Source organism: Alosa pseudoharengus, unplaced genomic scaffold (assembly GCF_046254945.1).
Source record: "Alosa pseudoharengus isolate Yale_2024_CS ecotype anadromous, Long Island Sound unplaced genomic scaffold, YU_APseudo_1.1 YU_APseudo_1.1_scf_3, whole genome shotgun sequence".
Taxonomy (NCBI): domain Eukaryota; kingdom Metazoa; phylum Chordata; class Actinopteri; order Clupeiformes; family Clupeidae; genus Alosa; species Alosa pseudoharengus.
In genome coordinates, this window is record NW_027468718.1 from 42107764 (window position 1) to 42179852 (window position 72089).

At 40.8% G+C, this 72089-nt stretch overlaps 2 protein-coding genes across 2 annotated transcripts; both read left to right on the forward strand.

Moving 5' to 3' along the window:
* Positions 1–3757: 3757 nt before the first annotated feature.
* Positions 3758–29929, forward strand: tfpia (tissue factor pathway inhibitor a). The gene is made up of 9 exons (XM_076264322.1): positions 3758–3990; positions 12440–12646; positions 20093–20263; positions 21952–22023; positions 22175–22237; positions 23117–23167; positions 24349–24408; positions 25375–25554; positions 29601–29929. The coding sequence occupies exons 1-9, from the start codon at positions 3909–3911 to the stop codon at positions 29666–29668; spliced, it is 954 nt and encodes a 317-aa protein (XP_076120437.1). The 5' UTR covers positions 3758–3908; the 3' UTR covers positions 29669–29929.
* Positions 29930–35179: 5250 nt separating this feature from the next.
* Positions 35180–56355, forward strand: calcrla (calcitonin receptor-like a). Its single transcript, XM_076264321.1, has 13 exons — positions 35180–35330; positions 44721–44807; positions 46950–47100; positions 48418–48531; positions 48962–49074; positions 49201–49292; positions 49418–49544; positions 49646–49799; positions 49896–49956; positions 51095–51161; positions 51596–51814; positions 53225–53266; positions 54000–56355. Exons 2-13 carry the CDS (start codon positions 44742–44744, stop codon positions 54216–54218), a joined length of 1425 nt encoding a protein of 474 aa, XP_076120436.1. The 5' UTR covers positions 35180–35330; positions 44721–44741; the 3' UTR covers positions 54219–56355.
* Positions 56356–72089: the final 15734 nt, after the last annotated feature.

Consider the following 72089-nt stretch of genomic DNA (forward strand, 5'->3'; position numbering starts at 1 on the left):
CATGTCCTTGAATTTAATCCAGACAGCCTGTGACTGCGGGACATTTTTAAATTTGAAAATGAAAGTTTGTCTGGCCTGACTCATCTGTGTTTATTCTCAGTTGATAAGAGAGTTCGACTGAAGGTTTGTGAGAAACAGCAATGGCAAGACTCAATTTCACTTTCGCTGGACTTTTTATGTTCCCTTAGAAATCTATTCTATAATTTCAAACTATTTCAAAAGCAAAGAAACACAAATAAAAACAACAACAAAAATAATTTCAAAGATTCCCGTTGTATCATGCGTCAGTGAAGGCGTCTATGTACGTAAGTCTTAAAACTCCATGTCCGTAAAACCCCTTACTCAGTTCATCTCCTCGCACTGCCACCCCATGCTTTGTCTGAAGAGATGCACTTGCAGCAGGTAATCTGGTCTGTCACAATCATCACACTAGGTTCTCCAGGCTCGTTTTTGGCGGAATAATGTGATGGAGAAAATGTAAAGGTTTAACAAAAGATATTCAGTAAAGTAAATAAGCATACGGAAGAGATTAAATGCAGTCATGATAAGTGTTTAGGTAAGATATAAAAAATGTAGCCTGAATCAGAGTTATGTGATTTAATGCAAAAAAAGCCGAAAGCAACGTGGGACGGAGAGAAGGAATGTTGAATCCTAGCCAGGTAACCCTTCTTCTTGCACCTGTACAGTAATCAAGTGACTAGCAGCACCTATGCTGTAGCTCTGCCCTGCAAGACAGACAGAAAGTGACAAACACAGACAAAAGCAAGCGAAAGCAGGCAGGGTCAAGACTGCATACCGGTAGCTGCCCATACTGAGCTCAGATCATTACTCTATTTCATAGAGATGATGACGGTCCGCCTCCATCCACATAAAGACTAAAGCTATAAGCCTACATAGTTGATGGAGGTTATTGTTCTTCTGTCACTGCACTGCATTGTTCTGCAACAAATGGGCAACGCTTCTGACTCATTTGTTGGCATTGCCCCCACATCACCTAATATCTCAACTGTAAAGTGACATTGTGCATTGCATTTAAGAAACTTCACATCTTTTCAGTTCAGTTTTCTGGTCTTTACTATGTAACTATGTTACTACTGTATGTAACTGAAACTAAGATATATTGGCCTGTTTTCTTCCAGTTAAAATGGCAGGGAGAGCGATAAGATAATATGCCAGAGGAGTTTGCTGTACCCTGTGTTACCTTTTCACACAACTATCTCAACTTCACTAGAAGCAATTGAGTGAATTAGAATCATGTTCATGTTTTGCAGTCAGTCATGAAGACTTTTAAAGACCTCTAAAATAAAGACAGAGCCTGGAAAGTTACCTAACATCACCTGTTGCTCACGTCCCAGGGGCAGACAAACGTAAAAATAATCAAAAATTCATCACTGATTATTAATGATTGACCTAGATTTTAATTTCCGTTGGAAAGCCTTTGTAGTTGCACTTGTGTTGACAGTATACAAAGAATCCCAGCAGCCAAGAATTCCTTCAGGGTTTTTTCCCCTCCCCCTACATACACCTAATACCCAAATCCATACTAATCAGGTTACTTTCCCCCTTTTTATTATTTAATTTCAGCCTTCAGAAATATGATGTTTTCTTCCATATGTGACCCTGCTTCAGGTGAATCTTATGGTTTTAAAATGCTGGTGTGTGTTCAAGGTCAACAAGTTCTTTCATTTGTACTGTCCCTCACAATGACTGGGTTAAATTGCTGTAGCTTACTTTGTTGAAAGTGGGGAATATAGGAAACCTGGTCCTGATACCCCTTTCATTTATCTTCCTGTACAGTGCATCTGATTGCTACACTCTCCTGAGCTGGCCATCACTCGGCATAGAGTTGAGGGGCACCCGCGCCACTTGTAGAGAGGATTTCACACTGGCCACTTCCAATTACTCACGGCTGCGACAAATTGGTCTAGTTATTGACGATGAATTCTAGCTTCAGACAGTGCACTGATTTGGGGCACCACGTGGTGTGCATATGCTGCCCAGTTCCTTTCCAACAGGATTTACTGTAATGATGTGTCTGGCAATTCACACATTTAAGCTATTGATTACTGGCACCACCTCTAGAATACGGCATTAACAAATGCTAAAGTCACTGTGAGCATTTGGAGATGGTATGATAAAATGTGTCTGCTGTGCACACACCTTTCTTTGGAAAATGACCACTGAAAAGCTCGCTTTTTAATACTTCTTTCTCAAATAATGATGAGGGTTTTGAAATATTTAGAAATGCCATTGCAGACTGGATCTTGGTATTGTTCCCAGTAGAATACAAGCAAATACTTTTAGTAAATAAAATACAGAAAATCAAAGCATACACACAGATCATTCTGAAACCTCTTTAAAAAAAATTCTGTCTATGTGTTTCTTGTGTGTTTTTTTTGGTATTTATTTTTTCTCAGTAAAGGCAATGTGCAGGGGAAATATCTGATTTATTGATGCATTTTGTCAGATTTTTTGTCAGATCTCTCAGAGGCTTAGAGGTAACTGAATGTGCCCTTGGTCACAAAAGGTGCTACTTGAGGAATTCCAGAGGTAATCACAGAGTTACAAATGCATGATGGAATGTGATTCACCCATCTGTTCCTAAGCAACATAAACCAATGGTGTGCCTCGCAATGAAGGAATGCATGACCCCTATCATATCATCATGCTCATCTTGCTCACATGAGCACGCAGCTGAAGGAAACCGATTCAGACTCCTGAGAGGCACCCATTTATTTTATTTATTATATCAGGTGAACCCTTGAACCCTATGTTATATTACCAAACTGATTTATGTCCTCTCCTTCTAGATATGTCTGGGTGTAAGGTGTTTGTACTGTAACACCATTAGCAAGACAATAGTAAGACATTATCTCATTCAAGACATTTTGACTACACTGGATCAATTAAGCCATACCTGAATCTGCACATCTTTTTTCAACTTTGATGTCATTTCTGTTCAACCTGCAGTTCTACAGCGCCATCCGAACAGCATGTCTCTTACTATAAGCTGACAAATGATCTCTGTCATAATTAGCTAAAATAAAACGCTTATTAACATTTGCAAAAACACAATTAAATAGTTTAGCTCAAGTTATTTGGTTGAAGAGACTCATCACTTTGGCTCCAATCTCCATGCCATTACTGTAACAAGCTCTTGAAATTTACACAGGCGCAAGGCTCAGGGGGCACCAAAGACCATAGCTAATAGGCACTTAAAGACTCATCAGGGCCAAATGAGTCATAGCATATAGCAACTCTGTTTGAGACGAGGCTCTTTGTCCCTTTCATTGCTACCATTGCTACCCATGTGGTTTAATGTAGAAAGAGACATCGCAAGCTACTGATGATGGAGATGTGTGGATGAGTTATTGTGGGGTAACAGACTGCCAGACGGACAGGCAGACATATTGGCACAGGCTATTACTGTGAAAAAAGGACCTTGCATTATTTTACCGTCAACCAACTAGTGCCATAAGATGTGCTAGGAGCTCAACAAAGAGCATTTCAATCAGAAGACCTATGATGAACTGTGACAGATTCAGCGAAATAAAGATCTGAAATGTGTTATGCATGGCCCTAGTGCTAGTGTATCGTTCACACCACAACCTCATTATCTGAAGAGTGTACGCCACAGCTAGGCTGTGGTCTAATGGATCAAGAAGGCTACAATGTTACCGAATAGCACATTAAATTACCGTGCTTTCTAATTGACCGTGTGTTTGCCTTTGTTGGCCGTTTGTCAGCTCATTACCATTGTGAACGTCAATATTCTCTCTGCTTAACACCCGGAAATGCGTGAGGACGTCTTGTATAGTACACGAATTGTTGAGCCACACTTCAAAGTTCATAAAGCAGACCGTCTGTCAGTCACCACACAGGGGGCTCCAGCAAGTTATTTTTTTTAAATGGCCATCACCACCAACCTCGTATTTTCCTGCGTTGTGTTGTCTGTATTTGTCCATGAACATTACGCATGGGACTTCAACGGTAAGTTTTCTCAATGTAATAGAAAAAATAGAAGCAATGTTATTTAAACAACAATAACTTTGACGTCTTGGTGGCTGTCCAGTAACTGATGAGAAACTGTTTTTTTTTTTTTTTAAGTTTACTAGCCTATCTGTAAATGAAAACGTTGCGGAACATGGGGCGACTAATTTAAACTCAGGACGCAGTCTAATTGTGTTGGTTGTTGGAGAAACAATGAACCGGCTTTTGTAGGCTATTTGTTTATAAGGTGAATGGTAAACGTTAATGTGTCTGTGAAGTGGTTATTTAGTGTGAACTACTAATGGTGCTGTCAAAAGCAAATATTCACACGAGATGTGAAACAGGGCTTTCGAAAAGCGGGTGTTTTCCATAAACTGGCTGTTGCAGTCAAGTCAGCTGTGTAGGCTATCTAATCCAAAGTCTGAGATCAGAGAGGCAATTTTGTAGTTACAGTATCACTGTGATCTCAATATTACTAGATTGTCTATAAATATCGTAGCCTCTAGTGGTAAGAACATAGTTAACCAATATTACTATTTGCCAATATTCTGCGGGTGCCTAATGAGTTGTAAATTGCTTATGACTTGGCCTATATTTGGAACACTCCTTGGTAGTTTTAGTAAAACAGCCTGCCGTAAGCGTTCTGCTTATTCCATGTAGCGTGTTTTTTGTTTCACTGTGGAACTAATCCTTAGTAATGTCAAGCTTCCTGTCCAGCTGTACTCTCTTTCTCTCTAGCAATGTCTCAGTGTCACCATGTGCAATAGTTTGGTGTGTGTGTGTGTGTGTGTGGGTGCGGTAGATTACAAGATTTTTAAAAAAAGATTACAAAAATCTGACAAACTATGAATGACTTCTTACGGTCATTTAGTTTGAACCTTTTACATGGGTTCAATTAAACAGACCGCTTCCCTCTTCTTTAGACTTACAGATAGTCCATGCATGAAAACCATATAATAACAAGTGTGTCCATCTTTACTTGTAAAACCACAGGTTTGCTTTACAGTATTGTGAAGTAAACTGGGATTAGGGATTGTATTTAATTTTGCTCTTTGCTGTGCTCCAGTGACTTTCCTTGGGGGGAAAAATTGCCTCACACTTTAATTTGTGGCAAGAATTAAGTGCTCATTCAGAGTGTTTGATGTGGTCTTTTGCACCCAGCTTTGGTAGGCCTACACAAGCCAAAGGATTTGTTTGGCAGGAGACAATAAGCTTTATGTTTGAAAATAATTATAGCACTAAAACTACTGAACGCCTCTTCAAAGTGACAAGGCTAATAGTATTCGAAGTAATGCTGTTGTTGCATGTTGATGAGGATTTGTAATTGTTTGTGTTTGCAACAGTGTTTCTATTTGCTTGCTTGGTATGAAGTTTTTCAACCCGTTCTGTGATAACACTTTTCAAATAGTTGTAGAGTGGTTTCTGCCCACTGTAAACTGTTCTCTACTTATGCTAATATGCCATCTTTCAAGAAAGCCCTAAAAGTGCAGAATCAAGCATTTTTGTTATTTTCATAAATCTTTTAATAAATGGTTTAAAATAGACTCAAGTTGGAACTGGCACATTGATTATTAATGAAGAGGAACAGAGCCTGTTCACGTGGTAACCTAATGAAATCAGTTGACTTGGCATATGCAATTTTATGTTACACCTCAACAGGACATGTTGAACAGACCGTGTATCCCTTAAGTTAACGAAAATGATAATCACCTTACTTTTTGTTCACATTTTGTATGGTATTTCTTCATCAGTTCTCATTTTCACATTGTGTATGACATATGCTATTTGTTTACATTTTCCACACATACAGCACTGCAAATATCATTGGACAGCAGTGTGGTGTTTGTGTTACCGAAGCACAGAGTGATACTGGCTGTATGATACAGAAAATATTAATCTTTTGGCATGGAGTGTCTGTTCACTGACAATGAAACTACCTCCATTGCTCAACCGACTTGAGTTTGGCACTCGTGCAACAATGAGGTCATGGTGCTGTTCCCAGCCTTGCCTGGACAGTAATAAAATATCCACCAGCAGGATACTTTTTAGATAAAAGCATCTGGTTAATGACAAGGCTTAATTACATTGCCAGGAGCCAGTTATATACTACACATGCATAGTTTCACCGTCTGAGTAGTTGTACAGTAGGTGGGTTTTGATTCACTACCTGAGGCCACTCTTTACCACTTATACTCTTGTACCACACTATTGTTACTTTCTGTTTGTAAGGAGAACATAATTTCACCAGTTCTGGGAAGACAAATAAAAGCACGCCAACAGAGAGTAGGCTTGGGTGGTTTTACTGGATGTTTTAAGCATGGAAAAGTCCATTCAGAATCAGTTGCCTGCCCTGTGGTGTGTGTGTGTGTGTGTGTTTTGTGTGTGTCTGATGCTTTAGTTATCCCCAGGAGTGTGAGTCATTAGAGGAAGGCTTGGCAATGCTGATATCAGTGTCTTTTTCCAAAGGCCTTAAATTTGGGGGGCACAGGATGCCTGTCTGTCTTTACTGTGAGTTCTCAGAATTAGCTCACTGTGACTCAAACTGCTTGGCTATGATATCAGACTGCATCAGACCTCTAGCGTGGCACATAGGTTGAATGGGTGAGTCAGGGGGAACTAAGCTGACATAATTGGACTGATGTTGAAGTGTGCGCTATTCAGCATTCCAGGACATTAAATGTGCCCTAGAAACAGCTTGTATCAGCCCTACCATGCAACCTTTTTTCAAAGACGTGTGGTTTTGTCAGTATTGACAGGTTTTTTTTATCGCTATTTCTTTTACCATTTTCTGTCAAGACTGCTTACATTTGAATAACATCACTGGCCACTCCTGTGTTACCGGACCAGCATCCACCCATAGGCATACACTTTGTGTATGGCCTCACCCAAGTTACAGAGGCTTTCAGCAGGGCACACTTCACAATAACTGTTATGTCATCAGGGGTTTGTAACTTTGGCTGATAACCTCTCGTGACAAACGTTATAGTTACCAGTGAACTTGTTTATTGACAAATGCACTGCGATCACCTGAAGGGAGTGTGCATGGATGAGGTATGCTTTAATTCAACATAGACTTGATATTTTTCTGAGTACTGAAAAGGAGGTTAAGTGAACGTTGCAGTTATTCATCACAGAGTGTGACCTTAGTCACTGGCGTGACTCACTGGAGAGTGTGTCTATTGACAGATATACATGTATGAAAGGAGGGAGAGATGGGCTTGGTCAGTACAATACACAGGGAGCTCTTGCTTAACTGGTTATAAAGAGAACTACTGAGTGTATAAGCAAGGCAAACACAGTTACAGTAATGTGCCATTCAACCTCCACTCGTTAAAAAATAATTACAACCTACGCACTGAACATTACCATAAAAGCAGACTATCTAAAAAAAAACACTATCTGTAAATGCCTATATTCATTAGCACGACATGATGAGACTAGGCTGTCTTTTCATGCTCAGAAGAAACCTTTAATCCCTTTTCATCAAGTTCTTTGTCAACACTTCTTAATAATATTTATTTGTTAAGCAGTCAAAATGAATTCAGCACACTGTGGGCCACCATCATCTCTTCTGTTATAGATTTGCTGCTGTGATGTACATTCATTTGTTTAGCAGATGCTTTCATCCCCAGTGATTCATGGCTCAGATATGGATTTTCATTAGAGGGTTCTCTGGGCTTCAAACCCCATGATCTTGCTGCTGTTAGCAGGCACCTTGCTCTACCATCAAGGAACCACAGGAACGTAACACTTGTTCCAGGACTGATGTCATTGTGTTTAATCAGCCATAGTGGTGCAGTTTATGACAGCTTGCAGTCTCCCTTCCCAGTTGGTTGTGGCGTGTTGTTTGCCTTTATGGGCGAGAACGCCTGGTAGGATAAAAAGAGGGATAATGCAGGAGACCTTTTAGTGTCTAATTGCATCGTCAGATATGGTGAAACAGTCCAGTGAATATTTAGCATCGCTAGACTTTATGTGTGGTCCTGGCTTTTTAAATGTGTTTATTATGTTTATGTATTTTGCAGACACTTCTATCCAACACACCAATAGGGGGGATAGAGTATGTGTAAAGTATACCTATTGTCTATGTGCTATACCTCTATGTGTAACCCATTCCCCATTGTGATTTGTGCATCATGCAGTTGGTGTTATAGCCTCCTGTTGGCTTTGTAGCTGACAGTTAAAATGTAACAGTGGTACTGTACTGACAGAAGCAGCATGTGACCTTTATGATGTTCATGGAGTTGGAATGAAGGCAGAACAGAAGTGTGTATTGATCTGCGATTTAATCAAGAGCATCTTGGGTCTGTTATATGAACTTGTCATCTCAGGCGCTGTAGTTGAGAGGCTTTCTATTTATACAGCATTGATTCCACAATAACACGGCATGGCCTTCTTTTAACCAATATGTAGCAATGTAAATACATGGATGCATGGGTAAATATTGGTTCCTGTCTTCGCACGTCCTTGGAATATTCCTCTTGATTTGATTAATGATACATGAATCGATTTCACTTTAAAAAGGTGCAGTGCATTCCTTTATGTTTTTTTGCACAGTACTTCAGTGACTCGGAAAAATTACCCAATTTTGTGCAATTTTACATCAAAACATCAAAAACTTTATTTTAAGTTTATTTTAAAGGCTTTGCGGTCTAAAGCCTTCCTTACCAGTTACTGCTGATGAAAGCCTGTGTTAAGGTTGTGAAGAGTATAAAAAGGGGGACAGAAAAGTCTCATCATGATCCTTCCACAAGTTACACTGGAGCAGTGAAATGATCCCAAATCTCTGAGGTAAAGCTTTGGGTAATTAGCGATAAATGAGCAAATTCCAAACCAGTCCAAACATACACCCATTAAAGCCTGGCAGCATTCCATAATTTCCTCGAGTTTCTCTGTGGAATTGAGTCTTTAACAAGCAATTGTTTTAAATTAGGTTACATTTTTGTTCATCAGAAGGGGCTAAGTAAATTGGGTTCATAAAGTCCCAGAAAGGATGAAATGGATGATACTGTTCCTCAAGACAGACACAGTCTTCTGCCTTGTTGCTCACAATGCAGTAAATACAGACAATATCTATTGATTTAATGTCTATCATTAAAAGCTGTATTCATTGATCTGTCATACCGAGAACTGAGATAGTCATTGACTGGCTACATCTTTGGTAATATAGTGGAAATTACCCTTCTTGTGTGATTAAGATGTCCTGATTTGTTTCCCATCTTCAGTGATTGATCCTGCAGTGCTTCACACCAAAGCTCATAAGGCTTCACTGATGTTTAATCATTCCCAGCCATTGCTACATAATGAACACCATCTTTTCAGCTTAAGAGCAAACACTCACAGGAATTATTGTGATGGTAAAGTTTATTGATTGGGTTGTGATGGATTATCTGCTTCATTGAAGCCTGTACAGTAGATTTGGAATAATGGAGTTATGTGTGCGGGAGATTTTCACTCTTCCCATGTTTGCCGAAGACCCGGAGGGGTTCAAGATCTTCTCTTGCCTTGGAGTTGTTGTTATTGTCAAACACCGGGAGCTAACAAGTTTGGTCCCATCAGGGATTTGGGGTAGAACAGATACAGTCAGCCTCTGGCAGAACGGGGTTTGTGGTGTGTGTGTGTGTATGTGTGTGTGTGTGTGTGTGTGTTTGTCTGTGGTGTGTGTCTGTGTGTGTGTGTGTGTGTGTTTGTCTGTCTGTGGTGTGTGTGTGTGTGTTTTACCAACATGTCGTCCATGTGGGAAACTCTGAAAGGCCACAGATAAATCCTCCTTTCAAGATCACAGGAGCCAAACGAAGTGTGGGTGCCAGGGCAACGGCCGAGCTGAAGTGAGGGTTGAACTTGTGCTGGTGAGAGAGGACATGTCTCAAACTGTCTGATCAGACAGAGAGATCTGAGGGTTCTGGGAATGGGAAAAACACACACAAGCCATGGACTAAATCATGAACTTTATTCTGCCTGAGAGTGGTAAGCTGGGTTAACACGGCGGAGCCCTCAGAATAGGTGATGAATTCCATTATCTTGCCGTGTGTATCCTGGAATTCATAAATAAGAGTCAACACAATATAGCCAGAGTAACTGCCCAACATCAACAGTCCAGTTGTCCATTTGTCCACAGTTGCGGCACAAAATAACTGCTGGACTCAATTGTCAGTTAATGTCAGTAGTCTACTGTCAATCAAGTTGAATATTCTCAAGCACTGATTTAGAATAGCCAGTTTGGACAAAGGTTAGTGTGCACCCTTATCTAGTTTGCAGAGTGACCAAAAACCTAGTCCAGTATGACTATGAGTCCAGTTCAACAGCCAAAGACCATGAATGTGATTCAAGCTATTTCTCTGTAATCATTCCTTTTGAAAATGGGCCTGACTAATACCCAGGGCTAGTTATTCTGTAACTTATTTGTTTATCTTTCTCAATCAAAATGATGTGCCTTGGGCAGTATTTGCAGATACCTACACGCAGGGTGTAATCATACAAGGAAGTAGTTCTCAGGTTTCCTTGTGGTTGAAATGATTATGCTGCAGTTTGTTTCCATTTTTTTTGGAGGTCACGCAATTGCACGCTCCCTGAGAGAGCCTAAAACCAGCAGAGCCCAGCCTTGACATTTATTGAAACATGCCAGGGCTCATACTGAAAGAAGGACAGCAGGCTCTCTTTCTCTGCATCGACAATAAGTCTGGCGGAACACCAGTGTTGTGTAATTTAGACCATTATCCAAATGCAGGTGCGTGGGGAGTGAACCCAGGTGAAACAGAAGAGAAAAAGAAAATCAAAAATAAGCACTACTAGTCAAAGTATGTGCGCTGGGAAAACATGTTAGTACTTTATAAATTGACTGAACATATTTATGGGTTTTGGTGATATGATGGAGGATTGTTTTTTAATAAGGCTGGATTTGAAGCATCTTGGAGCAGTGCTTATGAGTTAGGATTGCTTTTTTTTGTCTCAATAGCTACTTCACTTGTGTCCTCAAAATAAAAGTGAAAGAAAAGAAAAAAAAAACTTTATGAAAAAACTGAATGTGCCATGGAAGGCAATTCACCCCTACTCTGTTTGTCATAACCTGAGGGTTATCAGGTGGGAGAAGCGATAGAATTGGAGTTAGTGGTACGTTTTGGTCATCATTTCTGTGCCAAAGAGAGTTAAAAGGTTAGATCTCTTGTACACAGATAAGTGTTTTTCCTAATCCCACTGAAAACATCCAATGTTCCTGGAAAAAGCCTGTAAGGTATCTTGTTGCAAGGAGGATAGGAAATGTGACACCCCCCCTTTGGTTCCTTTTACTTTGTGATATAAGACACATTAAAAAGTTTGTCGGATCTGACTGATTCGGGGTTAAATCTGCTTGGCATTAGATTCAAGACTGCTGGAAAGCTCCAGTGGCCCCTGGATGCCTCTCCAATGGGAACAAAAGACAGCCCATGTCATTGTTGTCATTATATTGCGCAGGAGTTTGTTTTGGGAGGCGATGGGGTGGACCTACATGTTGACATACTCTGAGGGTCCTTGCGGCCCCCGAGACAGACGCATGAATAGCCTTTTCTGTCATGTAATTTCCCTCTGGGTGGCTGAATCTCGCGCTGCTTATCTTCCCAGGCGGAGGAATGTAAATAAAAATATCAAGGGCCACAGCTCAGACAACATTTAATCTCAAGCAAAAGCAAACCCTGTTAAGACGACCTGAGTTTGCTTCGTAGAATTAGAACGAGGTCCACGGTCACATATGTCGGAAGAGGCCATATCCACATGGAAACCGGCGGAACAAAATGTCAGGCTGGTATTCTCATTAGGGCTCGAGAGGCTGGGAGAACTGAGATAGCGAAGCATGCCTGCCTCCTGACCCGAACATTGTCGCGCCACGTGGCAAGGCGCGGAGCGGCGCAGTGGGAACGGTGTGGTGCGATACAGGCTCGATGTGTACAATGATGCTGAAGGTTAAATGAGCGGCTTGCCCACGGGTAGCTGTCACTCAACGGCAAGGCTGTGTGCCAGAGTACACTCTCTCCCACAGACACAGATCAAGCCCCTCACAGTGTGTGCTGAAGCTTCCATATTGACTCAGCATGAATGGTTTGCTTTGCCTACAACACACCTCACTTATGAGACAGATTTTCTGTGTTTCCATAGCCATTTTCTTTTCATGTGAACTAGAGCATATCAAAATGTTTTGATTGAATACACATATGTTCATCGATCAAAACGCTTTTAAAGACCTGTGTATATATAAACATGTTTCAGCAGAGTGATGAATTTCACAAGCCTTGATGGACAACAACACAAGGGAAAGTAAGGGTTCACTGAAGTCACTCTAGTGTTGTTTTTTTCCCTATAGTGCAACTCATTTCAGACCTGAATTATATCAGGGGAGCATTTTAGAGAGCATAAACACACACATACACACACACACACACCTGAACTGAAACCATGTATCTGACTTTCACCCTAGGTGCAGATGATAGGCGACCTGGCCTGCATATATTCCACCACACCTGCGCCTTGAAGAAGGACGAGGGGCCCTGCAAGGGCATGATTGAGAGATACTACTTCAACATCGACACCGGCTCCTGTGAGAGCTTTGACTATGGTGGATGTCAGGGCAATGACAACAATTTTAGGACTTTTGAAGACTGTGAAAATATGTGCATAGTGAATGGTAAGAATGTTTTCTTTTCTTTTCGTAGACATGCTTCTGTGAAATGTTCTATATATATATACATACGCGGAGTTAATGGGGGGGGGGGGGCAGGGGGAGCACTGCCCCCCCTGGTGGAAACGGGTAATTGCATTGTTAGTGAAAATTAGTGAAATAGGCCTACTGTACGTCTGGCATGACCAGATATTTTAAAAATAATTTAAATAACACAAAACAACGATTTAAGGAACGGGCTATGCGGTTGATGATTGGAGCAGCCAGGTTTTCTTCTCTTGCGATCCTTCACATCGAAAGCGACATTACGGCCAACCTGAGGAGGCATGCAGGACGCAAAAAACGAAAATTACTGTTGCACTAGTATGGACATCTTGCCGTGCCAACGTTGCAATAAAGGTTGCCTAAATACCATGTATATAAATGTCCTGTCAGCTTACTAATTGATTTTGCGTTGTGTGTAGATTTGGACTTTTTATGCCACTTTGTTTAAACAGCAAAGTGGCGAAGCCTTGTTCACCTGTTTGGAACTGGCTGGTGAATGTGACGCGCGTAGGCCTGGCTAGATTACCCTTTTTGTGCATCTAGGCCTACTGATCGCTGTGGATTACTTTTTTTCGTGTCATTGGATTACAGAAAAATATGAATATTTTTTTCTTAACATGTCTTAACGTAATGGCGTGATTGCGCTTCGTTTCTGCGTTTGGAGAGGCATCAGACTGTGAACACTTCCTTTGATTCTTGGAGTTCTCGCTATGATTTAGGTCTGCCCTGCACTCAATAGCCTACAATTTGGAGTTTACTTACTTTGCCGAATGGCTCGCATGCCAGCAGCACTCTTGAGGCGGGGTTTACCAATGTTCCACAAGCACAGCTAAGCTAGCTGGCATCATTTACACTAGGCTATATAGTTCGTTTTTAATAGCAAACAGAAATGTCAAGATGGCAACAGGACATTACATTCTTTCATTGACAAAATATGATTGTACAAAATATTCAATCAATGTGGCGCATATGAGGCTAGAGGCGGTGGATTAATTTATCAAAAGTTAGCAGCAACCAGACTCTATGGGCTAAGCCCCGAATGTTTTCAACTGCTAGGCGACAGCCCTGTCTATTGCGTTTCAAGACAACCGTGCTGCATTGGATTTCATAAGGACGAATTGTTAAATTGTTACAATGTAATTATATATATCTTTATTTAGCATGTTTGTTTTCTCCATATGTGGTCATGCGGTGTTCCCCAGGTGGTAGGCCAGGTCTCAGCTGCTACAATTATTTATTTATTTTTTGTCTGCCCCCCCTGGCTCGAATGTCAAACTCCGCCTATGTATATATATATTAGGGCTGTCAATCGATTAAAAAAATTAATCTAATTAATTACATACTCTGTGATTAATTAATCTATATTAATCGCATATATGATTTTTGCTGTGAAAGTATTTTAAATATTTAAATTCAAATGAATCATTGAATAATCAGCATTAGTGACATTAAAGTAAAAAAAAAACTCTTTTATTATTATTTTAATAATGGCCATAATCTATGATATGACCTAATATGCTGAGGAAATCAATTCAAAAGTGCTTCGGGAAGAAGTTTTTTTTATCACATACATTGCAGAGGACTTTTTTTTTATCAACACTTTATTTTTATCAACACCATTAAGCCGTTTTTGAAAACTAAATGTTCCAATCAATGATCTAGGCAGCACATTTTCTTCTCTCTCCTTCATTTTACAGTCTAATGGTTACTGACTACAATGGCTCGGGGTCAAAGGTCATACAGAATCGATTAATCTGCGTTATTTTTTTTAATCAGTTATTTTTTCTCAAATTAATTAATCAAAATTAATCAGTTATTTTGACAGCCCTAATATATATATATATATATATATATATATATATACAGTAAGTAGAGTATACTTGCTATAAGTATACTTGTACATTTGTAGAACATGTGTATGCATGTATGCAATAATTGTCTAAGCACTGTTGAGCATGACAACCTTTTCACAATAATTTGAAACTGAATTCTCTCAAACCAAACAACCTACCCTAACAATAAACTTCAGATAAAAAGGCTGTTTCCTAACTAAGTAATAAAGAAACAAAGTGCTCTGATTCATAAGCCATGAACTTGTGGTTGCAAAGTGTGGATCCAAAGTTCAAAAGAAAAAAAATGACAAAACAAATGCTCTCACTCATGAGCAATGCACTGGCAGATAAAAAAGAGTGAAACCAAAGTTCAAATAAATAAAAAAAGGCTTGGATTCATGACTCAAGCCACAAAATAACAACATTTTATCACACAACCTTTCAGCTTCAGGTCCAGAGCAACTGTAATTAGTAAGTGTTTCACTTGGATGAGGGTTTGACATGTACAGGTTGGACATAATTGCAGGTGTTTTTGGCTGTCAAGCACAGTGAAAATCACAGAGACTCATTTGTTAACTGACTCCACAGATCTGAGACAGGTTATTAACCTGGACAGCATGTGGGCTAGAAATGCTGTACTTTATTTGTGACCCATGAACTGAATCTCACATGCGGAGTGCAGTTTTGGGACAAAATTGAATTTTGTCTCCATGTTACTGTAACTCACCAGTGAGCACAAAGCTTTCATAAGCCCTTTTCATTTAAAAAAAAAAAGTAATTTTCCCAGGGCATTTTTGTGTGTTTTCTGACCAATCCCCTTCCCCTCCCTACTGTAGTGAGGCAAAAGCCTGGTTCCGAGGTAGTGTGTTGCGGCCTGTTAGTGTTGTGAGTCATATCTCATTACCCCATCCGGTGTGGGTCACTATGATCCGACCGGATCCTCTCTGAGAGGACCCGTCATGGTAATCACTGAGAAACAGATGTCATGTGATTGAGAGGGCAGCCTTCCCACTGACTCTCCTCTGCCTAATGCTTTAGCACAGTTTGATGAAAAAAATTGTGTTACTCAGGCACACACTGATAATCACACTCATATACTCACACATAATCTCTAATCATACACACTCATACACACACACACACAGACACACACACACACACACACACAGCTTTTGCACCAACAATGTACCTCTTTGTGAGATGACAGAAATACTTGGGAAGGTCAAAGGAAGTGTCCCTGTAGAGAGGCAGCACTCAGACTGCATTGTTGGGAGGGAGGGATCTTTCCCTGGCCTCCTCCTACATACAACTGGGGTCATTTCATTCCTAATTTCTCTCTCTGGCAAAATTTTAGAGATCTGATTTTTTTTTTCATCAGCAGTGAAAGAACTGAGAGTATTTAGCCTGCTTCAATTGATCCAAACCTTCATTTACATGTCCTGAGTAGAGTCCGATATGCCTATGTAAAAAAGGTCAAATCGGATGAACCTCTGTCCAAGTGGATAACATTGTAGGACTCCTACAATTGCCTCCTACTCCTTACTGGCTCAAAAATGTACTTGAGTAAAAGTAGAAGTACCGTTTTTAAAAAGGAAAATGGAAAGTTGCCGTTCCACAAAAAATATACTTTCTTACTCATGTGCTTTACTTGCGGCACGTTACTACCCACCCCTGTGTAGGAGTACAAACAATTCTAGGAGTTATTTGTAGTTTAAGAGATTTTATAAATTCAGAGGTTGAGTGGATTTTGCTTTTGGACAGGGTAGGTTTAAGGTGCCTGGATGAGTTGTTTGGTCTGTTTTGTAGATAGCTACCAGTGCAGTCTGATGTTATTTGTCTCCCCCTAGTGTGTCTCCCTTACCTAACATGGTGTGTGTGTGTTTGTGTGTGTGTGTGTGTGTGTGTGTGTGTGTGTATGTGTGTGTGTGTGTGCGTGTGTATGTCTTCTCACCTAAAGGCTCTCCTTGGAGACTGACCCAGTTCTTTTCCTCATATTCTCAAAATCCATTTTGCTGAAATATTGAACTCCTTATAGCCAGCCCGAAAATGGCCCTGTCCTTGAGAGACAGAAGGAAATATGCACAGGACCGTCATAGTGATGTATTGGGCCGGGTCACCAAGAAACCACTATCAAAATACAATCCCCTCACTCACCCGACAGTAGAAAAGGTCCTTAGCTGTAAAGAAGACACTTTTCTGAATTATTCATTGAGAGAAAAAAATCTCTTCATGAAAATCAACACTGACCACTCAGAGCAAGGGTAGTGTTATTTATGGTCTCTTTTTTTGGTTGAAGAGCTGTATTTGTGAATTTGAGTGTGTTTGCATGATCTTTGACCAGCAGTTAAACAGAATGTTTAAAAAGGAAAACTTACTGATATAAAAAAAACTGAGATCAAAGCATGCCTTCTTTGCTTTCATTGCGGCCATTACAGAAAGAATTTATTTGGTGGCCAAACGTGTATGTTCCTTTAAATGTAAATTAAGTGGCTTAGTATGCAAGCAAGTATGCAAGATCTTGAAGCACTTGAGTTCACTTCAAGTTCACTATGTTACATTTCACAGCACTGAGAGTGCTGCCAGACACAGTCAAGCACACTTATGAGACACTAGTGACTCCCATGATTAGTCCGTGAAGGGGACGTCCCTCAAATTGCGCCTCCTATAAATCTCATGTCAGTAGTGCACCAGCACTGGATTATGCCCCATTTCAGATGGGATTAGAAGTGTCACCTAAAATGATTGATAGCCACTTAACTGGAATATTTTAATTAGCAACGGCCATAAATAAATTCTGCATCATGGAGTAAAAAGGTGGCAGGATATTAAGTGATTTTTATCTATGAAGCTCTGGATCTGAGCCAGTCACTTTATCAGCGGGATATGTCCTATAGATTGGGCGGAAAAATCAATCACTTCAACCTGAGGGTGGCGCACAGCCAAGGTAATTGTTCTGGGGCCGTCAGTGTCGCCCCTTATTGCAGACCTTTGCAATAAACACAAATGAATAGTCGAGAAGTTAAGGGGGTTTGTATGCACAATGTCATACTCTGATGCAGTTCATATTCAGTCTGATCTCTTCTATAGTGATGTAAATATCACTTGTCAGCTCATTAATAAAATCAGGTAAGAATTTAAAGAAGCACTATGCAACAATTTTAGCAAAAATGACCTTAATTATGCAGGTTGAGAGTCGTTCTGATGGTTCTACAACACTTTGTGGGTCGTTTGGTGGGTGCTTCGTCTCCCCCTATCGCTTATCTGCGACTTTCTGGACCCGGTCTGGGTAAATCCGGATGTGACTTAGCATCACGCCTCGAAAATGTAGTCAGATTGTAGTTTCAAAGAAGACTGCAAAACAGACGCCGACTTGGTTTTGTTGCTGTTGAAATTGTAAGTAGCCTACCCTTGGGTGAACTTTGTCTTTGTAATGTGGTTTGATAGTCTCTTAAACAACGTGTTTGCTCGACCGTTTTATTGTGAGCCCTGCATGTGTTTAGCTTGGTTTCTTGATGGCTAGCTCACTAGCTAGTGGGGTTTAGCATCAGTGGCGCAAAAAGTGGGTATGCCATGGAGGTATTATATATAATGGGTATGCGCTATATGCGGCGCTATAGGGGCGCAGCTCCATGGGGGCGCCAAAGCGATGGTAAAATAATAATAATAATATATTTGGTATTTTCTATATGTAGCTACTGCTGTCCGTTTCTAAATCATTTCAACATTTTCTCAATGTTCTATAACATTTTAGAGGACTAACAGGCTAGAGTAGGCGCCCTATCTCATAAGATTCCATCATAGAATTTTGACATAGAAGAGGGAGTGGCCGCGCTGTGAGCGATAGACGAGCAGATAGGCCTACGAGTAGTGAGTTGCCGTCTATGGAAAAAGATGGATACAGCAAAAAAAGCTGTTGACGACTAAAAATAGAAAAAGGCAACAGTAGGATTTAAAGTGATGACGTCTGTACTTGGAGGCTTGCAAATATGAATGTTAACAGACTAACTAGCGTGTGTTAAGCATAATGCCGATTGAAACATAGCCTATTCCATTCAGATAGCTAGGTGGCTACCATGCTCATACTGCACTTTTAATGGCCAACTGCAAACAGAAATGTCATGCTAGCAGCAACTCATTACATGTTTACATATCCTAACAATGAAGGCTCCTTGTAATAACTTAATATTGTGCTGTCAATGTGGTGCAAACAAACAAGGCTAGAGTGCCTGTCAGCCTTATGGCAAAAGGACGTTATGAGAACCGTTTAGACTCTCTTAAAGTGGCAATGCACCATTTATCAATACTTATCAAGTATAACATCAAGTTAAACATCAAATTGGCAGCATTTCTTTAAAAACATATTCAATAGACACTAATGCACAGTAATAGTGTAAATTATTGGCCTTTTGTTTTGCTTTAGTTGTTTGTGTTTTTTTTTTTTTTTTTGGGGGGGGGGGGCAATATTGTTGTTGCATACCCCTCAAAAATGGGTAGCTGCGCCCCTGTTTAGCATAGCAGTCACTTGCTACCGAAGCTGCAGGGGGAGCTGTGTAGTGAAAAATGCGAGCCCAAATCCGGCAAAAACCCAGAAACAGCGAAGGAATAACCAGACCTGCATAGTGCTTCTTTAAATGGGCACACAACTACATCATCAGCTACTTCATCTACATCAATAAAATCAGGTGGCAAGAATTTAAATTAGCACACAACTACATCATGAGCTGATTGTTACTTTGCTTTGATGGTCATTATGCTTATAATGATATTAGATTCTCTATCATTATCTAATAATGATATTAGATTCTCTATCATTCTCTAATAATGACATTACAATGTTTCCCACAGAATTGAATTCCATGTGTGGTGGTTGGTTTGCAGAATTAACTTGAATACAACCGTTTTTAACAACAACACAGCACAGCGTGGTTATGATGCTAACCAGATTTAAGCACAATTTAGTACAACCTGGAAATTCATTGTGTAGTGGTCAATGTTGATATTGTGGTGGGCCGCCACAAATAAGTTAATGTATGGGAAACACTGCATTAGATTCTCTATCAGTCTCTAATAAGCAGCCTAGTACAGGTGTGCTTTAACCCTACTCATACAGTAGTTGGGTTCATCCTGGAGTTTGTGCCGCTATTTAGATTCTCTATCAGTCTCTAATAAGCAGCCTAGTACAGGTGTGCTTTAACCCTACTCATACAGTAGTTGTGTTTATCCTGGAGTTTGTGCCGCTATTTAGATTCTCTATCAGTCTCTAATAAGCAGCCTAGTACAGGTGTGCTTTAACCCTACTCATACAGTAGTTGGGTTTATCCTGGAGTTTGTGCCGCTATTTAGATTCTATATCAGTGTTCCTCACCATGCTTAAACTTAAACATGAACTTAATAGTGTGTTTAACTTGTGTTTGATCTTCACTAGTTGCTTAATCAATGTCTTTAAATGCCATAGTCATAACCTCAAATCCCAGGGAGACCAGACTGTCTTGAATAGTAAACTCAAACCAATGTTATTTGACCCCATTGCACTTCAGTTCACTCGAGGGTAACCATGTTTCATGTTCTCTTGTAGAGGAGAAGAACCCCTGCCACCTCACAGACGAGCCGGGGCCTTGCCGAGGCCTGGTCCCCCGCTACTTCTACGAGCGGCAAAGCCAGAAGTGCAAGCGCTTCTTCTACGGGGGCTGCTTCGGGAATGCCAACAACTTCAAGACCATGAAAGAGTGCGAGGCGAAATGTCAGCGTATGTACGTCACGGCATTGTGCCTGCTCAGCCAGCAGAAACACGGTCTCATCATTCACATTCTGCGCCACATAGCTGCTCTCTGGCCCCCGGTTGCCCTCCGAGCACACTATTGAAATCTGTGTAAATGCTGCGGGAAAGGATTTCTGAGCAGGTCTATACTTCTGAAAGGCCTTTATCCTCTGAAGTGGGCATTTTAGCTGGCGAGTGTGAGCCTGAGTGCAAGGGACAATGCTAGTGGGGGGACCGTGTAACTTCAGATTTAAGTGCAAATATTTAACATCCTTTTTTTTTTTTTTTTTTTAAATGGATGTTAACTGCTGGCTAAATAGGCTATATGTACACTCCCATATCACCACTGTTGGCAGAGGTATATTGGACAGCTGATGTTTTTCAGGAACATCATTTGTGTGTAAAGTGGTAATTTGTTATACTGGATACTAGTCTTGAGTTGAGTGAAAACATCTAGCCCTTTTAATAAGATTCTGTAGAAGTGTTTTACAAATATGACAGGAGGTTACACACAAATTAAGTTTCTTATGTAACAAATAATGCAGCACAAAGGCTTTGACCTCCTTCAGATCAATTTTGCTGTCAGCGAAAGCGACAGCGCTACTCGACCAGGGTTTGACCAAGGGAAAACAGGTTCTGGGAGGGTGTTTGGCTCGGGGTCATGGTGCAAAGGACCCTAGAGTGAAATTACTCCGAACCATCGCTTTAAGGGACACAGTGGTACTTTTTTCCCTTTCCATTGGTGATAACATGCCATAACATTGCAAGTCTTTACAATTCAATTCAGTTTCATAGCGCCATGAAGTTTGAATAGGAATCAAAACACTTTGCAGAGCCCAATTGATCCCCTAAAGCAAGCACTAAGGTGACTGGGGTCAGGAAAAACCTCTGTGTAGGAAGAAACCTCTAGCACAACCCTGGCTCATAAGGGGGGCCCGTCTGCTTGAGTTCAGTTAATACACATCAGGATTAGCATATTAGCATACATGCAACATAAATGATACATGATAAGCTACAAACACAAATAGGAAATGGTTTATAATTGGGAAAATAGAATCCCGCTAGTCAAAGCATTATACAATATTTTGTTATGGAAATAGTCTTACTCTTTGGCCAGCATGTTAACGCATCCATACTGTGCACTTTGGAGAGGACACACCATTGTCTTTGATGTCCTTATTATGTAGCTATTTTCCCTCATTATTCACCCAGTAGAAGTAGGCTACTCACCATCCATGAAAGATCATAATTATCTTTAGCACAGATGTAGCCAACAGTATTACAGCCTCCACCAGTGTGAGCGATACATAGCCTATCTCATATCCCTCTGAAATTCAGCCTACGTAGCTTGAGGGAATATAGGTACTTTTTAGCAGATACCCCAATGACAGGCAGTCTTGGCCCAGCATGAGAGAAGAGGGGTGGGAAAAAAATCATATTTGTAAATTTGCCTCCCCAGTATCACATTGCATCAGAATGGCAGCAGCCAGCATAATAGCCCCGAGCTATCTTCAAGTGATGCCAAGCTGCTGTCACCCTCCGCTTCCTGAACCACTCAGACTATGGGCTGTTAGCACGGTGGCTAATCGTCTCCAGGGTGTTACCGCTCTAATGGTCCTCACCTCAGTAAACATGCCCTGAAACGAATGGCCTTTCTTTCCTCGTTCTCTCTGCAGAAAGAGTCATTCAGACCGTCACAGATGGTCCAAAGCCCACCAAACGCAGCCAGGAGATTCCCATACCAGCCGGTAAGATGATGTGTCTTGTATTACTGTGCTTTACACCCTAGGAAGGGAAAATGCATTCTCATATATTCCCAATATAATGTTACTACTTTAATTTGTTTCTGGCATGGGTGAAGTTCATTTCATTTCAAGTTGGCAATAAACTCTCTTTTAGATGTTGTCACACAGCCTCCTCTGGAAGAGGTGCACACAAAGGCACCCAAGTTGAAAGCTGTGGGTAAGTCTCAATCGGCATCGTACCTGTTCAAGCCTGTCTTAGACAATTATTGTGCCTATTTTTTAACTGACACTCACTGACAGTGTATTTGTCTGTTCATTGAGTTCACTGAATGATACTAAGCAGGGCATATCCCTGCATGTAGGCAAAAGCTGCCCATCATGGGCTTGGCAGTTTTGAGAGCTCTTGGTGATGAAGGAAATGGGAGGCGAAGTTGACGAATGATCCAGAGACACATATCGGAATCTCAGTCATTCATTGCTCTGCACAAATTCAGTGTGAGCAGCATAAAAACACTGATGCCTATTGTAGGTTTTCTCAAGTCTTTGTGGTACAGAGATCTTGTTTCACAGTAACTGTTCAGTCTGAAACACTAATTATAATGTGTTACAGTAGAAGGGTTGGTTACACTTTACTTGACAGTATCGACATAAGAGTGACATGAACAAGTCATAAATGATTATGACATAACGCTTCTGTCATTAAGTGAGATTCGAATAGGGTTAGGATTAGGGTAAGGTTTAGTTTTGGGTTAGGGTTCATGTGTCATGACAGTGTCATGTGTTCATGACAGTGTCATGTCACTCTTATGGCAATACTGTCAAGTAAAGGGTTACTGAAGGGTTTACTGTATTTGCATAACCTAATACCTAAACTTAAATCCAACTGTTATAATAAAAACAACATATCAGAGCGCTATAACTTTTTTCATTACTTTAAGTGTTATAATGGACATTGTTGTTCACTGTAATAAGTGTTTCTATAACATGTAGCCATGTTTGTTAATGTAAGCATTGTGCATTGAGTCTCTGATGGAGGTGTTGCAGTCAGAGCTCTGATTTCTAACACTTTTAATAATCTTTTCACATGTTGTTGCAGAAGCTCATATGGCTAATGTTCATAACGAATCGCACAAGCTGGAACCTGTAGGTAAGTCTCTCTCTCTCTCGCAGCATTAACCCTGTTGAGACAAGGCCTTGGGTTTCATATTCTTAGCCAGCCTTACAATGAGAGTCACAGTGTGACTTTCCCAAACAGTGATTTCTCAGAATGTGTTTCATTCAGTGCTCACTGAGTTATGAGAGATACACTGAGTTACCCTGAGTCCCTACATAAAATGCCCCAGCTCATTCCATACTGGGGTGTCGCCTGGTTTCATTGAGTTATGCTTTAAACAGAGCAAGCACCTGCACACAAGGAAGTGTGGGTCTACTGTGATCTACTGTGAGCTTGCCTGTTTTTAGAGCCAAAGGAAATCGGTTGTGAAGGTGACAAATGATACAGAGGCAGGTATTAGAATCTCGACAAATCATTGCTCAACAGGATTTCAGGGTAGAAGGGAAAGAACAGCAGAGAGTTGCGCTTGTGCTAATGTATGTTTTCTGCTAGCCAGTGTGCTAACACATAGGCTTTGTGGCAATGTATCCTTGGCTGCGTTTCCTGAAGCCTTCTTAACTCTACGTCATTGTTAAGTTATATTTTAAGCTGTGTCTTAACGTTTTGAGGTGTTTCTATAAACGTTACTGAAGTATACATTCTGTAGGAGAAACTTTTGTTAGGTTGATCTGGACCACTCTCCAAATGTCTAAATGGCTGAATATGTGCATTGAATAGAAATGGAAATCTATGAGTAACTGTACCTTGCAGACATTACATTTTGAAATCGTATTTCTTGTTTATGTTCTTTTTAATAATAATCCCTGTGTTGTAGCCATCATACTCATCTCATGCATGTTAAAAACTACATGAATAGCAAAAACCTCTTAAGGTATATAGGAAGATGGGTTCAACCAGAAAATCATTTTCATTACCCAAGTCAAGTACATTGTGAAATAATAATAACAGTAATCTCTGTACTTCTATAATACACCTAATCCTTAAAGTCATAGAATTACCACCGCAAGTACTGGTGTGCTGTTACTCTTTGTTAGGTAATGTACTACAAGGCATCCTTGTACCTGATCCTGTACTTAAGAGTAGAATTGCACTGTAACAAGTGCACAAGTCATCTGAAGTACTTGCATTTTCCCTAATGAAAGCGGAATGCCTTTGACAGTGCTGCTGAGTAGTAGGTCTGTGTGCCGACTCTAATCACCTGTAATCTTTATCAGATGTGGCCCCAGCGGCCCCGGTGGAAGACATGCACGTCCTGCAGATCCAGGAGGCAGCAGGTACTGTAAGGCAAAGCCAGGCAGGTTTATTTGTATGGCACATTTCATACACAAGGCGACTCAATGTGCTTTACATTATCAACCGAAAACAGAGAATAGCAGATAGCAATAAATAAAAGCATAAGGCACAAATAAAATATTTAAAAGGAATATATATATTCCTTATATATATATAAATAAAAATATGTAAAATACGTTACCAGACATAAAATACAACATAGAAGGCCATAAAATACATTAAAAAAAGTCATAGATTACTGAGTGCAAATGATTAATAATGGAAAATAAAAAAGTAAGTTTCCCTCTTCTAAGCCTGTAGTGGTCTCACACCTGTAGAGGCTTAGCTGTCATCGGATATTCTCACTGTACTTCATTATTCAGCGACAGCCCCTCTTCTGGGGTTTTCTGTCCCAATCTAATGAGGTGAGACAGAGTGCTCACTCAGCTTGCCAAATGGCCTGCGCGTTTGGAGGTCAAGAGGTCGCGGTGCCACCATAATTTCTCCTTTTCCCCACACTCATTTGACAGTGATGCACAGCCCTGAGAGTGACTGTCAGCAGCAGGCATATCAGGCTTAACTGCTGCAGAGATTGTATCGCCTCAGCAGAGTCAGTGTTTGTGTGTGTGTGTGTGTGTGTGTGTGTGTGAGAGAGAGAGACAGAGAGAGAGAGATAGAGGGAGAGAGAAACAGCTCAACAGTGAGAAAGAGAATGAAACAGTATTATGTAAATTATATTATATATATATATATATACTGTATATATATGTATATATACTGTATATATATATATATATATATACTGTTTCTGACAGTATTACATTGTTAATGATATTGTAACCTCATAATTTGTGTGTATGAGGGTAGATGACCTCCTCAGACATTCTTGTATTCATGAAACACAGCTGCCACCTTGTGGACATTACTGCATAGTAAATGACATTGATTGTTGTTGTTGTGGATTCCAGCGCTCAACATCCCCCATTTTTGCCTGAGTCCCATTGACCGCGGCACCTGCGATGGCACTGAGAGAAGGTATACTTACAACCCTAAGAGGAAGAAGTGCCAGCTGTTCCGTTACAGCGGCTGCGGAGGAAACAAGAACAACTTTGTACACAAACGTCACTGCATTAAGATGTGCATGAAAGGTAATGGAAAAGACATTTGACATGCCTCAGGGAAGCTATGACAGCCTTATCAACGACAAGAGCAGAGAGTTTTCACAACTGATTATGAGGAGATATTGGGCCCTAATTTCATTGATGGACAATGGCCAGAGTCAGGCAATGAGCAGAGTCTTGTGTATAATCTGAAGCTATTGTGTTTTGCGTAAGGGAACATTGTGCTACGCTGACCTACTCATGTTTGCACTTAGGAACTTGCTTGTAGTATTGACTTAACAAAATGGACTTGCCGAGTATTTGAATTAGCTGTAGTGCATTTTTACTCTTTGCCCATCAATAAAATTAGGGCCCACTGTTCCTGGATTTTGTGCTTTTTTGGATATGGGTGTACAGACTATTTTTGAATAATTACATTATTGAACCTAAAAAATATCTTTGATTTTGCACAATCACAGATTTACATTTCTTTATTAATTGTATACTGTTATAACTGTATGTGACAAATACATATCTTGAATCTTGAATCAAAATGTTCAGTTTTTCTACTAAGACACATTGGTGTAGCTCAAGTGGTGTTTCATTTAGAATTTTAATTGTGCTGATAGGGTCAATAGAGTTTCTTGAAGCTCACAAACTGATGCAATGCAATTTATATTAAAGGTTGTATCAGCGATTTCAGGCCCAAAAAAGGCTCAAACATAAACGATCACATTCATCTAATCTTTCCTAACGATCCGCAAGCTGCCTGCCCCATAAGCAGGTCGTCAAAAAACGCGTCTCTGTAGGCAGCCTAGGCTCCGAGATCTGTTCATAAAAACAATTGCTATCAACAAGGGTTGGCAACCACTCAAAGGCAAATTAAAGTGTTTCAACCAATAACCGTCGAGATGCGCGTTTAGGAGAGTTTTAATTGCACGGGAGGGAGGGGGAGGGAGTAGCGAGCTAGCTCTCTGTTTTGTTTGAACATCAACAGAAGTGACGTATCCCCGCTATCGCTGATACAACTTTTAAGAGGACATGTTTGTCAAGACTATTATAATATATACTTTATCAGTATATATGATCAGTGGCATCATCCAAGACCATCTCAACCGGGGGCGCGTTTCCCAAAATGGTTTTGGGAAACACACCCCAGTTCAGCCACAGGAGGGCATCCTAGATTACAGTTTTTCTCCATTGGTTTGCCTCATTTCTTGAAACAGAAATTACATTCTCAAAACACTAAGATCATTTGGCAAAACAGTAGGGCTGTAACGATTTACGATTCGAAACCGAAATCGCGACATTCATATCCACGATACTGTGTCGCGGTGTGAAAAGGCAGAATCGCGACACACCCTTTCTAGTTTCACGCAGTGCTTTGCAGCTTATGCAGCCGCAAAAGCAACCCACAACTCCCGCTTTACTTATCGGTAGCCTACATTGTCCAAAAACAAATAAATAAATAAATAATAATTTCATAAGCCTACCTCTCCTTGCTTTCATTGTAGACTATGTGTGCAACTTTACCAAACAGTATAGAAGTAAACCCCCTCTCCTTGCCCCGCTCTCTCTCGCGCTCCCTCCCTCTCACTCTCCCTCCATCTCCTGCTCAATGAACACGCGCGACTTAAATAAAACATTCACAATCGTGAAAGCAAGGACGCATAGACGACTAGCTAAATTACTATTAAATCCGCTTAGCATCATTAGCATGCTGCACATATTTGTTTAAAACTCTTGCATTGAAGTTGACTGGTCATCTCAATACCAACGTTTCCCAAAAGGGCCTGTCCCAAGGAGAACAAGTAGCCTATTACCTTGAAACTTAAACACACATGGGGAAACTGAAGTCCAATCAGTAGACCATGATAGGCTAAGCTATATGCTACTTTGTTTACAATATTTCCAGGCTTCAACCAGACAGCTGAATTAAAGAGGTAGAGTTGTAATAAAAAATAGTAGGCCTAGGCTATAGGCTAATCTGCATAAAGTGTGCTGTCATAAATATCAGTCATTCAGAAAAATATTTTTTTATCAGGATATAAAATAATAGATATATTATATTGTAATCCTCTGGTGTTCTAAGGGAGGCTATTAAAATGTTATTTAATCAAATGTCTAGCCCCCCCCCCCCCCCCCCCCAAAAAAAAAAAAAGAAAGAAAAATCGAGATTCGTATCGAACCGTGGGTCAAAAATCGTGATTCAAACCGAATCGTGAGGTTGGTGTATCGTTACAGCCCTACAAAACAGTCTTACAGTTCAGCACAACACCATAGCTCACTTGCAAAAGCTCATATGTTACAGTTGTCTGTCTTGCATGTCTTGGTGTCACGGGTGCGCTGGCGACTACGCCGCTCCGTCCGGCATCTTTTGCGTTTGTTATTTCTTAAATGTAGTTCTATGTCTTGGTGTCACGGGTACGCTGGCGACTACGCCGCTCCGTCCGCTATTTTCTTTGTTAGTGTATGTGTCAATGACAATGTCTTATATGTGGAACGCTTTGGTTTGCACTCTGTGCATGTTAAATGCGCTATACAAATAAAACTGACTTGACTTACAGTAGAAGGGTTGGTTACACTTTACTTGACAGTATCGACATAAGAGTGATTAACACTGTCATGCTTCAAAACTAAATTCCTTTCCCATATAAAGAGTCAGTGCCACGAAATTGCAAAGATCCTTCTCAATTGCTTTGGCTCATTTCTTGAAACAGACCGGACGTTTTCAACACTCTTAGTGCTTTTGCCAAAATAGCCTGGATGGCTCAGCACACCATGGTTAACCTGCAAAAGCTCATATCTCTCCAAAAACAGTTCACTCATGTGTCAAAACTACATTTCTTTCTCATATAAATAGACAGTGCCCCCAAAATGCATCGTCCCTTTGGCATTGTGTAAGCACTGCAAGTCAAAATGTTTAGATGTTTTGTCGGCAGAGGACCACTGAAATATCAGCATGTCCACCTCTCAGTCTTAGCCCAGTCCTTCATTGACAATGGTTCCCATACTCGTTTTTTGTCTAGCTAACAGAATATAATTGTGTATAAAACGGAAAAAGAACAAAAAATAGGATTTTACGGTATAGAGAAATGAGAAACTGCTTTGTTGATGTGCACAAGGGACACAATGATGTGAAGATTGAACAGGTAGTTTTGAGAATTTTAATTCTGATCTGAGAAATCTACCAAAGGGACTGAGAAAAACTGTAAAAATAAAATATAGTGCAATATAAACACATAAGCAAAAAACATGGGAAATTATATTTAGCCTACAGTGCTGTAAAAAAAGAAGAAGAAAACAATATATGTGGTATTCATGGTATTTTGTTCTTGACTAATACAATGAAATGATGCTGACATGTTTTGGAGAGAACAACCATTAGACTGAGAATCAACAATGAGTTTAGAAACTTGGAACTTGGAAATTGTGCTATATGGATGCTACCTGTACTTAATAATTTGCAAAGATATACTGAGATATTGAGACATGTACTAAGACATTTGCAATTTGATGAAATGAATGAAAATTAAATTCTGTTGTGAACAATTGCTAAGTAGAGGTTTGTCCGTGTTATTTTGAGAATGTAATTTCTGTTTCAAGAAATGAGCCAAACCAATGGAGAAAGACTGTAATTGAAATTAAATGGAATTCAGTGCCAAAATAAAATAACAGCTTGCAAACTGAATTTATCATAATGGTATTAGCAGGCATTTAGATAGTATCAGCTTGAATTCAAAAGAGGGTCGTGTCAGTGTTAGCTCTCCATATTAGTGTCATAGCTGGGGCACTCCATATTTACAGTACTGTTATAGTGCCTGTTGTTTGCTATTTATTTTTGGATACACTGGGCAAAAATTCAACAGTGATGTGCAATTAAGCCCTTTCTGAAGAATAGTTGGACAACAGGACAAAAGAATGAAACAAAAAAGGAAAATGCACAACCAGAGGAACAGTGAGTTCTGACGCCCTCTATCACTGTGTGCTTCTTTCTGGCGCCCTCTATCACTGTGTGCTTCTTTTGCTGCTCTCACCATTTATCTTTTTGAAAGCTCATAATAACAATTGCTTTGTTCTTTTTGTCTTCTTAGGGAGCAGTAAATTGGGCGTCATTCGGATCAAGAAGAAGAACTCTCATGTCTTACATCCTGCTGACTGAGCCTGTAGACCGGCCGTATTATGATACAAGACAGCACTACCTTTTAATCCAGAGAAGCTATTTATATCAGTACATTTGAGGTCTTCTGTAGTCACTTCTGACGAAGTCTCCTAATCTTATATCATAGTCTCACATAAATTTGTATAAACAACTTATTTTTCTATTCTTAGTATTTCAATTGTTATGTGTACTACTTATTATGCACTAAATGGTCTGTATTTGATACATTTGAATTATATTAAAGTTTTTTTTCTCAAAATACCGCAACAATTCTCTTTATAATCTCACTATCTGCCTCTCTGTATAGTCAGTATTGGATGTGTTTTTACTTCTGTAAATTACCACAACACAATAACAACAAATGACATATACATTGCACTGTACCCAGGTATCTAGCGTGCTTTAAAGAGGTGAACCTCACTTCAACAACCACCACAAATGGTCAACCAGCACTCCCCTGGAGCACCTGCAGCACCCACCTTGAGCCAGAATGCTTGCCACACACCTGCAAGCATATATTAACTACATAGTATGTACAATTGGTTGTATGTGAAACGTAAATAGGAAACTGAAGAATGTGAGCAACTTACTTTGTTGTATGGAATAAAATAACACTGTATTTGTAAATAACAGACTTTATTTTATTGTAGGCTATATGTGCTTTGGGAATATTTCAGCCACCACTTGGCCTAACGTAGGCTACCGCAGTGGATAACGTTAACTAGTGAAGGTAACGGTAACGTTAACACTCTTTCAAGTAGGCCTATGGCTAATGAAATCTCTGATAACAGATCAATCCACAGCAATGAAATGTGCTTTGTGTGGTAATAATAGGTAGATGTTTGGTAGCCTATTTGTAGGCTACTGCTAGGTCCATATGATTTCCAGTGTATACAAACGACTTTCAAGCACTGCTCAAGTAACCTAGCTAAATTAAATGTGTGTAATCGGTCGCGTATGTAACTCTTCTCGACTTATACTTTGTTAAATTTAACATCCCCACAATTTAAATGAGAAACCCATGTTAACAATTCACCTAGGACGGACCTTACACCTAGGGAGAGGGGGGTGTAATTTAAGTCATAACTTGTGTTACCAGAGCCCGTCTACCGATTCTCTGGTGTTACGTTGAAACTATTCAGTTGGGTGCAAACCGATACATTTTAGTAGCTCGTAAACTTCAACGTAGTTTACGTTAGAACTAAGCTAAGATGGAACTTACGTTCAACTGGTGCAACCGGCTGCAGGATATAGAGCATTAACTTTTTTTTGAGCAAGCATTGATTATGCGTGACACAGTCTCAATTTGCGGGACGCATGAATTGGGCTTCAAACGCTGTGCGCGCACGCGCTACGCGGGACGGGTGGTCACCCTAATTCCTCATAACTTGTCATAATAATTGTGCAGTCCTCATCCGTAAAATAAGGTGATCGCGTCATCATTGAAAGTGGTGACTTGCGCTGCAACCCGCCCCTTTTATGTGAACGCGCACAGGTTAACCCCGGCTCAACAAATCAACTTCATAATCAGCGTCGTAGTACCGATTAACACCACTTAAAATAACCAGGATTTGTCAACCCTGGTTTAACAAAGTAACCCTGGGTTACATCTGGGTAGGTTAAGCTCCCTTCGTAGTACAGGCCCCTGGAGTCGTTTCTAGAAAGCGTAGTTTGCTAACTTGCGTCGCAACCTTGGTAGTTTGCTTCATCGTTCTTGGATTTGGTATTTCTAGAAAGGGTAGTTCGAACTCAATCGCAAACAAGGACGCAAAGTTTGGTCGTTTGTCTACCCTGATAGCACAGGGGCGTTGAATCCACGTTCAATCAACCTCCGCCGCTTCAAACAAACGTGGATTCAACGCCCCTTTGCTATCTGGGTATGGTTTGAACTACTGCCTCAGGCAGTCGCACTTGTGTCGTTCTTTGGCAGTTCCTGTTGGTGTCCGGAGCGCCTAACCAAAAATCACAACCGCCTAACCAAAAATTACGAAGTGGATGTTTATCTCGTGACTCAATGATTGATCTATCCTGTAGCTTTATTTTGATTAAGAAACTGATTCCCCTACTTGGCTCATTCTTGCTATTTATGTTAATTCGAGTATTGCTTTGCTTTTTGATAAGCTAGTATGATAATCTTCACAGACTCTTAAAATCAGCACAGTGATAAATGGTGAAGTGGCTAAAGCAGGTGACTTGTTATCCCAGTGTTTCTTATGATGTGAGATTTGCTTCTCGCTACCTGCAGGTGAACTAGTGTGACACGTAGATTGTTTTTGACTGATGCCTTGTACCTATGGTCTCTCGATGTAGAGTAACTACATAAATATGTAAGGTCAAAACATATTGTTGTGTCTCGTAGGCCTAGGCTACTCTTACTCAGAGGTGAAAAGAAGAGATAGGATGCGAACTCCGGCCGAACGCGTAGTGCACTGACGTGCTACCTTTAAACCACAAGACAATTAAAAACATGCGATACCCAGACATTCGTCCAGGCTATATATTTTTTCCAACATAGATATTTAACACAAATAATGACACATATTGGTCGGCTTCAGTAAAATGTTTTATATACTTGCAATAGGTTTAGGTTTTTGCAGATGACGCTGCATCATCAACAACGTTGTTGGAACTACAGTGTTCGAACGTCGGAGGTAGCGAATTGCGACACAGGTACGATGCTTTCTGGAAACAGGTCGTTGTTTGGTCGCAAGTTGCGTCGTACCATGGTGGTTGAGCAACGTCGTTGCTAACTTTTCTAGAAACGACCAATGTTAGTCCATGAGAATCCTGTGACTCAAGTCAGCTTTCTTAAATGAATTATCCAGACTAAAATGCACTTTAGATCGATTTACGGATGACTGGGGGTACATACGTTGAGTTGACATCAAAATCATGTCATTCGGATGTGTTTTGAGAAAGTTCGATTGTACCGTTTTCAGTCAAAACTCGTAGCCTGGAAGTGAGCAGGGCATATCAATTTTGCCGCTACAAAACACTATTTTTATACCTCTTCTACAGTTCCAAACAACATAACACGTGGTAGTGAGTAGAGGGTCCCTAAAGCCAAACCGAAGTATCCCGAAGTCTTTATGTGGTCGGATAGAGAGTCCAGAATGAATTTCATCAAGCCAGTACCTTTCCGGAAATGTTGCCATCTTTCCGGAAAGGTACTGGCTTGATGAAATTCATTCTGGACTCTCTATCCGACCACATAAAGACCTCGGGATACTTCGGTTTGGCTTTAGGGACCCTCTACTCACTACCACGTAAGTGTTATGTTGTTTGGAACTGTAGAAGAGGTATAAAACAGTAAACTTAATCAGACCAATATGAGTCATTATTTGTGTTAAATATCTATGTGTTGGAAAAAAAAATATATAGCCTGGACAAATATCTGGGTATCCCATAGGTTATCAATTGTCTCGTGGCTTAACGGCAGCGCGTTGGTGCACTGCGTGCTCGGCCGGAGTTCGCATCCTGTCTCTTCCTTTCATCTCTGAGTAAGAGTAGGCCTACGAGACACAACAATAGGATTTGACCATACATATTTATGTATATAGTTACTCTACATCGAGAGACCATAGGTACAAGACCTCAGTCAAAAACAATTTAATCTACGTGTCACACTAGTTCACCTGCAGGTAGAGAAGCAAGAGGACAATCTCACATCATAAGAAAATCGAACCTACAACGTTGGGATAATAAGCCATCTGCTTTAGCCACTACACCAGTTATCACTACTGTTATAAGGGTCTGGGAAGATTATAATACTAAAAGCAAGGGAGTCAGTGTCTTAATCAAAATTAAGCTACAGGATAGATCAATCATTGAATCACGAGATAAACATCCACTTCGCAATTTTTGGTTAGGCGGTTGTGCTTTTTGGTTAGGCGCTCCGGACACCAACAGGAACTACCAAGGAACGACACAAGTGTGACTGCAGTAGTTCAAACAACCAAACTTTGCGTCCTTGTTTGCGATTGAGAGTTCGAACTACCCTTTCTAGAAACACCAAATCCAAGAACGATGGAGCGAACTACCAAGGTTGCGACGCAAGTTAGCAAACGATGCTTTCTAGAAACGACCCCCAGGATGAGAGTGGTGAGGAAGCAAAACAACACAAAAATAAATGTGCACTACTGGTTTTGGCTCCAGTCTTTTGGACTATTGGACGCTATTGGATTTGTTGTTTTTGCTGTGTCACACTGTAAACCCGGACAAGTTGGGTGAACCCAAAATATTTGAGGAAAATAATTACCTTTGTTTTTTACATTTGTTTTTTCAACCAATTTAAGTTTAAAGAAAATCACAAGATTTGATTTTAGTACCAATAAGTACCATTATTTCCATGAAATAATGCAAAGAGTCTAGTAGGTCTGGTAGTCTAGGTTTTTTTCAACAGACTTCTCTACACTGGTTACCCTGATCATAGTCCAAGCATTTGCCAATATTTAACTGTATCTTCTGATTGTATACTAATAAAGAGAATGAGAAATAAATACGTTTGAGAAATAAATACATGGTTATCATAACATCTAATGAGTGCTTAAGACATTTGTTCTAATGTCTGCCTACCTATATAAATCTCATCAGTAAGATAGAGCAGTGGTACGCGTACGCGTGGGGGTAAGTGAAGCCACTCCAGGGGGTACGTGAGATTTTAAAATATACATATATTTAAAAAGTAGAATATTTAAAATATTTAATGAATATTTCAGGAAAATATAAGTTCATAAAATTAATTTTATATTTCAGTAGGCTATTCAATTTCATTATCCTAAAAACCCAGAGTCCCCCCCCATACCAGGATGGTTCTACCCAACCTGTCACATGCCACCCGCCATCACCTGTCAATCACTGTCAAAACTGAAACGATGGTTGAAGCATAGCGGTAATTCTTGTGAAAACACGATGGACAGTGCCCTGTTTTAAGTCTTTTTTTCTCAACTAAAAATGCTTTGCACTGGTTAGGGGGTACTTGCTGGAAAAATATTTCACAGGGGGTACATCACTGAAAAAAAGTTGAGAACTGAGCTAGAGCAACAATCTACCTTTGCAGTTCTTAAATAATACTACGAATGCAACGCAAGATGGCAGTGTGGCATCGTTTAATCACTTGCTTGTTTCATATAATTTTGGTAAGCTACTACTTTTATTATGTTATTATGTTGATGTTACATTGACCATGACTGACTTTTTTGAATAACATAATGTGTAAAATAAATAATTATGCATTAAGTCATTTAAAACTGGTCAGGTGCATTTCCATAGGCGATAATCAGCCTTAAGGCAAAAGTGAAAATGTTAAATGTGGAAGTCAAATTCCTATCTAACTTGCTTAAATATATGGCATTGACCATTTAAGAAAGTGAAAACTTATTTTCTAGGAAAGTGGATAATTAGAATGTGGACATTGCTTTGAGGCGGGGATAATCGGTGATGTAACAGGAAGCCACTGTAGCGGGTCTCTTACAACCTGAGAGCAGGCTTCGCTTCGCACTGTTCCCACATCTCTCTCCGGATGAGGGACATTGCAATAGGGGTTTGACGTTACCAGCGCCTTTTGAGGAAAGTGACCAATTGTATTTCATAAGAGGGAAAAAGACCGAACCGTATATAAACGGATAGCCAACTTCTTCTCTGTTTTGGATTTAACTTGCAGGTAAGAACCAACATTAATGTAGTTGATGTTGCTTTGCTTAAAACGCATTGGCATTGAGGGTAGGCTAGTCTCTTAGAGGAGGCTCGTTTCATGGGGACTCCCTATACTGTGGTCCATAAGATATTTCACGCCATACCAGTAAGAATTGTTGTAGTACTATTACTACTATGTAGTACTATATAACTACTATGTAGTACTAGTAGAAATATTAGACTGCTTTAAATAAGAGAATACGAATATGTTAAAGCTGTCCTTCACTTTTCCTGTAGCCTATTCATTTATTAGGTAAAGTTTACACATTCAAATGCCTTGACAGATGCTTTAAGAGATTTATTCTCAAAGGTAGGCTAATCAATGAGTTTAAATGAGTAATAATAAATGAGTAATACATGGGGTTTTATAGGTTTACAGTGTTAGGGGGACACCTTTGAACCAAAGAGTCAGTAACTCAGGTCACGTACTGCAATAAGGCGGATATACTCACAATCTGTAATCAGAGGTTCGCTGAAAAAAAATGGTATGAAACTGCATACGCCGGATCAGTTAGTGAACATTTTGACAGTCAGATGAGCGAATTTAGCATTGACGTCTAAGCTTAGTCGCATTACGCTACATGGACAAACCGGACGAATGTCACGATGTGTGTGTGTGTGTGCGCGCGCGCGTGCGTGTACTTAAATGCTGTGATGAGACGCATTGATGTCAACGTGTGTTCATTTCGGAAAGGTGTTAAATAATATAAAAATAAGCACATTGTTTTATTTTCTATCAATGCTTGTGTAAAGAGAAAGAAAGGATTTGTTTATGCAAAACATGACATGGCATCTCTCCATTCATATTTGTGTTCGTTGAGATGGAGCTGATAGGTTTCACTATAGTCTACCTCTTGACGGACTTGACGTTGACGGTTTCTTTGGAAGATCTGCCTTGTGTATTGTAATGAATATATATATATATATTTCATATATTGAATACCCAACTCTTTGGCACTCCATAGCCTACTTCGTGTTTAATGTTAAACATAAAATTCACCGCTCGTTTTTGGAGTGGGATTGGCCGAAGACTCTATTGGCTCAGTTAATTAACCTATGGTGAAGTACCATCTGCATCTGCAGAGAGCACAAGTGACACTGTTACTCTACTGTATGTGGCCATGTGATTTGAAGAGCTTTGAATGTCAGGAAAACAAAGAGGTTTCATTGCATTGCTGTCAGGGCCCTTTTTATCACCATGGTACCCAATATTGTTTAAACTAAGATGGACCGGAATGGACCATTTTGAAATTATAATATGTGGACTGTGTGTCTCACAAATGACAACTTTGGATGGATTGTGTGTGTGTGTGTGTGTGTGTGGTTGTGACCCACTGTGAACAGATCATCACAGTGACAGTGTAATTTTTGATAACAAATTGATTTGATAACAAATCTGGCTATTATTAAGACACATTAAAATGTCATTCTTAAGGTACTGACACTAATAATGGGGAATGGTAGTATTTTTAATTTCAGGGTATAATGCATTGTGCATCTAGTGGATATACTAATAATCTTTTCTTGTGAAACGTTCCTACACTGGATAAGATCATGTTTTTTTTTATTCATGCACTATAAAAAAGTGTCCTTGTGTCCTCTAACTTACATAATGTGACCTTGTGGCTTGCATCCCTCACAGTGATGTGTGTACTTCATTGTTAGGATCAACCTAATAAGATGTCAGAATTTATTAATTTAAGCTAACTGTCATAATGATTGATTGATGTGCCATAGTTAAGTATCTACTAATGAGGTTGACAGGGGTAAATGTAATTTAGATGATGAGCGATCACCTGCAGTTCAGGCACACAGACACACACACAACACACAGACACACACATACATACCTACAAACAAACACAAACAACTTTGAGAATGGTCAACAAGCTTTATGCATGTACTTGTGTATTTGCAGATGAAATCGGTGGCCTAATTATATGCAGAGCAGAGGATTGAAGCTCATCCTCATAATGTGAACGTGGAAAGGTGCACTTGTTCTCTATTCATCAGAGCTCACACGCTGTCCTCCTCAGTCACTAGCCATGTCCCAGTCTAATAACACCATCTAATTTCCTCCCCCCCCCCTCTCTCTCTCTCTCTCTCTCTCTCTCTCTCTCTCTCTCTCTCTCACTCGCTTTCATTAGTTCTCCTGTGTGTTTGAGTGCATTCTGCGCATAATTAAGCCCCTTATCCAAACAACAAGGGTGCATCGCTCACCACCGGCCTGGCTATCGGGTTACATCAACTAACAGAAACATGCTGTACTCCCAGTGCTTTGTAAGCAAGCCCCTTGATTCAGTTCCTAAGGGCTGCGGCCGGGTTTAGGGATGGGGGGGTTAGGAGACCTAATTGAAAATTTCCTGCCGATAATTTTGGGAATGCAAATCTCTCTGACATGTTTTATGATCTTTCAAATTACTGTACATGTTGGCAGGCTCCCCCGAGAGAACTGACTATTTTGTTTATTCACATTGCGTAACATCATCACACAGTTGATGACAGCACAAGAGAGAGTTGTTTTTTCCCCTTTTCTGACAGATGAAATCACCAGACCCCACGCTGTGTGGGTTGGCTGGTTGGTTAGGGCACCAGAAAGACTTTAGCAGATTTTCAAGGGGGTGCTCCAGAGGAGATGTGTGCTAAACAAACTGTTGGGGGTTGGAGGAGGAGTGTATGTGTGTGTGTGTGTGTGTGGGGGGGGGGGGAGTGTGTGTGTGTGTGGGGGGGGGGGGGGGGGTTGTGTGCAGGGGGTGGCACAGGCTGGTCTGATTTATATACTGGGAGGAGACTTCTTCTCATGTCCTGGAAAGAGGATTGGGTCCTGGGATAGCAAGCCCTCCAAGTCCACTTGGGTATGCATGCAGAGGAAATCTCGCTGCTCCTCCATTTCAACAGACATTCTTTAAATGAGACAGAGAGAGAGAGAAGCAGATTCCTCATGCATGAAAGAAGATAATTATTGCATTAGTAGTCGCATGCGGGACATGTAGCCCACCAGTGTGTGCACAGATCTCAAGAAAGCTTCACTGTGCACTGGACTGGGCACCTCTTGCCCTCTCACTGTATGCTCGCTGATGTGAGAAAGCCGACACGTGAGAAAGCCGACACGTTTCTCTCATTTGCGTCCCATCATGCAAAGGCCGAGCGGCGTCCTTGTTTGTGCAGCATTGTTTGTTGTGTGGCGCATATTCACTCAGCACTGTCAGGTGGGCTGAGAGCCGTCCAAGGCTGTTTGGGGTCTGTGAAGTGAGCGGCCCCCGTCGGTTCAAGTTCAGGGTTTTTCTCTTGTGCTCAGGGGGCAATTCCTTGTCTGTCTAAAAACAGGCGTGAATTTGATCCGGCTCCCGGGGTTATTTTTGTCACTGGAGGGGCTCCAGGGCTCTGGCGAATGACACGAACATCCGCACTCCCTCTCTCTCTCCATCTCTCTCTCTCTCTCTCCCTCTCTCTCACCATCTCTCTCTCTCTCTCTCTCTCGCTCTCTCTCTTCCCATCTCGCTCTCTCTCTCTCCCTCTCTCTCACCATCTTGCTCTCTCTCTCTCTTTTGCAATCTCTCTTCCCATCTCGCCGTCTCTCTCCCTTGCTCCCTCTCTTTTTTTCTCTTCTCTCTCTCTGGCCTCCCATGGCTGCAGTCAGATGGAGCGCTGACTGATTGAATATTGGCAAAAATTTGTTGGGAAATCTGTTCTTGTGAATGACCCCCCACACACACACACACACACAAACACCATCCCACATACCCCACCCCCATACCCCCTTCTGGGTATTTCTGTTTTTATTCAACAATCCGATCCTTTTATTAACTACAGAGAACACATTTGTGAGTGTTTGTCACTCTATCCATCTCCCAAGTAAGGGACTTGCAAAGTTAAATTTAGCAGTACATGCTGAACTCTTGAGACTCATGGGGTTAAAAGTACCCGCACGGAACTCGCCGTCACTGCCCTTCACTGTTTGTTTGTGCTTGACGAGGCCATGAGAACCTCATAAGGAGACCCCACGCACTTATTTGGTGTTGTGTCTGTCTGTACAGAGATGGAGACGCAGACCCAAATGTAATAAACAATTTGCCGTTGCTCCTGGGACCTGTTTTGTGATTTGAAATTAAACTTATGATAGCCCTGTTTAAGAGATTGTAATCAGTTGGCTGGTCGCTGTCATAGGCCAAGGAAGAGCAGTAGGGAAACTGCAAACGGACAGTGTACGAGATGACAGTGGTCATAAGCAAAAAAACACAGTCAGATATTAAAGCAAGACTGGATGTCCTGGGTCTTACTGAATTATTGCGATCCAGAAATGAAATAAAGTTATTGTTATTGTGAAGCAGTTGGTGAAGATATTAAAGTCAAACATGGACCTGCGCATCAGTAACAGAAACACAATCTACTGGCTTTGCATGTGCCTGAGATATTCAGATTAATATGTTCTGTGTAGAAGAGCTACCGACAGGCTTCATGGAGGCCAGGCCAAGTTATTTCAACTGCACTGAAATGGAGGACACTTATAACCCAAATTACAACCAGGACCTTAATATAGACGGGCACGGTTATTAATTGTACACATGCTATATTGGTTGAACTCGTGTTCGTTTTATTTTTGCCTCTCTGTGTTTGTTTTTCACCTCCAGAATAGCCCCGGCGAGGACGTCTCATATTACTGCCATTCTTGGAGAGCGTGTTAGCAGCATGATGATCTGGGTGTCAATGTCCACAGTTTTTGACTTATTTCTGCATGGAGGGAACATTCTCTCAGAGGGGAGAGGGGAGTAGTGTTGCAGCTGTTACCAACACAGGGGTAGAATGGAGAAAATTATATAGTTGTCCAACAGGCTGTACTAGTCTTGAAGGAAGACCAAGGCTTTGCGGTTAAAATTTTAAGCAGCTATATTTGTTTTTTTTGTAACTCTGGACAGTTTTGGCTAAGCTATCCTTGTTATGTAGGTCTGTGTTTGTGTGTGTGTGTGTGTACAGCAAACATTGAGATTGAGATTCAAACAAGAAAGGTCTCAGATTTGGAGGTAAATTGAGGTCACTGTGAGAAACCTCACTGCTGCAAAGGTTATGAGAAGCTCTAATTACACAGACCATGAAGCGCCATAAAATGTGTTCACGGCCAATTTGCACTCTCATTGTAATGACCACAACGGAAATCTAATGTTCAGGTTGGTTCTAACCTCAGAATGGAGTGGATGTGATACGATTGTCTCACAGCAGAATGATGTGTGAATACCCTGTGAGGGGAAATTTGGTCTCTGCATTTATCCCAATCCGTGAATTAGTGAAACACACTCAGCACACAGTGAACACACAGTGAGGTGAAGCACACACTAATCCAGGCGCAGTGAGCTGCCTGCTACAACAGCGGCGCTCGGGGAGCAGTGAGGGGTTAGGTGCCTTGCTCATAGGCACGTCAGTCATTCCCACTGGTCGGGGCTCGAACCGGCAACCCTCCGGTTACAGGTCCGGAGTGCTAACCAGTGGGCCACGGCTGCCCCAACATGGACAAAAGGATAAAAATAATGAATTGGGGGGTTATTGATGTCACGTGTTTGCCCTGGTGTCTTAACCATACATAGAAAGCCTACCAATGTTGCCTTCATGAAACAATTTAATAGCCCTTGACAGCAGTCTCTACCACAGCACATTAAAAGGGCAATTACTGCCATATCCTCCTCTGTCCTGGGAACCCACTGAAGAGCGGCTCCACACGCAAACACTGTATGGACTAATGGGTTTGCTTTTGTCTCTCCCTGCTTCTCGGAACAATGACAGGTATTCCTGAACATGTGTAAAAGACTGGCGAGGGCTGGCACTGGAGCAGTGAGCATGCAAAGGGGTGGAGGACGAAAAGCTTGGCATCTGGGTTACTCATTGGCGTTTGCTGGTGGAAATCGTGTTTATGAGCTTATGTTTAGAGCTGTGCCATCTTTGTACTCCCCCACACACGGGCTGTTATGCTGCCCACAATCTCACAAATGCCAGTGCATTTGAACGCATTGGCAGAAAAAAAACAGTCTAACAAAGAGCTAGTCTTTCATCTGTCTTCTGATGAGGAAGAATCTCTGCAATAAAAAAAAGAATGAAACAACTCAGCTGACTGGCTGGCTGGCTGCACTGTTGCCCTTCCTCGTAGACTTTGACATCTGGTGGTGCCTGGAGGCAGACTGAGGTTCGTGCCAGGCTAATCCACAGTGTTGCCAGTCCCCAACAGCGACAAGATCGGAGTCATACAAAGCCTTTTTCCTGATGCTTTTAACTAGTAGGCCCATAATCAAATAAAAAAGGTAACATTAACTTTAGCCGGCAGCGAGCTGACATCATCTAATTAAATCCATAAAAGGGGCTGATTGCATCCATTTGCATCTGGAGGCCTGTAGCATGGCCTGGATTGCAGAGGGCTGTTCCACAAAGTGCCCGTTTAAAATGACGCTGTTCCTCAAATGCAAGCACCTGCAGCATGGCTGTGTATTGTTTAGGTGGCCTGTCTGTGACACCTGAGCATTTCTAAGCTATATTTATTCTTGCTTGACTATATGTGTTGATAAATATTTGTATTTTTGGTGCTTATATTTCTTTTTTTTAGTTATCTGTGGTAAATTATTCATTATTAAATTAAAAAGTGTTTTTGAGTCAGGAGGGCAGTTGTATTCATTGTGCTTTGATTGAATCTTTGGATTTAAACCACAGAAACAAAGATGGCTGACTACATGTAGCCTCTAAACAGCGAGGTTACATCTGTCAGTTGATTAATGTTTAAACACAGCATTCAAATGTCCCCCATGACCATCGTATTGTAAACACCTATTAGATCTACAACTTCTGTTGAAACTCATTTGTTCATTGAATCACCCATCTGAAGGAACAAACTTATTTTGAAAGACACAAACATAACAAAAACTCATTGTGATTAAAGCTGAGTATTTCCAACAGAAGACATCAAACTACTGTAAACATCACTAAACATATCGGCAAATGGTTTGTTTTTGTTCTTAAGGGTACACACACTTCTTATCGGGTCCACACAGAGTCACTATTAGAATTAGTTACTCGTAATGCCAGTCACAGTTCTGTAAATATTGTATCTGCCGTTCGCAAGTGTCAACAGTCTGGCTGATGTGATAAGTCCATAAGCACAATCACAGGACATGAAATTGCAAAACGGCTGTGGAGCACGCTGCAGCTAAAAAACCCATCCCAGAATAGGAAAACAGTCTCATATCTCCATATCTCAAAATGCCGCAGAGGAACTTGCAAAGGATGGGGCACAAACATCCTGTGGCTGAGGGAAGGGGAGGATGTTGACAACATGCAACTTTGCCTAGAGATAATGGGCCTAGTGGAGGGAGAAGTCACACAGGCAGAGCCGACTCCATTTAGGCAGCACACAGAAATCTCCAGCATGAGTGTGTTCAGATTCAAGAAAGAGAGTGTAGTGGCAGAATGGAAGAAGCAGCAGCTGTGTATCTCAGCTATTTTATATGAAATTGATGTTACGTTGGATGAATAAGGATATTTAATCTATTGTATAGGAGTTGTGTATGTTTGTCGCAGTAGACAAAAGCAGCTAAAGCCTTCCACCAGACATGAGCTAATTAAATGTAATCAATTTATTATGTCTGCATTGTGTAATTTAAAATAGTAAAATGTTTTAATAAACTTAATACAATAATATCAATATGAAATTGTGTTGATATTGTTATGATAAACTTAAAATAATAATGTCAATAGAAAATCTTGAAGATCCTTATTAAACATTAACGTTCCTCAAGTGCTTAGTGCATTTGCCTTGTAAAGCCTGGGTTCACTGGGTAATGCTAGAGCTGTCATAATCTGGCACTTATAGTGGTTCCCTTTGAGGTTTTGTGTTAAGTGCTACTTCTGCTAATTAAAGTGGCAAACATTTTGTTAGCAGAATGAGTTTAAAGCTGCCATGCTCTCCGTAATTATAACTATGACTGTCCCGGGGGGTTGCAAAGACAGATTTATTGCGGTGTACTCACAGCATGGGGCAGTGTTGCCTCTCATAGACAGGATTCATTAAAACAAGGATCATTTTAATGGGGATTTAATAGTCACATGAATGTGCTATCTGACTGTTATGTACCATGCAGTATTTAGATGCTTCTGAGTGCTTCATGTGAAATCATAAATGGGGTTTACTAAAGGTCATGGATCACACAAAGAGTGTATGTGCCCTACTCTATAAATCAGTTGGAATGCATATTTTACCTTATAATGAGGTCATCAGCCACAAGCCCCATTTCATTGCATTGCCACTTTGTGTATATCAGTAAAAAAAGCATATAGAAAACACGTGACAGCACAGTTAACATCTCATCATCTGTTTCCAATTAGCATTGCCATAATATTTTACTGCCTCGGTTCCAGTTGTTCTCAGAAGTGAACTGAGGGATGTGAGTTGTAATCTCAGTCTGATCTGGCTGTTGGCCATACCCCCCAGGTTTTCCCCACTCTGATGTTACGCCCCCACAACCCTTCTCCAAGTCCCCTGGAGAGGACAAGAGCAGTGGGGTGGCGGCACTGTTTCAGTCCTGAGACTGATAGACTGATTGTTTTAAAGAGTCTTGACAACTTCAAGAGATTCAAAATGATATGGAGGCTTAGAATTTGTATGTCCTTTGTTCAAACGTATTTAGCCTGCTGTTAAAGCGCAGGAGTCTTGCTGAGCTCTAAGGTGGAAAGCGATTATGTTCCTCCGAAGCATTTCATTGAGTATGCACTATGTAATTTAATATTACTCTGAGTTTGCCAAATGGTCACTGCAGGAGGTTTCAAAACCCTCTCTGTCATCACTTTGTCCACTGACACCATCTCTCCCACATGGACCTTTTTGCCCAGTGTGTTCCAAAAACCTGCACTTAACATTCAAACAGATTTCATGCTGATTACATAAGATCTGTCTGAGATATAAAAAGGTAGTGTTTTGTGTGTAGTGTTTTGGGAGGTTGTGGAGAGTGGAGAGTATTCTATCAAAGCATATTTTCAGTGCGTGTCCACTGGACTTGGCTGTGCAGTTTTCTCCAGGGCGTTTTTGGAGCAGCAGCTTTCACATTAGAGTGCATCGGCCACCGAGTGCATAGTGTCCTTCGGTGCAGCTCACCCTACCTTCAGCTGTGCGGCCCCTGATGCAGTGCGAGCCAAGGTGACTAGGGGAGATAGAATCGTGTTTTTTTCCTGCCCCATGAGAAGAGCATGCACTGTGTTACTAGACAGGAGAAAATTGGGTGGAAGGCGAGCGTGCTTCTTTTAGCGCGGCACTGTCGGCCACTCTTAATGAGGGAGCAGAACTCTCCGAGTGTGGAATGGTGTTTTATCGAGCTCTCTTCCTTTATAGGTCAATAAAGGATCAGTGGGAATGCCGAAGAAGAAGATGCAGTACTCCTGGATGATCTCTCTCCTATTACTCAGCTCAGTCACCGAGGTAATTTGCTGTGTAGCTTTGGATGATGCATGTTCCTAAATGGAATGGAGAGAGACTGGAAACGGAGACAGACCGTCTGTAGGAAAGAGGCTGTTTTTTGTGTTCAGAATTTAGTGTCTTATGAACCACATTTTATACCATGTTTATAGATATTCTGTGTGAGTTTAAGCCAGTATTAGGTTTAACTTTGTTGTTTTGTTAATGATGGAAATACACAAGTGTATATAGTAGTCGATTTAATAGCGGCCTTCATTTGAATGAGGAAAAGAACGCGCTGTTTGTCCAGTTTGTCCCCTCCTTCCAGGAAGCACCATAGATGAGGAAGGTTAAAGGGTTTCAACATGTCACAAACAACTCCCAGCTTAACGCTAAACAGCTGCTCTCTGCTCATTCTTGTGAAATGGTATATTTCACACAATTCACAGAAGCTAAATGTACAGTCATGTTTTTTATTCAGATTTTCCTAAGATTACTAAAATTGTTAAGACAGTTTATTGTTACTCTACGTCTTTCTGAGTGTTTTGCGTCTACTATAGTTTGATTAAAGTCAAACTATTCGTCAGAAAGTTGCCTCATTCATGACAGTACCATACTGTACATACTTCATTATATATAGTATATATACTCTTTTGATCCCATGAGGGAAATTTGGTCTCTGCATTTATCCCAGTGAATTAGTGAAACACACTCAGCTAGGGGTGTAACGGTACACAGAAGTCACGGTTCGGTTCATACCTCGGTTCGGACATCACGGTTCGGTACGAGTTCGGTACAATGGAGGGAAAAGCAAAACAAAAATGCAGAAAGCATTTTTTTTTGTACATGTCTCAGGCTGTACCACCTAGTGTCATACAGTCTCTTCCCTGCTATCTGCAACAGCCTGAAGTGTGTAAGATGTAGGCTAAACAGTACAATAAGTGCCCAGACTCAATCTGTAACTTGTAAACAAAATAAGACAATCAGCTATAAAACTGAAAATAGGCCTACAGCATCTCTTATTTCTGAAAGTGCAAATTACATAGAAAATGATTTTTAAAAATCCACTTAAGCAAGACCTTCAACATCTGTGTTTAGTTGTATATGGAAGGGTCTACAATTTGCCTCAATATTTTTCATTGTGTGTAAAGTAATAATCTAGCCTACTAACTGTGAAAATATCACACTATTTTGCCTTTTTTTTAAAAAACGAAATTGTTCATTTCATAAACAGACTACAACTAGAAGTCACGTGACTTTGCCCTTTGACGTTAACTCACCGTAGCATGGTTTGTTTATTAGCCTGGTTAGCGTTGTCACTTTATTTTACTGTCTGCACTTACACTACCAGCTCCTCATGTGAGAAGTTACGAGTTACCCCAACATAAAGGTAATTACCACGCGATTTACATAGCTTTCTGTCATTACGAAATCATTTAATTTAAGCCATAGGTTTTGGCCTATTTGTATGTGTATCCAAAGGCTGCTGAAGCGCACGGGAAGTTTCTTTCCCCTCGTTTCAGTGATTGGTAGCCTACATCATCTGGGTGATGGCTTCGAATATGTGTAGCATTTTTTCCACTCACATACCCAATGCTGAACAACGCCGACACACAATTTCATCTTATCCACCACTCTTTCGCCTGTACTAACGTTACTGTAACTGAAGTTCTCAAACTTGCGATCTTAAAGAGACCAGCGGATCCTCTAACTCTTGTAGGTCTAACCTTAGTGCTGATAATGACTGACGGACTCGACCGACGACCTGACAAAAAAAAACATAGGCGCCAATCAGAGCTTCAGAGCTAAGGCGAGGCTACAGATTAGCGTTAGGTGTCGCTAAAGAACTCCCGTAACTCTCGCTACTTAACAGTAATTGCGCATGACATTAATTAATCCGCACACGAGTTTTATGTATTTTTATACCGTGTATTCTCCGTGTAAATTCATGCACCGAACCGTGACGCCCGTACCGTTTCGGTTCAATACGAATACATGAACCGTTACACCCCTACACTCAGCACACAGTGAGGTAAAGCACACACTAATCCCGGCGCAGTGAGCTGCCTGCAACAACATATTTATATCATTATTTGATATGGCTCTTAACTCAAAAGGTTACTTTTTGCTTTTGGTACAGTTGATTGATTTGTGTGTATTCACCAGCTGTTTGTTAAAGCTAGCCCTGAGACCAATGGAAGCCACCAGCAGCAGACTCACCATGTGTACACTGAGATTGGCGTCACCAGAAATAAGATAGTGACAGCACAGTTCGAGTGCTACCAGAGAATCTTGAAAGACACAAGCCAGAAGAAAGGTACAGCAATCATTATCTTCAGCCAACATTTTATTGTTCCCATAAGACAGCATACACACCAATTGTTTGTAGGCCTACTCTTGTTTATTTGTTTGGCTACTACAATGCTCAAGACCTGAGAAAACATGAAAAGACCTCTCTCATCAGTCGTTTTTATACTGTCTTTGGATGATACCTTTTTTAGTTTAGTTTGCTGGTTCTCTCTGTCTAATGAAGTAGAGTTTTACTTAAAGTACTCTATTTCAGAACTGATCTCAGGCAGATTTGAGATCCTTTGGGAACGACTTGGAAACCAGAGGAAGACTTTGGACATTCAGCAATCATCTCATTAAGATGGGAAACATTTGGGGATTTGTTTTTGCAAGCCTGTAAAAATAAACAAATTGCACACAGGCAGGTCGTTGTGAAATGTCCCCTCACTGTAGGCTGGCAGTAAGCTAAATGTAAGAGACAAGAGGGTGCAGGAGGTCAGAATAAGCCATATGATATGTGAGGACACTACAACATTATTTTTAAAACATCAGCAAAAGAGGGTTGGAAAAATTAACTGAATTAGTTATATGAGCTCAGGACTCACACAAGAATGTGCTGTGTAGGTGCATCTAAAGATTGTCAAACGAGCTGTTATTTGCCAACCAATCCTAAACTGGGCCTCTACGGGGCCTAAGCATTTGCTAGCAAAGCCTATATATACTAGTATTTCTGATATGTTGCTGATTGAATCATAAACGGCCAAAGCAACAAAGAGGAATGGCTGATTCTTCTCTATTGCTACATGTTCTTATCTATCTTTCTGATATGTCGCTGATTGGATCATAAACGGCCACAGTAACAAAGAGGAATGACTGATAATGACTGACTCCTCTTTATTATTGTGTTACATGCTCCAAATGTAAAGCACTTTGAGCTGTATTCTGTGTATGAAAGGTGCTATACAAATAAAGCTTATTATTATTATTATTATTATTATTATTATTATTATTACTATTATTATTATTATTATTATTATTATTATTAAAGCGGTCCGGTAAATCTGTAGACCCATTTGGGATTATTGAGTTGACACAGGATGTTAAAGTTTGCGCCCTGTGTCAAAGACATAGTCTCTCCTCTCTGAAGGTGAAATAATGATCACACTGCATTACAGATATGTGTGAAAGCAGTCTCCCCTGACTGCTCTTTCCTAGTTTGAGCCCTCTCCCTTAAATACCCCCACTTCCAACACATTGTTCAATAGAAACAAGGGAAGTTTCTATTGAAAACAAGTTTTTTTTCCTTTCTTCTTTTTTTTTGGTCTGCTCTCGCTTGGCTGGGCAGCTGGGCCCGTGTGCAACAAGACGTGGGATGGCTGGCTGTGTTGGGACGACACCGAGGCGGGCGTCACCTCCGAGCAGCACTGCCCAGACTACTTCACTGACTTCGACCCATCTGGTGAGATTGAAAAAGAGCGCTCTGATTCACCCAGACACGCAGAGCTCACCCAAGCTGACCCAGCTGGAAGGGCAGGGAAGACACGGCACAGGAAGCTGAACAGACATGACTGCTCTTTATTTGTCTTTTTTTAGGGTCTGCGATTCTGGCCATTCCCAGATTGTATGTTTACTGTGTTTATTTCACTCAAGCGCAAGTTCAGATAGAAGCGGTATGATTAATACCACATAATAGCATTCTAAAACCGAGTGTTGTGACCAGATGAAAAGATAAACATCCTTTAAACATCCTTTTAAAGGAGCAGCTTTATGAGGTCTTTAAGTGATTTCTACAAAGTGAAAACCCAATGATGCCCTTTTTGGAAGAGCACTGGTATATGAAGAATGTGGTGAAAATATGTTGTTTACATCTGTCTTGTTTGGGGAAACAGAAATGGTCAGTAAGATCTGCAATGAGAATGGAAACTGGTTTCTGCACCCCGACAGCAACAGGACCTGGTCCAACTACACCAGATGCAATGAGCACACAAAGGAAGGAAGAATAGTACGTCTGGCAACCATGCAATTAATTCCTCATTTGTGCTCCTCTGTGTTTGCACCATATGAGATTCTGTCAGCTGTGGAAGACCCGGTTGGTTTTAATTGGTTTTATCTCTATCGTTTATTTCAGACGGCACAGAACTTATTGTACTTAGCCTTAATTGGACATGGCCTTTCTCTAACAGCGTTGTTCATTTCATTAGGAATATTTTTCCACTTCAAGTAAGTGAAACATTAATCGTATAATTACACATTAATATGCATGTTATATCACAAAATGCATTATTGTAAATGTTCCATGACAATGAGCATTGTAGAGTGATTTTGTCTTTATGTTTTCATTTCAGGAGTTTAAGTTGCCAGAGGATAACCCTGCACAAAAACCTGTTTTTCTCCTTTGTCTTAAACTCGGTTGTCACTATCATTTGGTTCACCGCTGTGGTAAACAATCAAGAGTTAGTCCAGAGAAATCCAGTAAGTGGAGACAAATAATACTATTGAATGAGATAAAGCATACCTTTAACTCCTTTAATGTCTGCTGATTCACATTTTATTCCTCACATTTTCCATCTCAGGCCAGCTGCAAAGTGTCTCAGTTCATCCACCTGTACCTGTTTGGGTGTAATTACTTCTGGATGCTGTGTGAGGGAATCTATTTGCACACTCTCATTGTGGTGGCAGTGTTTGCAGAGAAGCAGCATTTAATGTGGTACTATTTGCTTGGCTGGGGTAAGTATAACTAATGGTCTCACCCTCCGAGCATTAGAATGCAGAAAGTTCTATATACCCACTTAAAGTGTTGTGTTTCCTTTTTGTCTATTCTAGGTTTCCCTCTAATACCAGCTACTATACATGCCATAGCGCGTAGCTACTACTACAATGACAAGTAAGTGAGTTCAATCTGTGGGGCTGAGCTGAATGAATGTGTACAGTAGAGCAGTGACCTTGGGGGCAGCTGTGCTCTACTGGTGAGCGCTTCGGACTTGTAACCGGAGGGTTGCCGGTTCGAACACTGACCAGTAGGAACGGCTGAAGTGCCCTTGAGCAAGGCACCTAACCCCTCATTGCTCCCCGAGCGCCGCTGTAGCAGGCAGCTACGGGATTAGTGTGTGCTTCACCTCACTGTGTGTTCACTGTGTGCTGTGTGTGTTTCACTAATTCACGGATTGGGATAAATGCAGAGACCAAATTTCCCTCACGGGATCAAAAGAGTATATATACTATACTGTGACCTAATAAGGCTCTGACAAAACTACATAGGGGCAGGGCTATATCTAAGCTGGAAAGTGCAGAACACACATAGCAGTTGGCCAGTACACAAAAAGCACACAGCATGTCTTTTCATTTTATGCTGAATGTTTTAAACTTGTGACTGATCCCATAATCAAGACATTTCCCTGCCATCCAGCTGTTCTTTGTGGCACCGTTCCCTGGCGTTTTCATTCATGCAAAACAACTGAATGCGTTATCAGTCTCACCCATCTCCCTCTGAATGCTAACTAAAACAAATGCATGACAATCAAGGAAATGTATCTTACTGGATGGCTTACTGGATAATATATATACAATATACCATATTATAATTTTAAACTCGGAGAGACTAGAATTCTCTATGTGCTTTAACTAAGGAGCTTGGTCGAGAAGTTGCTAAATGTAAACCCAGCCAGGGGATGTGTTAGCAGCTATCATGAGCAGTTAGCATACCATTTTACCAGGATTGTGTCCAATAACTGCTGCCTAATTATATTAGTCTTTCTCAATAAGCAAACATCCAGCAACAGTTGCTTATTTGCGCTCTGTATCATTTCAGCATAATCTCCCATTAGCCATTCTTCTTCTTAGAGAGTCCTCGAAGCCTTTAAATATTTATAGCAAATCCAATTTTTCCTTTAATCTGACTCCTATAAGCAGCTTACATAGATCCCATCGGCCTGAAGCTAATTTTTATTGTCTGCAATAGATCTTACTGCATTTTGGGATTAAGAGCAAAACATTTTTTTCTGTTCTCCTCCCCACATTCACAGCTGCTGGATCAGCTCGAATACATCACTACTATATATTATTCACGGTCCCATTTGTGCAGCCTTATTGGTAAGCCAACTGTATTTTTTCATTCATTCATTTTTCATAGCCTAATGAGGAAAGTTTCAGTGTGTAGGTTATGACTGACTCAGACTATCATGGTAAAGTTGCTCACTGAAATATTTTTATCTCCTTGCTTGCTCAATTAGTGCTCCCATCCAGGGGATTTATTCTCTCCTTATGAAAAAAAAAAGATCAACAAAATGATAAAGTGAATATTTCTCAGTGTCTGCTTTTGACCCAGTTAGCATTTATAGTCCTGCGGGGGAAAGCTGACAGAGAATAGCTACATTAGTGTCATATATCGATTCCTGCAAAACAGAAGTGCACAGTTGAAAAATATCTCTCCACTATCCCCAATCCCCACCAGTTTACAATGTAGGCCACTTCAGGGGAACCCTTCAGTCATATAGGAGCTAATTGGGTTTCTTTCCCTGTTCCAGGTGAACTTATTCTTCTTGCTGAATATTGTGCGTGTCCTCATCACCAAGCTGAAGGTCACTCACCAGGCCGAGTCTAGTCTGTACATGAAGGCGGTGCGGGCCACTCTCATCTTGGTGCCCCTGCTGGGCATTCAGTACGTCCTGCTGCCCTACAAGCCCCAGGGCCGCGTTTCTTCCGAGATCTATGACTACGTCATGCACATCCTGATGAACTATCAGGTAAGGCTGGACTGTCCAGGAGCTAAGGAGCAGTGGGGGTTCGTGACAGAGCTGAGGGTTGGTGCACTATAGCTGGCTTCAAAACTCATTAGGGGCTGAGTTATAACTCAGTGCACAGCTGCAGAAATAACTGGAGCCCATTCAATGTAGTTCCTTTGGGGTGTAGCTGCTTTAAGTTCACCATGGTCTTTTCCTGGGTTTTTGAACCATGTAATGTCTGGGCCAGTGTTTGGCAGCCCTACCTGGCAAGTCTGTTTATTGTGTTTGTTTCATAAATCCTTGGGACAAAAGTCAAAGCTGTTTCCCCCTATAGAGTCTCCCATTTTCCCTACATAATCACTGCAAGGTACATAAATTGTTTCATCTCACAAATTGTTGTTTTGTCAGGAGCCGACATGGTTTGTTTGTTTGTTCATTTGTTATGTATTAGTTTAACCACAGACTAGCATTTGTTAGCATCTCTAATGTGGTGTTTGGCACCTGTGGGCCACTTGAACTTAGCTGTAAGTGATTATACTCCATGTTTAGGGTCAGTAAGATATTGTCGTAATCTCATCCTCTTGTGTATTACTTCCAGATAAGGAGAGAAATAATCTGTTATGGGTGATAAGCCCACAGGGAAGTGAGATGTGTAGCACAGATTGGAGAAGCGAGATCCTCTAAAAAATGGGCTGCAACAGGGGCAGACACGTTGTTTGATCACAGGGAAGAGCAGGTGTCACTTCTCTAAGCACGCTGGGGCCTGATTGGCAGCTCTTATTTGTCGGCTGTCATGCCATGTCACTGCTGTACGTGTGAAGATGTGGCGTGGGTTCAGGAGTATATGCATACCACAGGATCCACGATACTCCTGCCAACTGCCACATGCTTTATTCAACATATGTTTGTCATGCCACCAGCCTTAAGGCTAGTACTTGGAGATGTACTGGCTGCCCACGTCATTTATTAATTGTACTCATTCTGATTTTTGGAGTGAATGAATGAATATGTAAATTAATAAATAAATGAGTGTGTGCATGCCTGTGGGGGTTCAACTAAAGGCAGATTGCCCCTTACATAAGAAATACATTTTATTTTCTCTGAGTTATACAGTAGATGAAGGCTCTGGAGAAGTTGGTTCACCATTACATAATTCTGTGATGATTAGGGTTGGAATAGTTAGCCAAGATATGTGGTGTCATCACAGTTTGACCGCCTCATAAGTCACTGCAAAAACAAACAAACAAAAAAAAAACAGTTGGTTGTGTGGCCTTGTTTACAGAGAAAGCACAGCAAGTCACCTGATGTCCAAACACATTATGAAACATGCCGTTTCCGCTGGGTGTTCCTGTTGACTTGAGCAAAATGTTTACTGATGAAGATTAAGTTCTTGGATTAGTTACAGATGTCTGATGATATTTTATTTTTCAGGGGCTGTTGGTGGCCACCATCTTCTGCTTTTTCAATGGGGAGGTAAGATCTGCTTAAAGACTTCTAAAGATTTCTCTGTCTTTTTCACCAAATGTGGCAGTAAGAATAGACTAGGATGCCCCCCCCCCCCCCTCTCTCATGGTTAACCTGTCATGGTTAACCTGGTCAAACTCCAGAGTTCTACAAAACATGGCAAGGGAGTCTGTGGTCTTCTGGGTTCTTCTTAGACTCACAGCCATTAAGACACTTGCACGCATCCTCACTCTTTCTCTTTTTTCCATTTCTCTCTCTCTCTCTCATTCTCGCTCTCTAGTCTCTCCCTGACCGTCCCATGCTGTTTATCTCTTCCTCTCTCTCATGCACATACAAAGACACAAACACCACTGTCAGGCTCAAGACTAAACAAGATTTTCCTCTTTATTTGTTTAAATATGCCACAAACCTTGTTAGCAGTAATAGGGCCTTGCTTTATTTGTCTTGGACATCAGAGCAGCAGGTCATAGATTAATACTATAATCACATAATGGGGGGTTAGCTGTCGGGGAGTGGCTGCATGGTAATGCTTATGAGACGTGTGAATGTGTGAAAAACTCATTATTGCAAATTGTGAGTGTCAATTGTTTTATCTCCCTGTGTGCATGGCTACCAGTGTCTTTATTCTCTCTTCTGTGTTAGTATGATCAGGGACAATAGATGTCATTCCCCACAGGTGAATAAAAAATAAATAAAAAAATACAAAAAGGACCATGGTGAAACCTGTTGTGCTTCTTTGCAGGTCCAGGCCGTTTTGAGAAGACATTGGAACCAGTACCGCATCCAGTTTGGCAGCACGCTGACCCACTCGGACGCGATGCGGTCCGCCTCCTACACGGCCTCGTCCATCACAGAAGTGCAGGGCTGCTACAGCCTGGACAGCCACTCGGAACATTTAAATGGCAAAGGCTGCAATGACATAGAGACAACCATTTTTAAAACGGAGAACCCTTTCGCTTAAGCTCTGCCACACTACCTGTCTTACCTGTTTTTGGACTGAATGACTCTCTTCATGGCATTATTTGCTGTACGTGCACTGTGGAAGGACGGCAATGGACATCAGTGACCGGTGTGTGGGTTTTATTTCATGGGAGTGGGTTAAAATGATCACACTGTATAAGATATTACTTCACTCACTTTTTTCTGTGAAATGAACTAGGCACTTGCTTTCCCCTGGGGCTCCATATGCTACCATCCATACTTGGCCTGGTCACAGAGGTGTAAAATATTTGAAAGCTGCTTTTTTCTGACTGAGAACACGCTGGCCCAAATATTCTGGTTATTCCAAGTGGTCCTTACACATTATATTTTTGTCTTTATTTCTGGGCTGTTTTCATAACACAAAAAAGCATGAAATATTGTATGTATGTATGTACTGTATGCTGAAAGGATGGAAGCACTGTACAGTTTGTGGTATGTATGCATGTATGTATGTATGTATGTATGTATGTATGTATGTATGTATGTGTGTATGTATGTGTGTATGTGAGTGACAAAACATACTCTTTTAACATGTTTTGTACAAAAACACACACTCTTCTTATTTGTTTGTCACAACAAAACAGGTGATAATGCACATGTCGAGATGACAGATGACAGTGCTGACAGCAAACTCATGTTTCTCACAAAATAGTTGCCATTGTGATTGATCACTTACTCTACATTAAGCATGACGTTTTGACATTGTACAAGATAGGACTGTATTATTTTTAGACAGCGTAGAGTAGTAGAAAGATTCTAGATATTCTTATCTGAAATCAACATTTATCTTTTGAACGCTCATAAGCATTTTGTGTAATATAAGAAGAAATTGTTTACGAAAAGAGACTGCAGCCACATTCAGTTTTCAAAAAAATCAAAAGAATACTGCCTATGACAAGAAATTCTTTTTACGGGTTATGGTATTTATACAATTTATACAGTTTTATACAATTTCTTGTATACAAGCATATGCATATACAGTTTTTGTTGTGACATAATATGCGATGAATTGCGCTGCCATAATTTTACACCATGCACCAGATTTAGCTTAGCATAATGAGCCCCTTATTCACTCATATTTAAATTACTGGGTGGGTGTTTCATTTTACACTTAAATAGGTACAGTCACACCAGTTTACAGTGATCTAAATGAATAGCTTTCTTCCTACAACACATTGCCTTGATTCCAGTTCCAGTATTTCTAGTGAAGGAACACTTGTTCTGGCAACTGAAATTTGTCACATTGCCTTACATGATAAAAGTACACAATATATGTTGCCATTCTAACACATCAGTTAATGTTACAAGTGCATCTTATAGTGTTTTGCAATTTGTTATTTATGTCCCATATCTATTATGGCATGTGTATTCTATTTGTTTTAATATTTTTATTATGGCTTGGACGAATTACATTTTTGTACAGATGTCAAAAGGACAACCTCTCAAATTGAAAGAAACTATGTAAATACCTTTTTTTCCAACATCATTTGGGCAAATATTTTGTGTAAATATATTACATTCTTGAGCACGGATATCTACGTATGTCTATCTACTGTAGGTGTCCCAAGTTTGAAAGAGTAATGCTTCAGACAACTACACCAACTACTGTACCTGCTGTCCCCAGTCCTCAAACTTCAGATGACCTGGAATGCCTCAGCAAAATGTTGATGTAACGTATACAGACAGTGATGACAAGAAATGCTTCTGTGTATTGTTTGTTCTAAAGCTAAATCATGAGCCAAATACCACACCATATACTATTTGCCTGGTATGACCGCTGCAACGGAACTATACCACACTTATTTTATTCAACCCATGCTTGCTTTTGTAATGGTATGTGTGTTTGAATTGGTTACTCCAGGGCAGTTATAAGAAGTATCATCATGATGCTTGGCCTTTATCGAAACATTATCTCATGCACAATTTTAATGTATTGGAACCCAACCACTTTGTGTCTCCATGTTGTTTGAGTAGTCTGTTCATTACTGGTGTAACAATTTGTATCTCATTGAATGTGAGCAATGTTGCGATTATGTATGTATATTACCGTGCAATTACAGAGTAAGAGTAGCACTGTGTACTTTTATGACTATTAAATAAATATATTTTCTAACTTACATGGCATAGTTACTTAAAATATATAATCAAAGTTAATTGAAGTAAATTTGTATTTGCACTTCATTTGAGTTCTACTGTAGAGAGAGTGCAAAACCCTGGCTGCAGCGTTTGTTCATCCAAACCAATCACATTGGATCTTTCTGACTCAGTGAATACAAATAGCGTAGTGGTGCATTGCCAGGCATGAGAAATCAGTGCAACACCTCAGCAAAAAAATTTTCTTTTTGTTTTTTTTTCTTCTTTTTTTTGCTTGTTTGTCGTGATCCTCTGGCATTGCCGCAACCTACCTGCAAGATGGCAAATCCCCGCGTCAGTGCCTATGAATCATGTTTAACCCAGCGTTTTTGATAAGGCTTTAAACACAGCTGGGGAGAGAGATGTTGCACTGGGTAGAGCGTAGCCTACATTTTGATATTTTCAGCGAATGTCTAAGAGCAGTCTAGTGTTTCCTCTCCTGCCCTGTATGCCAGCGTTCTATTAATGTGAAATAGCATGTGCTGATGATAATGTATTAATGGAACATGGAACATAGAACATGAAAAAATCCCCATAAATACCGGACACTCTCTTAGTGTCCAGACATGGTGTACTGCAGTTTTGGAACTAGGCTGTGTTCTGACCGAAACAGAGTGATGTGCTCATTTGCCTTTTGAAAATGAAAATATTGCCACTGTCCATTAGCAGCAAATCCCAAGATGGAGGAGTCACCACCAAGTTACACGGAACAGATGGCCATTTGTTTGGAAATCTGCGAGAGTCCCAGTCAAACGTGCTGGAGTACAGAGCTTTGCACTTCCCCATCCCAAGATTATTTATGAGATCCATGGGGTTTCACACCAGCAGCGAAGTCAGAGAGAGAGAGAAAGATGGAGAGACAAAGAGAGAGAGAGAGGGAAATATATATATATATATATATATATAGAGAGAGAGAGAGAGAGAGAGAGAAACAGGCTGAGGAAACTAAAGCCTCCAGATGTTTCCTCTTCCATGTCACCCCTCAACACTGGGAGACCTGCACCACATGGGTCTACACCCAAACACTTAACCAGAACACACAAGAAAATCTGGGACAGTTCAAAACTAGAAAAAGGCTCATCAATACCCTTTTGTTATCTTGGGTGTGGGTGCAGCAGACAAGACAAGTCTGACGTTTCTGGTCATGTCTTACATTGATTGAAAAAAAAAGTAAGTGGCCTTCCCCTATTCACACCAGTGTCTGAATATAGGTCTCCCAGGAGAGTCAGGGCCACAGTTCAGGCATAATGCCTCGAGCCCTGGCCTGGCAGTTTGACAGTTCATTGCCCAGAGCGAAAACACACACTCTGTCATTGTAAACCTATTCTTCATATACCAAAATGCTAAGCAGACGAGCACTGTTAATGTGTTAAATACAGTTTCTAGCTAATGTGGTAAAAGGAGAGTTCTTGATAATGTAACATGATACAATTTTCATCTGTCTTTTGAAGGTAATGAAATATGGAGCCATTGAAATTGGAGGGTGTTTATTTGAAGTTCTGCCCAATTAGCAGAGTGTCTTTGATCAGACATTAAAGTGTATGGAGAACAAACATGGTGAAATTTTAATTACATCATCCAATTGAACTGATAACAGCTTCAGAAAAAAACTTTCATCATTCTATGAGTGTATTTAGTTGTTCCCCTGGAGAAAAGTCTCTGACGTCTATGTCAAGGCTGCTTGCGTCACCAAACCCACTTTGAGTGACGAAGTGCATGCTTCCTTAGCAGTACAAATCAAGCATGTAAGCTTGGAAGCATTTCGATCACTACAGAATGTTGTGGTCTCTTTAAAAAACAATGTTTTGCAGCAAATTGTTAAACAACTAAACAACTTGTAAAAACCATGTAAGTCACAACATGTAAACAGAACAATGTTTGAGTTCTTTTGTCACTTTGAGTTCTTTTGGAGATAAGCTAGTTGGAACTACCCACCTCAATGAGCTATGCTAAGCTATGCTAACAGTGGGTGCTTCAGACTGCATGCACAGAGAGGAGAAGGGTATACATAATTTTATCTAACTCTGGGAGAGATGATGAATAAGCTAATTTCCCAAAATGTTGGTGTGTTCCTTTGAGTGTCTGTTCCTTTCTATACAAAAGATTTCTGTCATAGAGTGAGGAAACTGGTGTGGGAGTCATGGGAGAGCGACTGTTGGTGTTGCAATCTGACCATCCTTAAAATCTCTTTTCATCATTCAGATATCCCACTGATGTTCCCTCATCACAAATACCAGAGTTACAGCAGTCCAGACGTTTGCTCATTGGCTGGATACATGCCTGATAAGATTTTGCTATGGCAATAGTTCAATCTTTACTCCTTTAAACCACCTAACTGATATGGTTCACAGGACCATTTGCACACCAGGCCAATAGATTATAAGTTTCATTCCACCCAAATAACCTAATTATATCTCAGTTATTTCAGGTCAAATCGTTGCTTCAAAGAAAGATTTTTAAAATATTCCTAAAACCGTGAATACAGGTCCCTGCATATATAACTATTTTATTTAATCTGCTCAAGGTTGAAAAATCAGAAAAAGTTTGGATTGGGTGTGGAGACGGATAAAGGATAAAATGAGTTTGTGTTTTGTATGTCTTTGTGGTCATTAACATATAAAAACACATTCAGTTACACTATCACAGCAGATGAAAGCAAAAGCAATGCACCCTGTTACATTCAGTAACTGAACCTTTGTAAAAAATTATTGAGGGTGACAGTTGAGTTTTACTGAAGCATATCAGGCAGTGGGTTTTAATGAAGCGTTCTCATGCCTGAGGTAATAATGTCAGAATGTGACAGAAAAATGAGCCCAGATCACAATAACTTGTGTGTGTATGGATGGCATAGATTCTGTGTGTATGGATGGCATAGATGTGTTATAAGACGGTCTCTCAAAATTGTAACCTCTATAGGCCTAATAAGAGCGTTTTTGAGAATGATAAAAAGCTGAGAGCTTTTCAAATCAGAATCCATACAATTGTAGCCATCTCATTCATTAACACATGCAAGGAGAGACTTTCCTTATTGTTGGTCAGTGGACACTTTTATTTTTATAGTTATAGTTATCTTTATAGTTATCATTCCTGGTCAGAACGACCCTTAATAAACAACAAAAAAGTATTGTTCCAGCTAATATCAATGACGATGTCCTCACATAAACTATGATGATAACAGCATGAAGAACGATATCATTGGGGATCACTTTCGGAGCGACATTGAGAAGGATAAAAGCTGACAGCCAATTAGAATCCATAAAATTGTAGCCATCACCTTCATCAACACCAGGAGAGACTTTCTTTGGTCAGTGTGGATGCTTTAATTGTCAAAGTAGTTATCTTTGTAGCTATTGTTCCTGGTGTGAGACCTCTATAGAATTTTGGAGTTAGGATGTATCTTACACTATGTTATGAGATGAGCTATGCTTTGGTCCCACCATGTGTGTATCAGGTGTTCTTCTAAAGAAACAGTGAGTTTACAATTTAGATTAGATTTAGATAGACTGCAGTAGCAATGCAAGATCCAACTGCCATCTCTCAGTACATGCCTCAAGGTTGCAGCCTCAAGCTCACAACAAGGCCGTAGCCTAATCATATTATACTTTGAAGCGACATGTCCTCCTCAATATTCAAAAATGCTGAAAATGTCCCCCCAAATATCAAGACATAAATTGTTAGGCTACAGTAGTACACTGTTGTGCAAAATAATTACCTCTTACAAACTGGAAAATGGTATGCTAAATGGTTAAATATCTGGAAAATGGTATGCTAAATGGTTAAATATCTGGGAAATGGTATATGCTCTGTATGCTAAATGGTTAAATATCTGGGAAATGGTATGCTAAATGGTTAAATGTCTGGGAAATGGTACATGCTCTGTATGCTAAATGGTTAAATATCTGGGAAATGGTACATGCTCTGTATGCTAAATGGTTAATATCTGGGGAATGGTACATGCTCTGTATGCTAAATGGTTAAATATCTGTAAAATGGTACATGCTCTGTATGCTAAATGGTTAAATATCTGGGAAATGGTATGCTAAATGGTTAAATATCTAGGGAATGGTACATGCTCTGTATGCTAAATGGTTAAATATCTGGGAAATGGTACATGCTCTGTATGCTAAATGGTTAAATATCTGCCAGAGAAAGGGAGTGCAGATGTGAGATGATCTCAGTTAGGGCCCCGCTCCACGTCGGGGAGTTCTTTGTCATAATATGGATTATATTATAAGTTATAATGCAGTGGTCTTTTTAACCGGGAGCACAAAACTAGTAAACATGAAATGAACACAACAGGAGGGTTTCACCCCTGCCACCCCCCAAGTAGATTCCATGACTATGGCCTTGTAACATAATATGAAGCTATTTCATGTGAACTTAATTAAAGCTATTTTATTGGAAGTAATTTGTCTAGCTGTATCCTCATTAATACATTTTAAACGGAAAGATATATGAAACACAACACATCTTTTTTTTGCGCAACTGATGTCCACATTACAATGCAACACATTCAATTGATTGTTGTTTTTCAGTGAAACATGACTGCAAGTTCACACCTCACAGTTGTACTATGTTGAGTGAGACAGAAGTCTGTGATGATGAGATTGGATATAGCACAGAGTAACTTTTCTGTTCAAATGTACAGTATGTGGCCGAGTGGTTGTCCTCTGAGAGCCAAATATATCCGATGGCTAATCCTTGACTGGGAAGTCGGCCCATGAGATTTACTGAGTATAGACCCCTGTGCAGGTTACACTTTCTCTAAATAGCCTTCTGCGCATAGAGTAGCGCCAATTTCCATTTTATCGCTACCGTATGTCCCATATGAAAGTAGATAGATAGATAGATAGATAAATAGATAGATACTTAGTAATAGACTGGTCAGTAATATGCTGAAGACCAAACATATTTTCACATATCCCTGTGTTTCATATTTTGTCATTATGTATGAATCAGTAAAGCAAATGCTGACTACTTGCAGGAGAGAGCTCATTTTCAGAGAAAGGTAGAGGCTCTTCGAGTCAGTTCAAATTGGACAGAAAAAGCTCTATGCCTGATTGGGTTAAATTCAGCAACACAGAACACACACACACACACACCAAATGGCTCTGCGAGGAAATACTTCCTTCACAAAACCATTCAATTAAATGTTTCCTTTCCCGTGTTGCTTGACCACAGCCACCTGGGCTCAAACTGACATTGATAAACAGCTATCTAAGGCATCAGGCAGGATTAGATCTCCATCAAACTGCTCCCTCTCTCTCCCAGATAAATTGCTCCATCTGTATTACTCTAATGCAGTAAAACAAGACAAAGACAGAGTAATGGTGCCATTTTATGGGCAATTTTATGATTGCCATTTATGCCCCATTTCATTATTTTATGAGAAAAGAGGGAGGTGGTTTATGGCAGCATAAATTTGTCTGAATAACAGTTTGCTCAAAAAGGCATTACCAGCTTTTTGTTCTCAAAAGTCCTGAACAGCAGTAGCAGCAGCAGCAGGGCAGGCCTTACTGATGGTTTTGAAGAGGTTGCTTGAGGGCAGCGTCACCTGCACTTAGCATCAAACCCGAGACGAGAACACACAGTACACAGGACACAGCTGTGAGCAGAACAGTGGAGCGCAGTCGGTTATCATCTCATTAACCTACGCCTGGTTCTGCCGCACTGCAAGTCCTGCAATATGGGCTCTTTACGCGGTCCGCTCAGGTCAGACAGGCAGCAATGCATGGATGGCAGATACGGTGTCACAGAGAGGCCCTTGAGGCTATGCTGTACGTCGCTAGTTAGAATTTGTCCTCAGAGCAAGTGTATACTGTTACACATACATACACACAAGCTCATAGGGTTGCCCTTTATTTATTATCAATGCACACAAACCAACCCCATACCATAATGCACATATTTAAAGGTGCAGTCAGCGATTGCAAAGGAATGTTTGTGTTTATGTTTATATTTAAAATTACCAAAACAACGTACATTATATTTTAACCAATGACCAAACGAAACACACCAGAGAAGAAGCTCACCCCTACCTTCAGTATACCCAGACAAACTCCACACAGGGTTTTGTTTTTGTTTGGGGGATAGACTGGCCCCACTTTGTTTGTTTCCAGTTTTTGGAGCCGGGGCTGTGACTGGAATGGGCAGCTAGCGGTCATGGGGAGATGATTGCTGAATGTGACAAAAAAATTATATAATCGTTTACATAATTATTAAAATCGTGTAGGATCGCTGATTGCACCTTTAAAGAATATGTGACAAAGATTTTGTTGTTTCGCTGAATTTCTAAACAGTAAAAGCATAGAATACATGACGAAAAGGATCAGTGATACACAGAATTATTTGCACATAAAACTGTAAACATGAACATGATCCATAGGATGGATCCATCGAAAAGTATTAAAGCATTTGAATTCCCGGCATGGGAGGCAAAGTAAGCTACCAACGCTCTCCAAATATGCCTCCGTGTGGGATGTTATTCTGCATGCACAGCGCCTTCTGTTGACCTGGCTAAACAGTAACTTAGTGAAACATGACTAAGGAAAACACATGACCTCATGAGAAAGTCCACAAGTGTCAGACTCCTCTGATACACAATCAGCAGTATATTTAACAGGAAACCCCACTGTTTATCAAAAAACAAAACAAAGTGAGACTTGCCAAACGTTGGGCGTTTGGAATACCACAATTTTCTCTGACTGGGAGAATCCAGTGGAAGAATCGTTTGAGCTCATGCTCAACAGGGATGGATTACTGCACGGGCCTACCGGGCCCAGGCCCAGGGGCCCTGAAGCCCAAGCCTTTGCTGGGAATCATTGCCTCAATATCAACAAATCAGGATGAAGGCTATGAATCTGATAAAATTTAGTATTGGCCATCCCCAAAATGCACCAGAATACAGGAAATCACATCAAAAAAAATTAAAAATTTCTGGGGGAGGACCCCCAACCCCCCCTCCCACATATACATCTTAATACATTAATTAATACATCTGGGCCCAGGGGCCCGAAAGTTCATAATCCACCCATGATGCTTAATCAAATAAAATCTCAGAGACCCCAAAAAACAGACACACAGACACTTTCCAGAGATGCAGTTTGTTTTTGTCCAGCAAAGAGCATTCCTGTATCACCATGGATTTGATGGACTGCTCTGAACCTTAAAAATGATTTCGTTGAACTATATGTTGAGGGCATGGCCTTGTGTTATCTGCCAGGCATTGAAGAGTAAAGCAGGATGCACAGGCGCCAGTCTGTTTGCTTTCTGCTATTTAACCACCAGTGTCAGCTATAGGAAAGAAAACAGAGAGGAGGGACCAGATCTTGATCCTATAAAAAAAACACTACTAAGACTCCAAAAGATAACCCTTGTGTATCAGCAAGGTTGAGGCCCATTTCTCTAATAGGTTAATGTTTACTAGAGACTAACAAATGTATTTTTTTACACAAACTAGTACACCACACACAAATGAAGGAGGTTAGGGTATTAGTGTATTAGGGTTAGGTGTTGTATTTCTACTACAGTCAGTGCATGAGCCAGGCCAGCTCTCGTGGCACAAGTTACCCATTCTCCAAATCTCTCCTGAAGTCACTACTTAGAACTGTCAGATGGCCGGAGAGTTTGTCAAATGACTGGGCTTCACAATGGTGTAGAGACAGAACCCTAATGGCATCATACAATTTCCGAAATCTCTCTCTACGAATATGAATATACGAATATTATTAAGTGCGAGCAGTATTTAAATTCCACCATTAAAAATCACAAATTGACCCAATGGTTAAGCCAGAATCTCTCATAGTGTCGTGACATGTGTGTGACATTGGAAGGTATGCAGAGATTGCACGCGGGTGGATTTTCGTTTTGCTGCTGGGCAGCTCTCGCTCAGTGCGCATAACTGAGTCATTACTGGCAGGGCGATAGGACAGTTTGTGAGGCCCACAGCTTAAGAGGGGAGCTCTCTCCCCGGGGACACGAGGGAGTCAGATATTTGACCTCAACATTTTGGGAAGCCGTGTCTCCCTTTCGCTTCCTGTGAGAGGCCAAAGTGAACACAACGGGGACAGGTGCTGAAACATGAGACCATAGACCCCACCACCCCACTTCACCTCCCGCCCCATCTTCAGCTCAGTGCATGGGTCACAGCTGTGTGAAAGGGGGAGACGAGCCCCATTCACTGCCTTGGGAAACACCCAGTGGGTTTTGCAGCGTTGAAACAGACACCAGAGGCTTGGCTAGTTTTATAAGCAAATTCTTGGGGAGAAATGTTGAGGCAACCGTTAACGGGGTAGAAAATATCACACAGAAATGTGGACCTGTGTGAGAACGCTCCACCACTGACCAGTGCTAAGGCCAGATGTTGTCTGTCTGCATAAGCAGTGGTATTGTGTCCGCGGACATGCTTTGAGGTCCTGGGTCGAGCTGCAGCGCTTATGAAGTAATCAGCTGCAGGACCTTCATAATGACTTTGGCCGCCGTGCACAGCAGAGGACTGCTGCCAATGTTTGTCTTATTAATAGACAACATATTCAAATTCCAACGGAATAGTGTATCTTTTTCCGGATCACAGACCCACAATAGGGGGGCTAAATTAGTTCTAGGAAGCAGAAATGCTCTCTCATTTAAAGCAACATGACGCTGCATGTAGCCAGGAGGAGACCATATTTCAGGCCTAACAAGGCTCTCGGTCTGTACTTTGTTGACTATTCACGGTCTTGGTTTCCAGTCAGTGTCTTTTAAAGACAAGTTCCATTGCGGCAGCCAACGTGCGTCAGTCCCAGAAGGTAGTGACGACTCTTCACACTTTAACCCCACATTAAGACAGGTGTATAGCATCTAACCCGTGTAAATACGAGGTGAGAATAGTAGGATAGAATCAGGACATAATGTAGTTCAGGGTGCGGGTAACCAGAGCTAGGCCTATGTGTGGTAGGATGTGAGGCAACAACACTTCAGCCCGGGCATTAGAGGGTAATGCCCACCCTGTATGCTTAAACTGATTCCATGGGGATGAAGCTATTGGGTCAACCTAACACTCAGCTGTGAAGTCCTTGAACAGAGATTGACTTCCATCCCAGTGTCTTTGGGTGCTCTGGCTAAATCTGTCAGCAGAGACCCAGAAATGACTTAGGCTGATTCTTCCTGGAAAATAAGATAGGGTTACTCTGACCTGACATAAACTGGATAATTTTATGTTTAACCAGCAGTGTCGGAAACACAGGCTTAATAATCCAGGCCATGTCGATAATGTGACAACATAACAGAAATAGCTGTCTGCATATTAGCATACTTTTCTCTTTGGGACTACATTTCAGACTCCAGCACATCAGACGTTGGTTTGCTGGCATCGAAACTTGATACATTTGGGGACCCTTGCATAACTGAAAGTTTGACAGTTTGTCAAGTTCATTCAAGAGATCTGTTGCACTCTCAGGATGATCGTCTTACCACAGGCTGTATGAATATTAAATCGGGGGTGCTCAATTCTCAAATCATAAAACATGGAGTGTGTTTGTATCGCCCTGTGCCCACTCCTCTGTGGTCACCATGTATGTCATTCCCATCAACTTGACAGGTCCGCAGCCTAACGAATGATAAATATTTCAGCGTCATGTCACGCACGGCATGTAATGTTTGCTGTGCGTTACCGGGGTGAAATTAGAGGAAGGCCTGCTATACAAACAAGGCTAACAGAGAGTGTGTGCTTTCTTTAGGGGGAAATCAGTCATCGTGCAGCCCCTCAGGAATGCCCGGTGGTGCATTTTCTGAAAGAGAGATTAGCGACAGCAAAGCAAAAAAGAGGGATCCTGTGTTTACCCGCCGAAGAACCAGGAATCCGATGGTTCAGAGCAATCGGCCGTAGAGCGCAGCCATGTTGAAAGAGGAAATTTCTGTCCAGGTTGCTCTTGAGAAAAGAAAGGCATATGCTTCGCACAGCCTTCCTGTCATTGTAAGAAATCACCGGCCTGAATATTTTTCTGCCTTAAGGAGAGTGATTAAGACTGCTAGAGACCACACCTAAATTTCAACGTCGAAGCACAGAAAAAAAGCCTGACAGCAAACATATGTTGACTGTTGGTTTAGCTTAGGTTGAGCTTGCGATATGCCATGCAGAGGAGACCACCTTAGGAGTTCTTAATGATATTTTTAAATTGGAAGGGCCATATAATGACAGTTATTTACACAATTCAGATATTTTGAATGTGAAAGTTATATTTGTTACTTTAAAGAAAAGAATACTGGATACTGAGTTTTTATTTTATTTTCAAAGGCAGTGTTCAACATGCCAACAGAAAAAGCAGAAAAAATTACATCTGCCATATTTCAAATTAACGGGTAATGACACTGTTTCACAGTCTGAGATGGTGGTCCACAAGTTGTTACCAATGTTGTTACCACAACGTTACCAAGTCAGTAGGCAATGTGTTTGACTGTAAAGGCAACCGTATTTCTTGTCTGCTCTCTAAATGACACAATGATCAAGCTCCATGTTTGCTGAAGAGAATAATTCATATTTGTGAATCAACCGTTTTAGCTTAATAAACAGTGTGATGTGTTTCTTCTATTAATTTTCTGTACTGTGAGGCCCAGAGTCATTGATTGGTCTTTATGGATGTCAAACTAAAGAACAGATATGTTTCAGGTAATGGAATGGAAATGGAACAGGTAAAGAGAGAGAAGAAAGGAGCAGGGTGGAGAAAGGAGGTTTTTCTACTGTACAGATATTGCTCGTCTCATAAGCCATCACTAACCTTCATTTATCTTGCATAATACACCACAAGCAACATTTAAAAGTCTTTGGCATGATTTTTTACCAAACTTTAGCCATGACAGCCATCAGGGGCGTAGCACCAAATTCTGGGCCCTATGCACAAGTGGTGGCCATGCCCCCCCCCCCCCCCCCCGAACCAACCAACCAACCACCGGCTGTAAGCATGAAGCATGAGGTTCACAACTAACTACTATCTAATCACACATTGAATTAATCTAACAACTCTTATATGTACTGTATAACAGAAAATAATCTTATTACCCAAGACTTCACTGAATTTCTGTTTTATTTGAAGAATGTTTAAAAGCTAGAACATGAAATGAATGAAAACACTTTTGGCTGAGAGAACAGCTATCTAGTATAGCTAACTGAGTGTGATGCGTTTCACAAGTTAGCTTTGTTACTAATTTGACAGCCTTTCCTCATGAACCTAGGCTATTGTAGTAGTAGGCTATTGAAATGTTGTGGTAGGCTATAAATCAGGCATCATGTTATTTCTAATTTTGTGTTAATGCTGTTTTAGCACTGATAATCGCGGATTCGCGGTGGTGTTGAAGTGTTTTGTAACCTTCAGAAGTTCATTTCATTTGTAGACTATTGCTTTCACATTGGGCTCACCTTTCTTGGGAAAGAAGGCTGTTAACACTTGTTTTCCCTCATTTCTTTTTTTCTCCCTTTCTTGCCTCTCTTTTATTTTCTGGGAACCGGATTTAGCTTTCTTAGACTTAGACATCTTCACACCGTGACCGTCTGCATTGCCACTTCGGCAGAATGAACGTTACTTCAAAAATGCGCCTAGCAGGGGAAGGCGGACTGAACCATTTCGTGCAAGGGAGAGGGTGCCTGCCCTCAAACAATGTTGGCTTGGACACAATTTAATACATCAATCAACTGATGCATTTACCCGAAATATTTGTATCTATATTAGTTAATAACATTTATTAAGATCTTTAAATTAAGGAAATTATTTATTATTAAGGAAAATAAAATTCAACTCCTTAGGGGCCCTCCCCCCACTTGGGGCCCGGGTAATTTATTCCCACTTGTCCCCCCACTACGACGCCCTTGACAGCCATCTGTCGAAACCACAGATGTGTGCATGCCATTTCTTCCCTTTGTTTTGACTTCTTCTGCAGGCATTAGATGACACTACCCCGTAGACCCAAAGGTCTTGGGCTTTAGAAATGGAAATAGAAAGGTCCCTGGTCTGACATTGATTCATTGCCCACCCATGGAGGAAAGCCAGGTGAAAATCCATAAAACTGATTACTATTTCCAAGTACGTTTTCCAGGAAGGAATTTGGAATGAATGACGATAATCGACAAAGAACTGTGGAAAACACTGTAGTCTGTGTGCAGACAGTATTGATGTTGATGCACAGTTTGCAGGAAAACTTTACTCCGGCCCTAGTAATGAAATAGAGACATGAGAAGACGTGTAAGCATTGCTGAATTATTTGCTACTGCCGGATCTGACAGCAAAATGAACTGTTGACTGTTGACTTTATTGCTTGTGGGAAAGAAATTAGATGAAAGATAATGTTCCTGTCACATTCATAGTAATAAAATGATTAGTTACACAGCAGCTACCAATACTGCAAGGCAGATCACAGTGCAGAGATGGATGGAGGCGCGGAGGGGAGCATTCAACGCTCCTAGAGGACTTCTCTCCATTCAGAAGGCTTTGAATAGTTATTTTACAGCATTTTTGTCGCCCCCATTCAGAACATTAATGTAGCCGTTTCCTCCTCCTACTACTACTATTCTCCCATTTCACTATTAGCTGTATGAGAAGATTTGAAGCAAAACTATTCATTACTACGTCAGTGTGTGGTGGTGAATTCCTTATCTTCATTTTCAGAGGCTTGTACTGCCTGTTCTCCGAGGGAGAGAAAAAGCCCCCTCCTGATGTGAGGTGAAGTGCTTCATTGAAGCCAGTCACTCACAGGCATGCTGTTACGATGATGAAATGCTTGTTGAGCAGCCAGTTATGCATGCTGACAACAAACGCTCGGAAGCACAGACGGGAAAAATAATTTACATTACCATTGGCTTCCAAACCATATTGTGTCCACCGAGCGGCTTATTGAACATTTGATTAAACACTCACAGGTGGTGTTTATGATGTTTTCAGATAAAGTTGCGCGAGAGGAAAGCAATGTTTACTGGAAAGGCAACAGGCTGCTGCCGAGTTGCCCTTTCGGTGTCAGCTGTATTATCAAGCCGAAGTGTGCAGGAGCATTGTGATGAGAGATGATTCACAATAGCGGTGACTAATCTGGCCTCGGAAGCCTCGGAATCCACTTAAAGCTACAGTCAACAACAGCACAGGGACTGGACAAAGCTGGGCTTCACTTCAAGAGATCAAAAATAAAAGTATCGCAGCCTCACTGCCCACATTCACAAGCACACTTTACAGGTTTTCATTTATTTCAGGAACGGTGCTCAAACTCCCCCATCCTCGTCATCAACATGGACATTTATATATTTATCTATTGTTTCATTTATTTATTTAGCTATCACTTCCTTAGCTAGGGCAGACCAGGGCCTTAGAGCTGGACTTTGTGAAGAGCTTCATCAAGCATAGCCTGGATTCATTGTCCTTTCACACACTTGGCAAGGCATAACCCCATTCACACGATGACAATGGGGAAGATCCAAATTTAGCTACATTATTGTGGGCACTGTCAGTGTGAGATGTAAACTCCACATTCATCTTTGACTTTGTGAATGTATGTCAAATTCCATTGTAATGCCTGTCATGCACATTAGGGAAAAAAATGGTCCCTTTTTGTTGGCCATATACAAAATGGCGTTTAAAGGACTGCTATCAGGAGTTGTGTGTCGTCTGCATAGCAGAGGTATGAGAAGCCGTGCGGATGGATAATCGGCCTGAGAGAGGGGATGTAGATAGCAAAGAGGAGGGACCCCAGCACTGAGCCCTGGGGGACCCCTGTTGTGAGATAGTGAGATGCGGACAGATGTCCAAGCCATGATACGTTAAACAAGCATCCTGAAAGGTAGGATTCAAACCAGGAGAGAGCAGAGCCCGAGATGCCCATGTCTGAGAGTATAGAAAGAAGAATGTGGTGATTAACGGTGTCAAAGCCAGCCGATAAGTCAAGCAGAATGAGTACTGATGACCGTGCGGTCGCCCTGGCTTCCTGGCTTTTAATCAATGTAGCCATTGTAATAAAGGCTTTTTAAATGTATCCATCCTCATTTTCGCCCTCATTTTCACCCTCCTTGGAGTGCCTGGATTGCTCTTTATCATGGAATAAAAACCTAATGTTGAAACCCTTAAATTCAGATAAAGCCTCTATTTCTGCAACAACGACAGCTCAAAAACTATATTGGAACAGCTGATCACAGATCACTGAAAAATATCAGAAGTTAGTAAAATAGACCAACCATAGATGACTCCAAATTAGATCGGAGACATAACCAGGTCATGAAGGTTTTTTTTTTTCAATTACAGTGCATGGTCATGCACAGTAAAAAGGGGAGCTTTTGTGTGTGTGTGTTTTGCAAAGGGTTTTTTGTGTGTTTGTGTGTGTTAACACATTTAAAAACGAATGCCATGTATGTTACAAGTTTCCTTGCATATCCCATCCCTGCCTTCACTTGTACATTTTTACATAATTCTCATAGATGGTAGCTCCAGAGACCTAGATATGATCTCATTATTGTTTCACATATAATTTTCCATAATCACCAATATTTCTCCTAAAGTGATGAGGCATTTTTGCAGTTCTGCCATAATTTAAAAAAACATCTCCTTGCTATCAGCTTTGGACATTTTTCTTGTCACAGGCTAATTACAATACAGACATATATTTATTTTTATTTTTCCCCTTATAATTATAAAAATAACATAGGCTACAAAAAGGAACCCTTGTTGCTTGAAATAACCTGGGCTTATGCTTAGCCTTTTTACAAAATGTTATTACTTGGGATTCCCGGCAACATTTACTTTTTTCCCCAGACTTAAAAACATTTAATTTTCGGGAAAATAGACCACACACATAAAAATACATCTCAAATTCTCTGCTGTAGAACTCCGGATACCAGTCGTTGAGTCAGTCCCGACAGTGGAGATGGAGCGCATCACCGTGCTGCTAAGCTGCAGGCTTGGCAGAGGGAGAGAAATAAATTCCGACAAGTAGAAGCTGGCCAGCCCTAGGGTCTCAGGAGGACAATGCACGAGCATCTTGGCCGTGGGAAAGGGAGTGGTCACGGGCACAGGCATATTGGGCTAACTGAGGTGTGTTTGTGCATGCGTGCGTATACGTGTTTGTGTTTATGTGTGTGTGTGCGTGTGCATGTGCTTGTGTGTGTGTGTGTGTGTGTGTATGTGCTTGTGTGCCTGACTGTGTGTGTGTGTGTGTGTGTGTGTGTGTTAGTCTGTGCGCGCGTGCGTGCTTATGTGTGTGCATGTACGTGCGTGGGTGTGTGCGTACGTATGCCTACAGGTCTACTATGTGTGTGCATGTGTCTATGTGTGTGTGTGTGTGTGTGTGTGTGTGTGCTGTCTGTGTCTGTCTGTCTGTCTGTGTGTGTGTGTGTGTGTGTGTGTGTGTGTGTGTCTGTGCGTGTCGGTCTGTCTGTCTGTCTTTCTGTGTGTGTGTGTGTGTGTGTGTGTGTGTGTGTGTGCGTGTTTGCATCAGGAAGGATGTCCTGATCAGACCACTTCAAATTTCATGGGGCTGTAAATTCCAAGTCATCCAATTACTTCAAATGATGTCGTCAACCCGTGCTTCTGCATCTGTTGTCTAACCTGAAGATGAATTATTAACCAGAGAGATCTGAATAATGCTCCAATGTTCTTTTGGAAACAAGACTAACCAAGAACCATTTAATTTGTGTGCATCAACAAGAATTGGTATCATCACTTTAGTTAATTAAAATCTAGATTAAATTATTATTCCTTGTCATGTCTTCTTC

Coding starts and splice junctions, on each gene's coding strand:
- calcrla (XM_076264321.1), top strand. CDS start 44,742: ATGCCGAAGAAGAAGATGCAGTACTCCTGGATGATCTCTCTCCTATTA. Junction 49,957..51,094: donor AGCTACTACTACAATGACAA/GTAAGTGAGTTC, acceptor CCACATTCACAG/CTGCTGGATCAGCTCGAATA. Junction 53,267..53,999: donor TCTGCTTTTTCAATGGGGAG/GTAAGATCTGCT, acceptor GCTTCTTTGCAG/GTCCAGGCCGTTTTGAGAAG.
- tfpia (XM_076264322.1), top strand. CDS start 3,909: ATGGCCATCACCACCAACCTCGTATTTTCCTGCGTTGTGTTGTCTGTA. Junction 23,168..24,348: donor GCACAAGCTGGAACCTGTAG/GTAAGTCTCTCT, acceptor AATCTTTATCAG/ATGTGGCCCCAGCGGCCCCG. Junction 24,409..25,374: donor GCAGATCCAGGAGGCAGCAG/GTACTGTAAGGC, acceptor TGTGGATTCCAG/CGCTCAACATCCCCCATTTT.